We start from the raw sequence: 61,838 nt of genomic DNA, 5'->3' as shown, positions 1-61,838 counted from the left end.
AAAGATCTGTACTCTGAAAACTCTAGAACACTTATGAAAGAAATTGAGGAGGACACAAAGAAATGGAAAAACATTCCATGCTCATGGATTGGAAGAACAGATACTGTTAAAATGTCTATACTACCCAAAGTAATCTACACATTCAAAGCAATTCCTATGAAAATATCACCAGTAGTTTTCACAGGGCTAGAACAAACAATTCCAAAATTTGTATGGAAACAGAAAAGACCCCAAATAGCCAAAGTAATGTTGAAAAAGCAAAGCAAAGCTGGAGGCATCACAATTCTGGACTTCAAGCTATATTACAAAGCTGTAATCATCAAGACAGTATGGTACTGGTACCAAAACAGGCACATAGATCAATGGAACAGAATCCAGAATCCAGAAATAGACCCACAACTATATGGTCAACTAATCTTCAACATAGCAGAAAAGAATATTCGATGGAAAAATGACAATCTCTCCAACAAATGGAGCTGGGAAAATTGGACAGCTACATGCAGAAGAATAAAAGAGAACCACTTTCCTACACCATACACAAAAATAAACACAAAATGGTTGAATGACCTAAATGTGAGGCTCAAGACCATAAAAATCCTAGAGAAAAGCACAGGAAGCAACCTCTTTGACTTCAGGCAAAACAACTTCTTACTCGACACATCTCTGGAGGTAAGGGAAACAAAAGCAAAAATGTACTACTAGGACTTATCAAAATAAAAACTTCTGCACAGCAAAGGAAACAACAAAACTAAACGACAACCTATGGAATGGGAGAAGATATTTGCAAATGGCATATTAGATAAAGGGCTAGTATCCAAAATGTATAGAGTTTATCAAACTCAACACCCAACAAACCAAATAATCCAGTTAAGAAATGGACAGAAGATGTGCACAGACATTTTTCCAAAGAGAACATACAAATTGCTAACAGACACATGAAAACTTGCTCAACATCACTCGTCATCAGAAAAATACAAATCAAAACCATGATGAGATACCCCCTCACACCAGTCAGAATGGCTAAAATTAACAGCTCAGAAAACAAAAGACCTTGGCGAGGATGTGGAGAAAGGTACACCAATGGTAGGAATGGAAACTAGTGCAGCCACTCCAGAAAACAGTAAGTTCCTCAAGAAGTTAAAAATAGAATTACCCTATGACCCAGTAATTGCACTACTAGGTATTTATCCAAAGGACACAAAAATACTGACTTGAAGGGGCAGATGCACCCCAATGTTTACAGGAGCACTATCAATAATAGCCAAATTATGGAAAGAGGCCAGTGTCCATTGACTGATTAATGGATAAAGAAGTGGCATATATATGTACAATGGAATATTACTTAGCCAGAAAAAGAATGAAACCTTGCCATTTGCAGCAACATGGATGGAACTAGAGAGTATTATGTTAAGTGAAATAGAGAAAGAAAAAATACAACGGAATTTCACTTATGTGAAATTTAAGAAGGAAAATGATGAACATAGGGGAAAGGGAAGAAAAATAAAATAAGGTAAAAACAGAGAGGGAGACAACCCATATGAGACTTAATTACGAGAACAAACTGAGGGTTGCTGGAGAGAATGTCAGTGGGGGGATTGGCTAAATGGGTGATGGGCATTAAGAAGGACTCTTGTGATGAACACTGGGTGTTGTATGTAAGTGATGAATCACTCAATTCTACTTCCGAAACCAATACTACACTAAATTAACTAACTTGAGTTTAAATAAAAGCTTGGAAGAAAAAAAAAATAAAACTGCTACTTGGTATTCCAGAAAGAAAAAAAAAAGCCAAACTAAATGAACTGGCAAGCAGAATGGTGGCTACCAGGGGCTGTGGAATGGAGGAAATGGAGAGAAGTTGCTGAAAGGGTACAAACTTCCAGTTTTAAGAAATAAATTCTGGAGGCGTCCGGGTGGCTCAGCCGTTAAGCATCTGCCTTCGGCTCAGGTCATGATCCCAGCGTCCTGGGATTGAGCCCTGCATCAGGCTCCCTGCTTAGTGGGAAGCCTGTTTCTCCCTCTCCCACTCCCCTTGCTCGTGTTCCCTCTCTCGCTGTCTCTCTCTGCCAAATAAATAAATAAAATCTTAAAAAAAAAAAAAGAAATTCTGTAAATCCAATGTAACTGTATGGGGATGACAGGTAATGATACTGAAGTATAATACAGGTATTAAATACTTCAAAGTTGCTAAGGTAGTAGATCTTCAATGTTCTCACCAAACAGAAATGACAATTATGTGATGGAATGAGGTATTAACTAACTTCAAAGTGGGAATCATCTTGCAATATATAAATATATTAAATTAGCATGCTGTACACCTTAAATTTACACAATGTTATGAGTCAATTATATCTTCATAAAGCTGAAAAAAGCAACAAAAAATATATACTTGCATTCCCTTTCTATCCTTGTATCATTTTAAGTTTCACACCTTTTTTTTTTTTTTCAGCTTTATTGAAACATCATCTTTGGGGCGTGGAAACACTTAAGTTCAACTCTCTTAGCAAATTTCAATTATATAATACAGTGTTATATTAGTTCCTCAAACGTTATTCATCTTATAGCTGAAAGTTTGTATCCTTTTACCAACCTCTCCCTGTTTCCTCCAACCCCCAACCCTTGGCAACCAATCTTCTACCTTCTGTTTCCATGAGTTTGATTTTCTTTTTCAGATTCTACGTATTATTCTATGTGGATACCACGGAGTATTTGTCTTTCTCTGTCGGGCTTATTTCACTTCGCATAATGCTCTCAAGGTCCATGAGGTTGTGGCAAATGGCAGGATTTCTTTCTTTTTCACAGCTGAGTAATATTTCTGTGTGTATGTATGTGTATCAGATCTTCATCCATTCATTTGTTGGCAGACCCTTCGGTTGTTTCCATGTCCTGCCTATTGTTAATAATGCTGCATGAACATGGGAGTGCAGGTACCTCTCTGAGATCATGCTTTCATTTCCTCTGGATATATACCCAGAAGTGGGATTGCTAGACCACATGGTAGTTCTATTTCTAATTATTTTGAGGAGCTTCCATATTGTTCCTCAAACTGGGGTGAGGAATTACTATGGTTTTGATCTGCAAATGATTAGTGATGTTGAAAACCATTCCATGTACCTGTTGGCCATTTGTATATCTTCTTTGGGAAAATATCTATTTAGTTTCTCTGTCCATATTTTAGTTGTGTTAGTTACTTATTTATTTACTTACTTGTGTGTTTATTAAATTATTTAGTTATTTCGTTATTCAGTTGTATGAGTAGTTTATAAATTTTGGATATTAGCCCATTATCTGATCTATGATTTATAGCTATTTTCTCCCATTGCATGCTTTGTCTTTTCACTTTGTTGATATTTTGCCCTGTGATGGAGACACTTTTTAATTTGACTAAAAGTCTTTTTATCCAATCAATTTCTCTACATGAACATCTGTCTATGTCCTAAAGTAGATTTCAACATAATGATTATAGTGTGTGTATTGTATTTCATTATATTAGTAGGGAATTAACCAATTCCTCTTTTATGGACACATTTTTTTAATAATAATTTTTTATTACGTTATGTTAGTCACCATACAGTACATCCCTAGTTTTTGATGTAAAGTTCCATGATTCATTACTTGCTATAACACCCAGTGCACCATGCAATACGTGCCCTCCTTAATACCCATCACCAGCCTATCCCATTCCCCCACCCCCCTCCCCTCTGAAGCCCTCGGTTTGTTTCCCAGAGTCCATAGTCTGTCATGGTTCATTCCCCCTTCTGTTTACCCTCCATTCATTCTTCCATTCCTTCTCCTACCAATCTTCCTATTTCTTATGTTCCATAAATGAGTGAAACCATATGATAATTGTCTTTCTCTGCTTGACTTATTTTGCTTAGCATTATCTCCTCCAGTCCTGTCCATGTTGCTGCAAATGTTGTGAAATCATTCTTTTTGATAGCTGAGTAATATTCCATTGTATATACAGACTGCATCTTCTTAATCCAGTCTTTTTTCCTGATATTTCTGGTCCTTGGTTATAATACTGCTATGGGTATCCTCTAAGATAAAGTTTGTTTACAGCATGATTTTTTTCTCTATGCTGAATGACTCTTCTTTATTTCCCTATCTTAAACAGAACTTATTTAAAAACATGATAAATGTAACACATGTATATAATGTGAAGCTTAAAATGGAGCAAATATGAATAATTTTTTCCTCTCTCTTATAGTCTCACTTGCCTATGATCACCAGTGTAAATATTTTTTAATGTTCATATGAATTAAATAAACATATTTACACATTATTTCTTCTTGCTTCCCCCTTTCTCCTTCTATTTCTTTTATACTTCCTCATTTCCCTTCCACTTTTCCTTTTTTATGCTATACAAGTGCCCCCTACTCTGCAATTTGATTTTTGCTTCTAAACAACAAAATATGTAGAACCTTCCTTCTGGCTTATTCTTTAATGTGTGCTCTCTTTAAAATGCATGGATATATAACTACTCAAGTGGAGAGGTGATTAATCATATCAAAAGGCTACATTGTACAGTACAGTACAATGAAAAGTTTATTTCATTCTAATACAATGAAGGCCTCCATGAATGGAATATATGTCCGTATGATATTTTTTTTCATATTTGCTTGTTATAAGTGATATTAAAACATTAGAGGTCAATGATTTTTCCTTTCTCCCATTTATACTTATCTGAATCCTTAACCAATGCAATGCAGTCAGATTTTTAAGTTTAGAGTCAGAAAGTAAACAAAATAAAAATGAATTACAATATAGGCAAAAAGTCAATGTACAATATTATTTTATTAAGTCTCGGCTCTTTCCATCCCTAAATTTACTGAGATCTTTGAGTGAGCAGTAATGTTATAATATTCTCTTCAGCCTTGTATTCCGTATATTAAAAGATAAAGTGCAATATATTTTTAGGATTTACCTGTAAGACTAATCTGAACTGGACATAGAAGGGTGGAAAACATGACAACTGCCTATGTCTAAGGTATCTTGTGTGGTTTCAACCAGACTGACCTAAATACACATTCGTTTCTATGAGGTTATAACCCCAACGATGAGAAAGAATCTTATGTCTATTTTTGTTTAGGTACAACATCTATTTCTACTCACTACAAATATTGAGCCATGGGAGGCTAATAAATAGCATGCAGTAGATTGTTGGTGGCTACCCAATGTTTTTTCTTTAAGTAGAACTTGTTTTTACTTGAAAAAAAAAAGTTGGTGGAGGGAGGTGGTACCAAAAAACCTTAAGCCAAACTGTTAATATCTAGATCTATAGATTTTATTATGTGGTCTATATCTTCAATAGCCATTTATTATAGACTGTCATTTAAATCTACTTTTAACAGGTATCTGGTATTTCCAGTATTGTTCCTTTCCTTATTACTCTAGTTGTCTAGACTCTTAGTTCCACATACCTATGACTTCCTTCAATACATCCTCAATTCTCATGAAAATTTTCACTATGAATTATCAATTACAATTTTTTATGACAGTGGCTTTTCCAGATTATTACTTGCACAAGCCAGTTGCTATTAAAAAGTTTGTTTTACATAATTTAATTAAAAAGGAGCATTTTTTTAAAAAATTTTTTTGCAATACCGTTAGAAATATATCCAGTTATTTTCACATTTCCTTTGTGGTTTTTACCAAAGTAAGTTAGTCTCATACAACTGTAAGTAGCTGCCCCACTTAGACTAGGTCTAGACTTTCCATCAACTCTAGGAGGATAGTAGAGAACAAATCTCTTCATTCACCTACCAACATCTTTGTGGGCTCTTCTTCACTGCTGGGATAAGAAATCATCTAGAAGGCTTCATAATGTCCAATGCTACAGACTCTGAGCAGCCTCCAGGTATTCTTTTTAATTCAAAATCCTATACCATTTTAATGAAAATAACATTTTAATTATCTTTGTCTATCATCACTGGTGGTTATGACTATAACAGGGGCATAAGTTCTTATATTTTCTTCAGTATTTTTCAGATATACTGAAAGGATGCTTTTAAATAAAATTAACAGAAATAAGGATCTGTTTCCTGGCTCAACCTAAAGTGTAATCAATCATTTAAATAGTTTTAGCTGCGTGGGCTGTTGGATGGAAATGTGGTTTGAATGTCTACTACAATAATTGTTTAGCAAATTTTGAAATAATAATGAATCTCTTAAAATAAATTCTAATCTCATTTGCTTTACAAGATTATAAATTAATTAAGTATTTTTTATGCTAAAAGAAATCACAGAGGAGACAGAGACAATACCTATTGCAGACTTGGAACCATCTCCTGACCTTCCTCCTCCTCCTCCTTCTCTTCCTCCTCCTGCAGAGGATGAACAGAGCCCGATTTCTGAGCCCACCAAGATGAATGGTACCAGATTTTATGCATTTATGTTCTGTCTTTGTTATCTTAAGGTACTTCTTCACCTGATTTTACTTTTCTCTAACTGTTGCTATTTGGGAATTTTACAATTTAGAGAAAATATAGGGATTAAAAAGTTTTCAAAATGTATATGGAAGTAAAACAAAAGCATATTTTCTCACAAAGACATTTGAAAATTTCATACATTAAGGAAAATATTCAAAGATAAAAGAAGCCATTTGTCCAAATTTAGACATGTTTCCTGACATGAGACTGACAGACTTAAACATGATCAAAATTCAAAATTAAACATGATCATGATTTAAATTTCAGCAAATTTGTAAAAAGACAAGAAAGGCAGAACCCTACTATATGATTGCCTCATTTTGATCAAAACAAAATATTTAGTAGAGCAGGATTTTTCAACTTCAGCATCACCGACATTTTGGGCTAGATAACTGTTGTGGAGGATGGTCCCTATGATTGGAAGACGTTTAGCAGCATCTCTGGCTTCTACTTACTAGACACCAGTAGCACTTACGCTTCAGTTACGACACCAAGAATGTCTCCAGACATTTACAAATGTCCTTGGGGACAACATTGCCTCTGGTTGATAACCACCATTACATCATTCAGAAAGTTAAAGAAATGATTTGGACATTAGTTATTAATATAACCCTTCCCTTTGATGGCAGCATTTCACCTTATTTCAGAAGTGTAATTCTTCTGAAGTATAAATACTTTTATTTTTTACACTAGATTCTATATGTTTATTTCAGAAGGAAATAAATGTATCAAGAAAAGAGTATAAACAATGATGGCTGAAAGTTTGGTTTCTAGAATGCAGCAATGCAACACATTATTGTAGTGAAACTGAAGAAATTATAGGTGATGTTTGGCCTAAAACCAAATATCATCCAGTTAAAATATTCCATAAGATTTGAAGTAATTCTTTAGAAGCATATACCACCAGTCAGCAGTTCAAATAAAGAATTCTATCTTAATAATAACAGAGATTTAAAATAATTAAGTACTTCCCCATCTGGTTATATTAGTGAGGATAAGGTAATCTGAACTGAAATTTTATACCTGGTATTTAAGAATATTTAATACCTGTATGTAAAATTTTCATCTGTAGTGGAAGTCCCCAAGATCATGCTCAGGTTTGATGATTGACTGGGAGAACTCACATAGATACATGCACTTATAGCTAAGATTTATGACAATGGAAGGATACCAAGCACAGACAACAAAGGGAAAAGGTACTTGGAGTGAAGAATGGTGGAGACTAGGCTCAAGCTTCCAAGGGTCTTTTCCCTGTACAGTCGCATGGGTCACACGAATTCCTCCAGTAAGTTGTGACAATGTGTGTCAAATGTTGCCCTCCCAGGAAACACATTAGAGAATTGGTGTTGAAGATCTTTATTGGGACTGATTACATAGGCAACCTCTGGCTGACATGCAACAAAATTCCAGACTTCCAGAAGGAAAGTAGGTGTTCATCATAAACTACATAGTGTGCACAAACAGTTCAAGAATAGTGGACCGTTCTTATCAATAACTGTGGTGGAACCATCTTGAAATCTAGGTTTCCAGATGCCGAAGGCCAACCTTACAACCAGACCTTTCAAAGGATGGTAGTCAGGTTTGCTATGCTAACTCATTTCGACACACCCTTTTAAGTAAGATTTTTTTTTTCTTCACATTCAGCTTCAAAGTTTATAATTCACACATTGGATAATATTAGAAAGTTTGGGATATTTTAAGAGCAATAAGAAATAAAAAATAATGGCATTAATCTTTCAAACAACAGAGCTCCCAGTATCTCTGATCATCACTTACTCTCTTTCTTAGCTGCTTCTTTTTCCTTTTCTCTGTTAGGACTTGTTCCTGTGATCCTGGGACTCTTCAGCCTGCTGCTCTTGATGTTGTGTGGATTCTTTGGTTATCAGTGTAAGTCTGATTAATTAAGGGATGTTTTTGGCAAACATGTTGTTGCCATTGAAAAAAGAACAGGCAAAAAATGACATGAAATTATCGCAACTTTTTAGTATATGAATGAATTTAACCTTGTGAACTCTCAATAACTGCAATAGTTTTTCCAGGGAAGCAATATTATTGCAATTACTGTAGAGATCTTGATAATAACATTATTATGATTATTATTTGAAAATTACAACTTGCTAAGAAATAAGCTCAATAAACTTACAACTGTATTTATTTAGAAATCAGAAAGTAACTTCTTTTATAATTTGTTCCAATTGTCAATGTCGCCAACAGCCTAAATTCGATCAATAGAATGTTCTTATTACTACTAAAATTATTCCCAACTGGTAATTTAAAAGTAAATGTTCCTCTTTGATTGATAACACTAGTTTGATACTCAAAACTATAATTTTGATCAGGCAGTGAAATTCTACACATTAGATCAACCAGTCATGATGCCAAAAGATTTATTCAAGATGATGTTTGCCTTTTTTGTTGTCTGTTTTAATTGAGTTGGACCATTTTTCTATTAATAGAAACATGCATTCAAACTTACAAGGAAATTATGCTGATATTTTAGATTGAGGCATGGACTTTAGAAATAAGAGTGAATAAATGAAAGAGTATTTGGCCAAATAACTTTTTACAGCTTTTGAAAACATTTATGGAGAACTTTAGTAAGTAGAGAACTAAAAAAAAAAAAAAAATGATACTTTGTAATTGAATACACTGCTGCTTCATAATTAAGCATGTGGCTTATACGTATTGGGAATTCTTGTTTAGACTTTCAAACTGTCGAGACATCAGCAATTAGGATGAAGATCCTTCAAGAACAGATTGAGTCTTCCCGAAACGAAACTGAAATTAGGATCCAAAAAGTTCTTGACCAAAATAAAGGTAATGTGAGAGCTAGAACAAACTCTCTTTACAGAATGTTAGGTTGTTCCTATCGCAGCCCCACAACGGTTGGTTGCATAACGTAACAGGAGCTCTCTGACAACAAGAAACTGCAGTGTGGCAGTTTTGATGGATTCTTGTCTGTTTTTCCTGTCATCTTCTGAAACTAACACATTTATGAGACATAGCCTCCTATTTTAATTAGCTCATTCACATTTGTTCAATGCGCACTAAATGCCAGCCACCAGGCTGGTGATCAGTATGAACCCTGCCCTTAGGAGGCTCAGGAGAAAGCAGATAAACCAAAAATAAATCAAAGTGTCCAGGTGTGAAGTAGAGGTATGTGCAAGATATTCAGGGAGCCTGGGAATGGGAGAACTTAAATATCTGAAAAATCATAGTGTTTTTATAGTTTCTAAATGCCTCCTAAGGAGAAAAGTTTAAAATACTGGTCATCATAAAGCTTCTTTTATGTGAATTAATTATAATATAAAATAGTCTGTTTATGATAAAGAAATATTTTACCAAGGCCTTGCATTACAATGTGAGTTTGTTTCCTGTGAAGTATCAAATGTATATTGAATAATTGAATCAACCATTTGAGAGTCCTTTAGTGATAGGTTATGTTAAAAGTCAGGTTTCTTTCTTTCTTCTTTTTTTATTGAAGTGCGCTTAACGTATAACATTGTGTAAGTTTGAGGTGTATGACCTGTTGTTTTAATGCATTTACATATTGCAATATGATTACTACAGTACTGTATCATCATCGCATAATTATCATTTCAATTTTGTGTTGAGAACAATTAAGATCTAGTCTCTTAGCAACTTTGCATTTATAATACAGTATTGCTGACTATGACCACTATGTTGTGCATTTTAAAAGGCTGGTTTCTAAGCAATTGATTATTTCAGCTAGAGATGAAACTAATTCAGAAGAGAAGGGGACTGAACCAAAATTACTTGTATATTTGCCACTTGAGAATTTCATTATTATGACTCTTAAAATAGTTTAAAAAATTATCTGATGTAATGTTTTTCTCATCTATTGTCTTGTCCTATGCAGAAACCCTAGAGAGGCTCCAAAGCCAGAAGGATTCTCTCATTGAGGATTTACGAGAACTAAAGGAGAAACTAGGTAATTTGGAAGAAATTGAGAAAATTCTGAGTTGATAATAATTCTTTTTTTAAAATAATGATCCTTAAAAGGGACATGTATGAAGCAATAAGGCCTAGTTTGTGGGCTCCCAGGGTCTGTGGGCTCTGAGCTATAAACATCTTCTTTCGTAGGTGTCAAGCATGGACCTTCTCTGAATCACTGGGTTCGGTTCGAAGACCACTGCTACCATCAAACCATGGAAATGGTTCCTTGGTTAAGCTGTTCTGACCTTTGTGTCTCTTTGAACGCTACATTTTTAAAGACAGGAGGGAGTAGATTGAAGGTGAGATTATATTTTATTCTTTGCTTCTGGGATATGAATACGTAATGCATACCAGTCAAAGGAAGTGTTCACCTGCACCTTAAAAAGCAGAGAAAGGAATATTCTATTTCCCTGCAGAAATACTCTATTTCCCTGTAGAAATATTGCATTTGCTGTTTCCTCTGCATGCAATGTCCTCTCCTATAGCCATGACTAACTACTTCACTCCTTCAAGTATGTATTCATTCAGTTATCACCTTCTCAATGAGACCTGCCCTGAGAACCCCATTTAAAATTGCAACTTGTGCGTCAGTGCCCACATTCCACCCCCTGCAGATGCCCTCCTCTGTACTCCTAGTCCTTCTGACCCTGCTCCATTTTTTGTCTTTTCCTTTCCTTGCCTTGCCTTTTATTTCTTATATTATTTTAATCAGAGTATGGTTAACATACGGTGTTATAGTAGTTTCAGGTGTACAACATAGTGATTCAACAATTCTATATATGTGCTCATCATAAGTGCGCCCTTTTTTTTTCCAAATGAATTTATTCTACTTAATTCAGTGACCAAACTAATGAAATCATTATTTTTTGATAAACGTACTCTTTAATCCCTACCACCTAATTGACCCTTCCCTCCCCTCCTCTATGGTAACCAGCAGTTTGTTCTCCATAGTTAAGAGTAGGTTTTTGGTTTGTCTTTTTTTTTCTTCTTTGTTCTTTTGCTTTGTTTCTTAAATTCCACATGTGAGTGAAATCATATGGTATTTGTCTTTCTCTGACTGGCTTATTTTACTTAGCATTACACCCTGTAGATCCTTCATGTTGCAAATGACAAGATTTTATTCTTTTTTGGCTGAGTAACATTCCATTGGAGATATATATGTATGTATGTGTGTATATATATATATATATGTATATATATATATATATATATATATATATATGTATATATATATATATATATATATATATATATATATATATATACCCCGCATCTTTATCCATTTATCTATTGATGGATGTTTGGGCTGCTCCCATATCTTGGCTATTGTAAATAATGCTGCAATAAAAATAGGGATACATATATCTTTTCAAATTAGCATTTTAGTGTTTTTTGGGTAAATACCCAGTAGTGCAGTTACTGATCATAGTGTAGGTCTATTTTTAGCTTTTTGAGGAACCTCCATAGTGTTTTCCACAGGGACTGCACCAGTTGCATTCCCACCAACAGTTCAGGAGGGTTTGTTTCCTCCACATCCTCACCAACAAGTATTGTTTCTTGTGTGGTTGATTTTAGCCATTCTGACAGGTGTGAAGTGATATCTCATTGTGATTCCTTGCTCTAATTTCTTTTATAGAATTTGTCACTTTTTTTTTTTAAAGATTTTATTTATTTACTTGACAGAGAAAGAGACAGCCAGCGAGAGAGGGAACACAAGCAGGGGGAGTGGGAGGGGAAGAAGCAGGCTCCTAGCGGAGGAGCCTGATGTGGGGCTCGATCCCATAACGCCGGGATCACCCCCTGAGCCGTAGGCAGACGCTTAACGACTGAGCCACCCAAGCGCCCCAGAATTTGTCACTTTCTTACATATTATTTGCATATATGATGTTTACTTCTATCTCGACCCAATCCCCCCAAATTGGGAATTTTCTCATTTTTGTTCAATAATATATGTTAATCTAGAAGAATAGGCACAGAGTTGAATAAGTGATAAAATGAGTTAAGAAAAGTAATTCATTTTTAATGTGCAGTGTCCTCTTGATTATACAATTTTCTATTAGCTATCTTTTCTTTTTCTTCGTGTTTAATTCCTGGTTTGAGAAAAGCACAGACACTACAGAACTACATACATTTTTGATGTTTCCTTTATCAGTAGACATATATAGACTGCAGTATTTTTATTTTTATGATTCTTTACTTCTCACCTGACACAAATTCCATATTTTTCATCTTAAATGTGCTTTTAGTATTAATAGTTTTGTATGTGTTGGTTCCATGCAGAATATCATGGAATTAGTTACAGGAAATCATACTTGGCTTGGCCTGTCTTACAAGAAGGAGGACAATGAATGGAAGTGGGAGGATGGCTCCTCTCCTTCTTCTGAGCTGTAAGTTTCTAATATATAACCCAATTCTTAATTCCCTTCTCAATATCTTTTGCTTAAAGAGCTTGAGGAAATAGAGAAGATTACCAGGGACAGAATTCGGACATTTTTATTTCTTGCTTTTGTTACTTCATATTTTACTGTCAGCAATTTTATAAATCATAAAGCCATTTAGATATTTCATAATTGGTGTAAATATGCCTCTATTATTAGATGATGTGATTAATTATAATTTTAGATAAATGTAATGTGGAGAATATTATTATATATAAAATTTGGGACATCTCTGTTGTTCTTAGAAGAAGTACAAAATTGTCACTCTTTGGCCACAGAATTTGAGTCCTTTTTATGGTTTTAAGCACGTATTGGTCAATTGTGATCCAGAAACATTGCTTTAAACAACTACAGTAAATATATATATATATATATATATATGTTTCATCACTGTGTGGCAAACTTAGAATTTCAAAGTTTTGATAATTTTGATAGCTGATTATTTATATTTTGTTCTTTTAGACTATATTCTTCTAATGGTTAGTGAGACTATTTTTCCTATAACCTATAATAATACTTTCGACCATTTTATCCTATTTAGTTTTTTATTTTTTGCTATGGCTTCTTATATATTGTTTCTAACCTCTCTTTCAGACATTCTTACCAGTTTTTTCCTTTAGTGATTTGCCCTTAAGTTTATTTGCTTTTATTAAGTGAGCAAAGAGTTAACATTAAGGTATACTGAGATTGTCTTTATCCATTTGAAATTTGTTTTGACATACAATAGACAAAGTTGAAGCATGTATATGTGTGTTCACATGTAGTTATGATTATATCTGTCCCTAATATGTGTATTTCAATTAGGTAATCAATTGTTAGAGTACTGTTTAAATGATTGGTTATTTTCTCATCACTGAATTTAATGTCATATTTATCATATACCAAAATTTTAATATTTAAATAACTTAACTCATTTAATATGTCATTTAAATATTTCACAGTTTTTGTAAGTATTTCAAGGTGTAAACACCTTGAATATTTTTTTTAGCTGTGCCTATACCATTGTGTCAAATTATGAGTCTGCTTGTTTTCATGGTTGATAATTTTATTTATTACTTTTTCTGGTTTTAAAAATGAATTTAATTCTTCTTCCATTGCCAAATGAAATATCATATTGGCTTTGAAATCACATTTTTTCATTTTAAATTATTCAGAAAGGAAAGATGTATCTTTGGCTTATTTTCATTATAAGTGTCCAAATAAGTTTGTCTTATAAGAAATATCATTTTCAAATTAACAATTATAAAAGATAAAGGGATTTAATATTTCTATCTCAAAATTGGCTTAAATATGCAGGGTTTTGTATGAAGACTCTGATATTATTATATCAGGTTTCTTCTTTTTGAAGATTTTATCTATTTATTTTGAGCGAGAGACTGTGAGAGAACAAGAGAGACAGCATGAATGGGGGGAGCAGAGGGAGAGGGAGAAGCAGGAAGCCCGACATGGGGCTCGATCCTGGGACCCCGGGATCATGAACAAAGCCAAAGGCAGACACTCAACCAACTGAGCCACCCAGGTGCCCCTGTATCAGGTTTCTTATGTGATCATGATCTATCTCTTAATAGTTAATCACATTCCCACAATCACAGTAAATTTCATCAATCTTCTAGAAAAGGAGGAATGTCATAAACATTATGACAATAAGAACATTTCTTAATAATTTTAGTAATCAGACTCAGGATGACATTGGATGACATTGTTGATCATTTTATTTTTTGGAATTTTGTGACTTGAATGTTTTCCTCTACTTGAAACCTTGTACAATGTTTGGTACACAGAATACTCAATCGGTATGTTGAATTAATGAATGGAAGAATGTATAAGATATTTTGGCAATTTATTTTTCCTACACAGTTCAAGATTCCTTTTTTTTTCCTAATTTCTAAGGCATTTTGAAAACGAATGTATTATGAGTTTAATAATTGAGTAGATAAGCTTTACCTTTTTCCAGGCAATACTTGACAACTCTATGCTGTAGAGTTGATGAAAAGTGGTTTTACTGACAATGACCTAAAATGCTCTAGATCTTTAGTCAAGGACTAAATTCAACCAGAGTATTTGATAGCATCTGCTGTATGGCATTCATGTCAGTGGTGATTTTGTAAATTGAAGAACACATCAGAGCAGAGGGAAGGGTCCTGACATATTGCACACAGACACAGACACACACAGACACGGATGCACACACGTGTATGTACATATATGCATTCTAAATTTCATTAATGATATTGGGTATCTAACATAATGTTTTTATAAACAAAATATCCCTCCTTCAACTGCAGCTGTGCATGCATAGTTGAATGGTTTCTATTATGCCAATCTGTACTTAAACATGATTTTATATCCCAGGTCATTTGTCCTTTCATACTATTGCCATAATTTCCATCCAGATCATTCTCTTTCTCTCTATACTGGTGTATATTTTCCCACTTGTAAATAATTATCATACTTTGTGAAACTTAATTATTGTTTATAGATTCATCTCTTCTATAAATTCATGAGTTCTTTATTCACAAGAGGGAGGGTGTCTTTACTGCCTTGAGTTCTTGACAGCACTAGGCATAATGAATTTCACATAGTAGCTCTTAAGTAATACTATTTAGTTTGAACAGAGTGGGTATAGCCAATGACTTGTGTTTTCTAATTTTTCAGGGATTTGCCAAAGCCAAGTCTGGATTTCCAGGGGAAATGTGTGTATATGAATTCACACACTGTTGGTACTGATAACTGCACCAGGTCCTCTTCATGCTTGTGTGAGAAGACTATCCACTAAAAATCAGAAGAAGAAAGTTAAAAGAAAAGCTATGAAGCTCACATCTCAATAATATTCCAGATTCAAGATCTGCCTGTATTTATTCTATTGTTTTTTCGTGTTATTTGTAACTTTTTTTTTCATGGCAGAAAATCATAAATGACTTTATGATAGAAGAAGGCAAGGTCTAAAGTTGTAGCAGAAATATCAGAGTAACACAGAAAGGTTAGAAATTCAGAAATTGTTTGACTTTGTGAGAATTATATAAATGAACTAATAAACATATCATTTATTATGACTACTTAGTCTTTTTGCCCCTCTTTTATATTTTAAAGTCTATTTATTCATTTATAGTTATGACCCTATGGAAATAAACCTTTAGAACAAATACGGTGGGAAATAAAAGTAATAAATGATTTAACACATAACATACAAAGGATGTAAAAAATACAGAGGAGTATCAACAGTAACGAAATCATAAAATTAAAAAAAAAGTAAAACAGATTTCTGAAGTCATCTATTTCCAAAGTTGCTTGCAGAAGTCTTCCTAGCAGGGGGCGCCTGGGTGGTGCCGTCCTTAAGCGACTGCCTTCGGCTCAGGGCGTGATCCCGTCTTGGGATCGAGCCCCACATCAGGCAAAAAGAAGTCTTCCTAGCAGATTTTAAAGATATCAGTTTCACTTATATCTTCAATTCCTTGCCTCTCCTTTTACCAGAAAAGGCTACTTTTGAATAGACACTGGATCAACTCCCTCTACCTCTCCACACTGTTCCAAGGTTTACGCCATTAATCTTCCCAACACATACATGCAACCACTTCCATTTAAAGTGCATCACTTCCAAGACATAAACATACTCATGCATCTGTACCCATCTGGCTCTACTCATGTCCCCTTTCAATTTGCCCCTTACATAGGCTTCTTTTCAAAGTAAATGGACTTGGGGGAAGAAACTACACAAATAATGTCCTTTCTCACTTTCCGATAATTACTCAGAACACTGTTATTTGTATTTTCTTTTTCTCCTCTTTATTCAGACTGCTTTTGTTTAAAACACTAATGGTCTATTTGGTAGTCATTCATTTGTGCATTCGCTTTGAATTTTTTATGTCTATTTCTGTTTTAGGCAGTATGTTAAATTCATAAATCCAATTTAATTCAATGCTTATATTATTTGCTCTCTCTACAGAATTTTACTGGATTACTTATTTCATTCTCCTTGACACTTTGTCATCATCATCATCATCTTTCGATACAGTATTATTTTACTTTGAACAGTTCTGCTCCTTCTTGGTTTTCGTCTTTCCACCCTGGTCCTATAGTTTTAGTCTCCTTTATGGATCTTTTTTTATTTGCTCCCTAATGTTTTTCAGCTTGGAGTTTTCATTACGGAACATTCATTTCATATGGGATGATGTTCAATTTATTGACACGGGTGTGGTAAAGAACCTTTGCTGTAAGAAATTGCAGGCCTAGGCTCAAATATCTTCTATTACACTCCTTATCTATTAGCCATCTGACAAGTTATTCATCTATGAGTCTCAGTTTCCTAATTCATAAGATTGTGACGATAAAAGCTGTAGCTCCCAGCTGTTTGAGGATTAAATAACATCATATGCTTGAAGCATTTAGAAGAATGACTATATCAGAGCGAGTGTTCGACTGGGGTTAGCTATTGTTTTAAATGAGAAGAAAAATGTTACGCTCCTTGTAAACCGTGGAACATTATGTGACTTAAAAGTATTCTTATTAGAAATAATAATGATACAATGCAGAAATTTTGGTGATTGACATGCTCACTATTCATACATATAAGACTAACCTCTTTACCTCCTTAATCTACTTTCCTTTCTATGTCTTTCACTCCTTCCTATTCCCTTCCTTCTACATTTAATCATCTGCACAGTTTTTGTTACTACCTTCCTGTGCTTTTATTTGTTCTACAAGTCAGGTTCACTTTATTAATTACAAGTAACAGAAACAGGATTCAATCTAGCTTGGACAAAGTGGGAAACCTTTGGAAATGTACTTGGTTATTATGCCTGATTGAAAAGAAATTTGAATGAACAAACCATAGGAAAGGTAGCAATAGAGCTTAGCCACAGGGAAAACGAGCCAGGAACCTCAAGTCTACCAGGCACTTGTGCTGCCTTTCTGTGTCTTTCTCTTTCCATGTGGGTTTTATTTGTTTATTTATTTATTTATTTATTTACATGAAGATAGATTCCTCCCATGTAATTGGAAACATTGACAATAACTACTCTCAGGCATCCATCTTATAGCTTTTATTACCAGAGAGTTTCCTATTTAATTTTGCTAGAAAAAAATAAATAACGTCATGTTAAGGGAGGGCTAAGCCATCAAACTATGGTCACCTTAGCTATAGGCTTATGTATGGAAGAGGCGGGAAGTTCTCAGAAGAAAGGGTGTAGTCTGACTGACAATAGCATGGATGCCCGTACAACCATGCACTGATTTTTCCTGTGCAAATAAAAGGTGCCACGAACCAAATATATTCCTCAAGAAAGACTAGAGATTTTAAGAAAAATAAAATAATATCAAGCATACTTTTAGAATTTACTGTGTCAAGTGCTATTACAAGTGACTTATATGTATTCATCACATTTATTCTCAAATAAGATAGATTGCAATATTTTATAGAAGAAAGAAGTGGCTAACTTAAGCTTTCCAAGGTTATAGAAATTGTTAGTGGCAGAGCTGGAATTTGAACTCTGATATCTTAATGTCAAAGTCCATGCCCTGAAACACACTAACATATATGTCTTCTCATATACCTACTCAAAGAGGCATCTAACATAAACATAACATAACAGTTAATGGCAGGTAAGATTATACTAGAAGTCTCAGAAAATAGTGAATAAAAAGAAATTAATGACTCCACATTCAATACAAAATAGTGGGGAATTCAGAAGACTCTACAGGCTTTTGCAGTTTTGCAGTAGAATTTCAGTGACAGTTAAAGAACATATTCTTTGGGGAGTACGTGTAAGGGACACAACTCAGATTTAAGGGTGAATCGGGAAAGGAATCCTAGTGGATTTCTAGAACTATATCTTGATTTGTAGCAGAAGGCTCAAATTGCTTTTTGAATATGTTGCAAGTCAGTTACCAAGGGAAATAGTATGAGACAGAGGTTATTGTATCAAAAATGCTCTTGTGACCAGTACTTTATAGGAAAGAAGGACAGTATTAGACAGAATGAACTGCAATGAACTCACAACCGACACAGAGCTTCAGCCAACTTCATGGGAATCCCTGCAGCTGGCAAGGTCCATCAGAATAATCCCAAGTTGGAGTGAAGGCCAGGCCTTTATCTCTCTTGTATCACCCAGACGTGGGATGTAGGTGTCCGGTAGGACAGGTAGTGATCCTGAGTGAGTCAGACATCTTGAGCTGAGGGCAATGCCTCTGAGCTGAGATCTCAGAGCTATCATGCATCAGCATCCCCGGGTCTGTGGAAATTAGTACTGTAGTCCTGAAGGGCAAATCGGGACACAGCACAACATCCACGATGGAATAAAGAATTCAAATCTGAAGATTAAGTTAGAACATAATAAAAAAGTATTATTAAAAAAAGAGAATTGGTCAGAAGACAATGTTATGCATAAGACCTTTTCTATAAACTAGCACAGAGGTGGGTATACTCAGTGACCACTCAACCTCTGACAGAAAAGAGATGGAATAAACAGGGGTTGTTTTTTTACATTTGAATCAGGTATTTAGAATCATGAATTAAGTCCAGTGATATTACTGGACATCTGGTTGGCTGATGGCTCCACTCAGGTGGGAACACAGGAGAAACAAAAGGTTTCTGGAAATCCAGAATGGTAAGTTTTAGGTATAGTAAGTTTGGTATATCTGTGAAATATCCAGCTGATTACACACTCTAAAAAACAGAACCCAGTTGGTTTCATGAGAGTAGAATGCTCAGAACCTCCTAATTTATAGATTTCTCTTTTTAACTCCTATATATACAATTAAGAAAGAACATATGTAGCTAAAACACAAATTCTCATAAAATTAGTTCTGCACTTAAACTTTATTTTTTACCAGTGAAAATACCTTTTAAAAAATATTCCTTTGGGGCGCCTGGGTGGCGCAGTCGTTAAGCGTCTGCCCTTCAGCTCAGGGCGTGATCCCAGCGTTCTGGGATTGAGCCCCACATCAGGCTCCTTCGCTAGGAGCCTGCTTCTTCCTCTCCCACTCCCCCTGCTTGTGTTCCCTCTCTCGCTGGCTGTCTCTGTCAAATAAATAAATAAAATCTTAAAAAAAAATATTCCCAAAGTAAAGCACTTTTGAAAATCCTCTCCTGCAAATTCAGAATAACATAGTCCTTAATGACTCTCAGCTTGTGAATGGACCACAGAAAAAGTAAATAAACACACGCACAGCAAATCGTGGGGAAGTAAGAGAACACATGATGTGATGTACTATATGGCGACTAACATATCATTAAAAACAAAAAAACAAAAAAACAGAACACACAGTGGTGTAGTTCTCTCTGTGCCCTGCCAAGGGGTTTCATTGTTCCAGAAATGTCTGTGGAAAATGTAGAAAAAGAAAGTTGGGGAGTCAGTTACACCGACTCACACGCTGTTAGCAGTAAATCAAGACACTTTCTCTTTCACATTTCATTTCTCCAGTCACAGTCAGAGTTATATTAGACATTTTGGTAAAGAAAATTATAATCTAGGGGCACCTGGGTGGTGCAGTCAGTTGAGCATTTGACTCTTGATTTCAGCTCAGGTTATGATCTCAGGGTCATGAGATCAAGCCCTGTGTTGGGCTCCAAGCTCAGCATGGAGTCTGCTTGGGACTCTGTATCCCTCTCCGTCTGTCCCTCCCCCACCCCACATGTGCACTCTCTCTAAAATAAATAAATCTTTTTAAAAAGAGAAAATTATAATCTATTCCCTTTATCATAGTTAAGAAAAAAAAAACATTCAACAGCGGCTTACTGAAAACAGGAAACAGCAGCAAGTGGAAGAGAGCAGGCTTGAACATTTTGCGAGCATAGAAACATTATATTTACACAGTTTGCACATTTGGAAAGGAGGGAAAAGCAATCATATTTTAATCAGTTGGAGACCAAAATAAAAGCCACTGTAATTGCAACATATCCCTTTCATTTCTCTATGACAAGATGGCAAGTTCATACCTGGCTCTCTATGTTTGCAACTAACAGATAACTATTGTGCTGACATGGCGTGGAGATATAATACAATTTATATACAACACAAAAATACAAAGTCAGCAAAATATAGCTAACAGTCTTTTGCTAGTAACGGTTAGTAAAGTAGGACCATGCTGGAGAAGCAGATCCAGCACCATACCCGAGCAGCGGCGTATTGAAATGATGCCTATGGGTAAATGGAGCCACAGGAGAATGTATTATTCCACAGTCCTGTAAAAGAAAAGAATGTGGAAAATTAATATCTTAGGAACTTTTGGAATACAATATTTCAAGAATGATGGAGTCATAAATATATGAATACTAAAGAATATTCATTAGGTTTCACTACAGAGATGATGCCATTGGTGATCTTGGTTTTAGCAGCTTTAATAGGATAGCAGAAGAACAAAAGTTAGGTCCATCCATGTTGTTGTAAATGGCACGATCTCCTTTTTTTAATGCTTTCTAAAGGATGTAAATCAGACTGAGGAAGACAAGTACCATATGATTTCATTCATAGGTGGAATCTAAAAAACAAGAAAAACAAAACAAAACAAAAAGCAAATGAATAAACAAAAAGCCAGAAACTGACCTGTAAATACAGAGAATAAACCAATGGTTGACAGAGGGGAGGAAGATGGAGGAATGAGCAAAATCGTGAAGGGGAGTGGGAGATGCAGGCCTCCAGTTATGGAATGAATAAGTCACAGGGGTAAAAGGCATAGCACAGGGAATATGGTCAGTGGTGTTGTAATAGTATCATACGGTGACAGATGGTGCCTATACTTGTGGTGAGCATAGCATACTGTATAGACTTGTGGAATCACTCTCTTGTACACCTGGAATGAAAGCAGCATTGTGTGTCAACTATACTCATTTTTTTCCTAAACATATTTTTATATAATAAAAATATGATGAATAATACTCTTAGGAAAAGTTAAATAAATACACAGTGATGTGCTGTAAGAAATTATTCCACAGTGCCAATAATTGCATGCTTTTAGTTAGGATTTGCAACATCAACCAGGCTTCCAATTCTTCAATGACTTAAATAATGTAAAAAACAAAAAAAAAAAAATGGAGTCTGATCATTTAGGTCAAAGAATTAATCAGTGACAGACCATAAAATTACTACATGTGTTGAATTTTTGTCCCAGTACCAACTTTGAAATTGTATTCCCTCCCCTCAATCCTTAATTTGCAGGCATCTACAAACTCTTGTCAAATGATCTGGGTTCTAGCCCATTTACAGTAAATTATTGCCTAGAAAATACTGCTATTTTTTTTTTTTTCAAGAACAAAACTTAGGTTGCAGTGGTTTATGAGATGGAGAAAGGAAGTTTAGTTTTTTTCTTTTCAAGATGTTTAACTGTAAGGAGAGATTGGGCAATAACTGGAGAAGGTGATGAGTTAGGGAAGGTTGACTTATTGGTTACCCAATATCCTCTCTAGTCGGCAGAACTTCTAACCCAGTATGGTCACGGTGGTGTCTTTATTTTTCTCTTGTGAGGTAGTTAAGGATTTAAATAGTTTTAATGCTTTAGCAAAGAGATAATATCATTGATGTGGTAAAGTATGTGAATAGAAGTGGCTATTTTAAGTGGAATAAGTTTGCATGCCAATATGGCTGAGTAAATATTTTAACTGAAAAACATTTGCAACATTTCGTAGTTTGTTTCCCCTTGGAAATTTAGAGAAAGAAATAGTTGTAACAGAATAGTCACATTAGTCAAAAATTCTGGACTTGGGCTTGCTTTTGTTTAATTGAGGAAATATTAAATGAATGTGTCTTAGACTTTGTTTTAACTTAGTGCCTGTAATGACCTAGTAGATGACTCAGACCATCTTATTTACTCCCATGTTATGAAGCCAAGTATACAGCTTCCATTTCTCCTTCTCATTGTTCCCTTACAGCAAAGGTCATAGCTGCAATACACACAGTAAAATTATTTCTCTATTGTACATGAAAGGGGGAAAGCAAAAAAAAAAAATGCATTATGTGCCATGAAATTAAGACATAGTCAGGGGCGCCTGGGTGGCACAGCGGTTGGGCGTCTGCCTTCGGCTCAGGGCGTGATCCCGGCGTTATGGGATCGAGCCCCACATCGGGCTCCTCCGCTATGAGCCTGCTTCTTCCTCTCCCACTCCCCCTGCTTGTGTTCCCTCTCTCGCTGGCTGTCTCCATCTCTGTCAAATAAATAAATAAAATCTTAAAAAAAAAAAATTAAGACATAGTCAAATTGCCCAAGGATTTTTTATATTGACCCAGTTATATGCAGATAAACTATCGGAAGAATTTTATAACCCATGTTATATATTTGGCTTCTGCTTTTAACATCTATGAATATATATAAGTGAACAAAAAGTTTCCTCTTCTCTGTGTATTTTGATTGTGTAGAAGGTAAACTCATGGAAACTAGAAAATTTTAATTTCAAAATGAAGAACCAAATCAGTGAGTGGATCCTCTCAGCCTCCATTTTGCTTACCCTTGTTTTATAAGGAAATATGGAGGATGTGTCCAAAAACTGAGGGTATCGGACTGAACTAGCTGATCGTCACTCAAGTAAGCAAACTTCAGTTACTTCTACTTCCTCAAATATATGGGTGGAGGACTCTCAGTCAGGAAGAAAGGAGTGGAAAAAAAGCCTGGTGCTGTGAGGAGTAGAAACACACTTGAAACAAAAACAAAAACAACACCCAACTTTTATGGACATATAAGATTCTTCAAAAATGGCCAATCTCAGTGTGAAATTGAAGTTAAAATGGTAACAGTGGGCTCTGTGGAACAGTAAAAGTCTCAGTATTTCAGCATACCATTTGCCAAGGAAAACTCATACCATTCAATCTATCATCTATCTATCTATCTATCTATCTATCTATCTATCTATCTATCTATCATCATCTATCATCTGTCTATCAATCATCTATCTATCCATCTGTCTATCTATTATCTATCTATCTATCCATCTATCATCTATCTATCATCATCTTTGTATCTACTTATCTATCATGTATCCTATATTCAGCACTATCATCATCTAAGGACTGGGAACATGTCTGGTTTAAATGATCAGTAAATCGTGGCTAAAATTAAATTTATTATCTCCTACATTATTATGCTTTACTTACTATATTCCTTATATTTAACACTTATTGTAAGGTAAGCATAACAACTATACTTAATAATTTAACCCCATATAGAGACAAAAGAAAGTATATGACCCTAGATGATTTCCTCTTTGTTTTGAACAAATTGAAAACGTCTCAATGATGTTAAACTCTTTACATTTCTTTTTATTATTTTTATTTCATTTTTCTAAACCCTAAGACATTTACACATGTTCTGTGATAACGGATAAAAAATGCTAAAATTTATCATTCTGGTGATAGAACAGATTGAATAACTAAAATCATCCCACTACAAATGAATGTTTAATATGGAAAAAAACCACATTTTAAAAAATTTCTATTTGAGCTTTCAATTAAGAAAAGAAAATGAGTAAGAACAAATATTCGAAGCTAGGGAGCAAATGTTGTAGGTAATTATTGGTGGATGAAGACTCATGTGGGGGCTATGGAGTACTTTCAATAAGCTTTAGTTTCATGAGGGCTGGGAATATTTACTTTACTCTTAACTATTAATGCACTGGATCAAAGCGATTGAAATAGTTCTTACCACTCCCTAAGTCTTCTGATTATTGCTTATACATAGCCACAGCAGAATGTGAGGCATCATGAAAACATGCATTGGAAAGCACTATTTTACATCCTCATGTAGCCTCTTGCTGATTTAGCGAACCCATCTTAACTATGTTAGAGAACTCTCACTGGACTTCTTTTATCATGTTACCTGAGAGTTAAGGAAATGATAAGTGTTTTATGTAGACAAATCCACACACTTGGCTTTCATGACTTAAATATCAATTTAATATAAACTAGTTAGGAGTTTGGTTTAGAGTCCATCTGGATGAAAGTGAAATAAGTAAAAATAATAATAATAATAATAATAATAATAAGTGAAAATTTGATGGAGTTAAGACCTTTTACTGTCATATTTTAAAATGAAACATAGATTTGTAAAAATATGAGTAGTATTATTCTTATTCAAGTGGCATTTCAAATAGTTTAAGAAAGGACAGTTTGTTTCATAACAATTGTATAATTTGGAAAATTATAGATTTACATATTCCCTACATACTATATACCGAAATATACTCAAAAGATGAAAGTAGAATGAGAAATATAAACTGAAAAATATAGTGTAGTAACTGAATCAGAATGTGAAGGATTTTTTAAAGCAAAAATTACAGAAAAATTTTCAGGAAATTTGTGATGGCTTATACTTAAACTGGCAAAAATTAATCTTTAAAAAAAGTAAGACAAGAATAAACGGAAAAATATATTTAAAGGGGCATCATAGACATGAGTTAATATTCTTAATATCTAAATATGTCTTGTATATCTGTAAAAAAATAATGAAGATCTCAGTCATGTACAGTTCCCCCTTATCTGCGGGGGGATAAGTACCAAATCTTATATATACTGTTTTTCTTATATATGATACCTATAATTAAGTTCAAGTTATAAATTAGGTGCAGTAAGAGATTAATAATAATAACTAATAATAAAATAGATTATAATAATATATAATAATAAAAGCTATGCGTATGTGTCTCAGAATATCCTGTTGTATTGTACTCATCCTTCTTCTCGTGTTGATTTGAGATGGGAAAATGCCTGCATGATGAGATGAAGTGAGGTGATTGATGTAGGCGTTGTGACTTAGTGTTAATTTACTATTGACCTTCTGACAATGTCAGAGGGAGGACCATCAGCTTCTAGACTGCAGTTGACCATGGGTAACTGAAACCACAGAAAGCAAAACCATGGAAGGGGGGGGCGTACTGTATACACTTTCTGAGGCACTGGGGAAATATTGTGAAGTAACAGACAATGGCATAGGATGATAAGAATCTTGATAAGAATCTCACAATAGTGTAGTTTTTAATCTTTCTTTAAACATTTAAAAGACTATATAACAATAGATATAGAGAAATAATGGAGGACTAAATATTGGATAGGATACCTATTGCTAGAATGACACTATCTGGTCAAGACTGAAGAAATGAAAAAAAGAGAAGGAGATTAATGTGTAAATTTAACTAAAACTCTCTGCTTGGTAATATTGAAGGTGTTTTTGCTATTCTGTAACTAACATAAATGCTGGACAGGGACCAAATTTTTAGATTTGTTTTTCTTCCACTTGGCAATAGTGGAGGAATAATACCTATTTTAATCAGGGTATTTGAATTCAGATAAGATGTGATTCTATCAAATGAATAAGTAAAAGGGATTCTTTACTACCTCCTAGAATCTATGCCCACTGTAGTGACCTAGAAAATTAACTGAAGTTGTACGTGAAAGCATTGAATTTGCATGCTTGTTTGGGTAAGGAGAAATCATCAACTATTGATCTTGAAAATGCATTTTATAATCTGAGTTAGCTTAGTTAAAATAGAAGCATGTATATGCATGTCAAGTGGGGAGAGTGTTAGGATATGTTGGACAAAATGACATTAAAAAACAAACAAAAAAACAAATACCTTTTTTCCTCTCCAAAATCTTATTGAAAGTGCTGCATTGCATTCTCTTGACAGAAGAGGCCACTCTTGACCTAGGAATCCAACAAAGCATCCACCCTACCACTTCACTCCATAAAAAGTATGTTTCACATATTTTAAGATATTACACGAAGAACGTAGGCAATGAGAATCAAACATTTCAGCTGATGAAAATTCTCCCATAAAAACCATACATGAAATGTAAGAAAGCTGTAAAACAACACTCTAGACTGATTTAAATATCCAAAAACAAAAATTGGACACCTGAACCCAAAACTCACAAGTTAAGGAGCAAATTAAAGTAGAAAAAAGTACAATTCTTCCTTCTTTCCATTTTTACTCACCTATTATTATAGGAAATTCTATCACTTGAATTATTAGGTTTCATATTAGTTAACTAAGCTTCCAAGAAGTAAATACAATAAAGACTAAAAATTAAACACAGAACAACGTATAATGAAAATAAGATGAAAGCAAGTAGAAAATAAATCAGAAACATAGTAAACCGAAAGCAAGTTTTTTAAAAAGACTAATAACATTGATAAATCTCTAGGTAGATTGACCAAGGTTGGGGGGAAAAAGAAAATCAGAAATGAAAGAGAAAACATGGGTACAGACACTACAGAGATTAAAAGGAAATAACATCTGTCAAAAGATAATCCACTATGAGTCTAGTGTCTTATTTTCCTGCACTCTACCCTGTTTCATTATTCTCTTATGGCTACCCTTTATGGTAATACCACATTGTTTTAATGTCATCTGTGATGACATCTCTTCTTTCATTTTTTATGTTAGCAATTTGTGTCTCCTCTGGTTTTTTGTTTGTTCGCTTGCTTGTTTGTTTGTTTTGGTCAGCCTGACTTAAATTTTATCAGTTTTATCGATATTTTTAAAGAATCAGCTTTCGGTTTCATTGATTTTTCCCTGTTGCTTTCTGTTTTCAATTTCATCGATTTCTGCTCTAAGTTTTATTATTTTCTTTCTTCTATTTGCTTTCAGCTTAAATTGCTCTTCTTTCTTCAGTTTCATTAGATACAAGCATGGTTTTGTGATGTTTTTATGTCTCTATTATATTCATTTAATGCTAGACGTTTTCCCTGAGAGCATTGCTTTTGCTATATCTCACAAATTTTGAGAAGTTGTATTTTCGTTTAATTGAAAGTATATTTTAATTTCTCTTCAGACTTCTTCTTTGATGCATTTGTTTTTATAGGGGTGCTGTTTAAGCTCCAATTCTTTGAACATTTCCCAGCTATCTTTTGTTGTTAATTTCTATATTAATGCAATTGTGGTCTATGAAGATACCTTGTATAATTTCTATTCTTTTAAACTTGTTATGTTTTATAGAGTTGATCTTGGTGAATGTTCCATGAAGTTTGAGAAGAATGAATATTCTACTGTTGCATAAGTCACCCTGTAAATGTCAACCACACCAAGCTAATTGATAGTGTTGTCAGGTCAATTATATCTTTACTGATATTCTGCTTGCTGGATCTGTCAGTTACTGATAGAGATGAGTTGAAGTCTCCACCTGTTATTAACTTGCTTATTTCTGCCTATAGTTCTATCAGTTTTGCCTCGTATATAGTTTTATACTATATAATTAGGTACATTTACACTAAGGATTTTTATGTCTTCTATGAATGCTTGATGCCTTTATCATTTTAGATTGTTCTTCTTTATCTGTGATAATGTTCCTTGTTCTGATAGTATATATAATTGTAGGGCTATGTCTATATAGTGAAAGCAAATTTGGTAATTGTAAAATGCATTAATAATATGCCAGAAATTTTATCAAAAGTTTGCTAATTAAAAACAGAAACAAAGGAACAAAAAATTTAAAACAATAACAACAACAAATGGATCATTTTTGCAGACTCTTTACTTTTAAGTCACACTTGCCATTTTAGTACTTCTTAACTGAATTCACTAATTTGACTGTAATTTAAAATAAGCAGTTTTTAGTTTGAATTGCAGATAGTGTCTAGTGTTGAGGGGAGTTGCCTATAAGAACAGAAAAGGTGGAAATTCAACCACTAAAATTTTTCTAATAGGTTTATTTTTAAAAATATTGGATTCTAATTGCTTATATTTTATAGCTTTCACAAATATTTCTTTTTTAAGTTTTTATTTAAATTCCAGTTAGTTAACATACAATGTAATAGTAGTTTCAGGCATACAATATAGTGATTCAACACTTCCGTACATTATCTGGTGCTATTTTTCCTCATTCACTTTAAAAATTATGACTGTCAGAAAAGTTTAAAAAAAAGGGAAAATATAAGAAAAAACAGACAGATACTTACTTGAGTTATATCCTAAACATAATTTTGGGCTTTTCTACCTGTGATACAGAATGCACAGAAGTTCTAGGAAACAGCATACATTCCACCCCGCTTATTTATTCACTGAACTCAACATTTACTGAGTTAACATATGCGACTTGTTACTGTGTTAGTCCTACATTGCCGAGGTCGGTAAGCACAGTATATCAAGACACTTGTGCTCTGTGGGAGAATAAGACACAAACGTCATGGTGTAGCGCAATGAGACAGCGGTTAAGGTGATCCTACGTTGTTAGCGGTTTATAAAATGGGCCTCGCACAAATGTAGGTTGTGGAAAATATTCTGATGCTAATTTTCTGTGACACTTAAGATTTAACCAAATGCAAGGGAGTAAAGAGTATTTCAGGCAACACACAGCATGCTCAAAGGTAACACTGTTTTCTGTCTCAATGTTTTTCATATGCTCTACCAAGTAAAAACAACAAAAAAGATAAAATATGTGTTGACTCTCAGGTGATATGAGGAGTTGAAAAGAGGTGGTGGAGCTCCTCCACTCAGGAAGCACTTACAGTGTAATATAACCAATACAGTTGAATGTGTACAAAAACCGAATATATGGCTGACAGAAGAGTAGAACAATCACTATGAGCGTGAGTTGGTGTGTGCCGTGGCATCTCTGCTCCCACCTGTAGTACAGAGCAAGCACTAACACTGCCAAAGCTGTGGTGGGACCTCTGGGGCTTTCCGGGGATGCGTAGCTCAGCCTATGAGGTCGCCATTGTCGGAAGTACTGTTTACTGACTATGTGGATGAAATAATGACCAAAATTGTGTGTGAATTGCTTAATGGAAAGGTTTCAAATGACGCTATTTCTGTAAATATATTTCTTGACAACACAAATACTACAAAGAATAAAATGAGGAACTTTTCAGGGCAATAAAGTTAATAAAACACAAGCAAAGAAAATGAGATTGATCTAAAGATATTCACAAATATATTAGAAAGAGGAAGACTAATCCTCCATACTTAGGAGCATACAAAATTTGACCACACATACATATGTGGAGGGGATCTAGAAGTTTAGGATTGTGCTGCTATGGCTTGTGTCAAAATTCAATCACCTCTTAATAGAAATAATATTAACATCCATGAATTAATGAATCATCATTGATTGCATTTACAAGGACAATAAAACAAATATGAAATTGGAGTTATAAAATGGATTTGCCACAAGGAAATTTAAATATACTATGTCAGTCAGTGACTAAAAGTGACTTTACAAATCTATTGAAAACATTGTATATTTTATTCCTCCGAGGAATGGTGTTTTTTTTTAATATACCTAAGACATTAAATTTTTAAATTGCTTTAAAAAAACATTTAATTATACATATGAGGTCTATGTGTACATACCTTGTGGATTTTCCTGTATGTATAAAATTTTATGTTTTCATACTGGTTTTGGAAATATTAAAATATAAAAATAATATTAAAAAGACTGATATGCTTTTCCTTTTTTTTTTTTTTTTCTGGTTGAAATGAATGTGTTCTAAAAGCAATTTGTATTGCTAATTAGCTTTTGAATGGCAGAACCAGAGAAATATGCCTTAAAACTTGAAACTTTCTACATAAAGATAAGATTCATGGGGGATTAATATATAAAAGTGCTATTTACTACATTTTTGTATTTAATACCATATTTAATGTTGAGTTCTTTGTTTTTTACTTTTCATTTTTGGAAAATAGGTTTGTCAAAATCCTTTAGCCTAACAGAAGTTCAAGTTTGGCTTACCAGATACAAGATCAACTACAGATTCACCAAGAAAGGAAGGGGGAAACTTGTAAGACTATGATCTGAAAAGCTCTCACTGACAAGGTTTCTTGAATATGGAGTTTAAAATCTAGCTAAAGTTCATATTCCATACAATGGAATATTACTCATCCATCAGAAATGATGATTACCCAACACTTGCATCAACATGGATGGAACTGAAGATTATGCTAAGTGAAATAAGACAAACAGAGAAAGACAATTATCATATGGTTTCACTTATTGGTGGAACATAAGGAATAGCATGGAGGACATTAGGAGAAGGAAGGGAAAAATAAAGGGGGGGAAGGGGGAGACAAACAACAAGAGACTATTAATTCTGGGAAACAAACTGAGGGTTTTAGAGGGGAAGGGTGTGGGGGGGATGGGCTAGCCCAGCAATGGGTATAAAGGAGAACATGTATTGCATGGAACACTGGGTGTTATAGGCAAACAATGAATCTTGGAACACTACATCAAAAACTAATGATGTACTGTACGGTGACTAACATAACATAAAAATTTAGAAAATCAGAAAAAATAAAATCTAGCTAAGTTCTAGAAAATCCTGACTTGTGATTATAAAAATGGACATTTCAATTCTAAGGCGTGTGCAAACTTGGGAAGTTTGGGGAAAGTCTTTGCTATTTTAAAGGACTAATAAAAGATGAGACACATAAAGGAGTGGTATGTGCCATTATAAACTCAGGAAAAAAAAATGGCAAGGCACCCTATTCTCTTATAAAAAGGGTGAATTTTTGCTTATCTTTGAATGATTGTGTTAAGACCAGAAAAGGGGGAAATTTAATTAACAAAATACAATTCAATTTAAACTCTACTGATATTTCAATTGAATATAGTCTTATTATTGGGAAATTTATTTACTTGCTGATGCTTAATTGAAAAAGAAAATTGTAATTATTGAAATATATTTTCTTAGAGGACATAGAATTTGTAGACCTAAATGCATATTAATCTGAATGTTCAGATTTCAAAAAGCTTTTGTACAATTTTGTGTTGGCCATTTTCCTCATAAAATACTTCAGATCTTAGCAGGGTTTAAAATGGGATTTTGGGGGGAGGAGAAAAGATGGCACAGGAGTAGGGGACCCCTGTTTCAGCTGGTCCCCTGAGTCGAGCTGGATATCTACCAGACCATCCTGAACACCCACAAAATCAGCCTGAGACACAGGAAGATACATCTGGATCTCTACAAACGAACATCTCCAGCGCTGAGTATTGAGGTACGAAGCAGGGAGCCGTGAATCCGTACACAGATATTGGAAGATAAACGGAAGGGGGAGTGAGCCACCGTGCTTGGGCACCAGGAAGCAGTAGCCACCTGCATGGGGGAGTGGGCAGACTTGCGGACTGGCACCCGTGAGAAAGCAGACTGAGACCGTGAGCCTGGGAACGTGTGCGACCAGACTGAAAAACGGAGCTCCAGAGTGCTCAATGGAACCGGACTAAAACTGGGAGCTCGGGAGTGTGCACAGGAATCAAGGGTGGCTGATGGTGTTAGAAGCACAAATGACAGAGAAATGCCAGCCCTGGAAGCGAGGGCTGGGAAAGTGGCTGTGGGATACACAACCCAGGACACTACAGGGTTATTAGCAGTACTGACAGAAACAGAGTTAAAGTGGCCAGGAGAGCTCAGTGGAGAGCGGACTGTGATCTCTCTGTTCTGAGACAGAGGCTAGGATTCGGCCACTGCTGCTCTGACTCTCAGAAGAGGCACAGAAAACTGCCAGGGAAAGCCACCAGAACAAAAGCCCGGAAATACTACCTCACATTGTGTCCATCCCCATCCCCATCCCCCCTCACAGGGGACACAGAGACTCTACCCAAACAGGGTTGCCTGAATATCAGTGAGGCAGGCCTCTCCCCCAGAAGGCAGGCTGAAAAATCAGGAAGCCCACATCCCTAAGGTCCCTATAAAATAAGTGCACACTGCCTGGGTCCTGGTGAATAATTTGGGCTCTGGGCAACCCTGCAATCTCTCCTCATCAGAATGACGAGAAGGAGAAATCCCCTCCCTGCAAAGAAAAGATACTGAGTCTGTGGCCTCTGCCACAGAACTGATGGATATGGATATAACCAAATTGTCAGAAATGGAGTTCAGAGTAACAATGGTCAAGATGATGTGTAGACTTGAAAAAAATATTAACGAGAATATAGAATCTCTAAGGGTGGAAATGAGAGCGAATGTGGCAGAAATTAAAAATGCTATGAATCAACTGCAGTCTAAACTAGATGCTCTGATGGCCAGGGTAAATGAGGCAGAAGAACAAATTAGTGAATTGGAGGATGGGATGGTAGAAGAGAAAGCTAAAACAGAAACTTGCCTCAAAAAAATCCAATTTCAAGAATGTAGATTACGGGAGATTACTGACTCATTGAAATGTTCCAATGTCAGAATCATCAGCATCCAAGAGGGGGTGGAGAAAGACAGAGGTCTAGAAGAGATATTTGAACAAATTGTAGCTGAAAACATCCCTAATCTGGCAAAGGAAACAAGCATTCCTGTCCAAAAGGCAGAGAGGACCCTTCCCAAGGTCAATCACAACAGACCTACACCACGTCACATCTTAGTGCAATTTGCAAATATTAGATCCAAGGATACAGTATTGAAAGCAGCCAGGGTGAAGAAAACCCTTACATACAGAGGTAAAAATATCAGAATAACGTCAGACCTGTCTACAGAGACCTGGCAGGCTAGGAAGGGTTGGCAGCATATTTTCAAAGCTCTATCCGAGAAGAACATGCAGCCAAGGATCCTTTACCCAGCAAAGCTGTCATTCAGAATGGATGGAGAGATAAGGACTTTCCAGGATCGGCAGAAACTGACCAAAATAGTAACCACCAAACCAGCCCTACAGGAGATATTAAGGGCGGGTTCTACAAAAGTAAAAAGTCCCCAAGAGTGATCCAGAACAGAAATCTACAATCTATAGAAAAAAGACTTCACAGGCAACATGACATCATTAAAATCATATTTCTCAATAATCATTCTCAATGTGAATGGCCTAAATGCTCCCATAAAATGCCACAGGGTTGCAGATTGGATAAAAAGACATGACCCATTCATATGCTGTCTACAAGAGACTCATCTTGAACCTAAAGATACATCCAGACTGAAAGTGAAGGGATGGAAAACCATTTTTCATGCCAATGGACCTCAAAAGAAAGTGGGGTAGGAATTCTCATATCAGGCACATTTTTTTAAACTAAAGACTGTAGTTAGAGATACAGGACACTATATTATTCGTAAAGGATGTATCCAACAAGTGGATATGATAATTATAAATATCTATGCCCCCAACAGGGGAGCAGCTAGATACACAAGCCAACTCTTAACCAGAATAAAGAGACATATAGATAATAATCCATTAATAGTAGGGGACCTCAACACTCCACTCTCAGCAACAGACAGATCACCTAAGCAGAAAATCAACAAAGAAACAAGAGTTTTGAATGGCATACTGGACCAGATGGACCTCATAGATATATACAGAACACTATACCCCAGAACAACAAAATACTTTCTTTTCAAATGGACATGGAACTTTCTCCAGAATAGACCATATCTGGGTCGCAAAACTATATCAAAAGACTGAGATTATTCCCTGCATATTCTCAGACCACAATGCTTTGAAAATGGAGCTCAATCACAAGGAAAAATCCAGAAGAAACTCAAACACTTGGAAGTAAGAACCATCCTGCTCAAGAATGATTGGGTAAACCAGGTAATTAAGAAGGAGATTAAACAGTTTTTGGAGACCAACAAAAATGAAAACACATTGGTCCAAAACCTATGGGACACTGCAAAGGTAGCCCTAAGGGGAAAATAGATAGTGATCCAAGCCTCACTCAAAAGAATAGAAAAATCTAAAATGCAGTTTTTATATTCTCACCTCAAGGAGCGGGAGCTGGAACAGAAGAACAGGCCTAATCCATGCATGAGAAGGCAGGTGATCAAGATTAGAGCAGAGATCAATGAATTAGAAACCAGGAGCACAGTAGAGCAGATCAACAGAACTAGAAGCTGGTTCTTTGAAAGAATAAATAAGATCAATAAGCCACTGTCCAATCTTATTCAAAAGAATAGAGAAAGGACCTAAATTAATAAAATTATGAATGAAAGGGAGAGTTCACAACCAACACCAATGAAATAGGAAGGATCATTAGAAACTTTTATCAACAGCTTTATGCCAATAAATTAAACAACCTGGAAGAAATGGATGCCTTCCTGGAAACCTATAAACTACCCAGACTGAAACAGGAAGAAATTGATTATTTGAACAGACTGATTAATTATGAAGAGATTGAAGCAGTGATCAAAAACCTCCCCAAAAACAAGAGTCCAGGGCCTGACGGATTCCCTGGGGAATTCTACCAAACACTTAAAGAAGAAATAATACCTATTCTCCTGAAGCTGTTTCAAAAAATAGAAACAGAAGGAAAACTACCAAACTCGTTCTATGAGGCCAGTATTACCTTGATCCTCAAACCAGGCAAAGACCCCATCAAAAAGGAGAATTAAGACCAATATCCCTGATGTTATGGATGCCAAAATTCTCAACAAGACCATAGCTAATAGGACCCAACAGTACATTAAAAGGATTATCCATCAAGACCAAGTGGGATTCATCCCTGGGGTGCAAGGGTGTTTCAGCATTTGCAAATCAATCAGTGTGATAGATCATATCAACAAGAAAAGAGTCAAGAACCATATGATCCTCTCAATTAATGCAGAAAAAGCATTTGACAAAATACAGCATCCTTTCCTGATTAAAACCCTTCAGAGTGTAGGGATGGAGAGTACATTCCTCAATTTCATAAAAACCATCTATGAAAAGCCTACAGCGAATATCATTCTCAATGGGGAAAAGCTGAAAGCCTTTCCCTTAAGATCAGGGACACGACAAGGATGCCCACTCTCGCTATTATTATTCAACATAGTACTAGAAGTCCTTGCAACAGCAATCAGACAACAAAAAAGGATAAAAGGTAATCAAATTGGCAAAGAAGAAGTCAAACTGTCTCTCTTCACAGATGACATGATACTCTAAATAGAAAACCCAAAAGACTCCACCCCCAAACTACTAGAAGTTATAGAGCAATTCAGTAATGTGGCAGGATACAAAATCAATGCTCAGAAATCAGTTGCATTTCTATACACGAATAACGAGACTGAAGAAAGAGAAATTAGGGAATCCATTCCATTACAATAGCACCAAAAATCATACGTTATCTCGGAATTAACTTAACCAGAGCATTAAGGATCTATATTCTAGAAAGTTCAAATCACTCGTGAAAGACATTGACGAAGACACAAAAAGATGGAAAAATATTCCATGCTCATGGATCGGAAGAATAAACATAGTTAAAATGTCTATGCTACCCAGAGCAATCTACACTTTCAATGCCATCCCAATCAAAATACCAATGACGTTTTTCAAAGAACTGGAACAAACAGCCCTTAAATTTGTGTGGAACCAGAAAAGGCCCTGAATCGCCAAAGAATTGTTGAAAAGGAAAAACAAAGCTAGGGGCATCACGTTGCTGGATTTCAAGCTATACTACAAAGCTGTGATCACCAAGACAGCATGGTACTGGCACAAAAACAGACACATAGACCAATGGAACAGAATAGAGACTCCAGAAAAAGACCCTCGGCTTTTTGGGCAACGAATCTTTGACAAAGCAGGAAAAAACATCCAGTGGAAAAAAGACAGTCTCTTCAATAAATGGTGCTGGGAAAATTGGACAGCTACATGAAAAGAATTGACCACTCTCTCACACCATACACAAAGATAAACTCCAAATGGTTGAAAGACCTGGATGTGAGACAGGAATCCATCAAAATCCTAGAGGAGAACATAAGCAGCAACCTCTTTTACATCAGCCACAGCAACTTTTTTCATGACACATCTCCAAAGGCAGGAGAAACAGAAGAAAAAATGAACTTGTGGGACTTCATCAAGATAAAGTTTCTGCACAGTCAAGGAAACAGTCATCAAAACAAAGAGGCAGCCCACAGAATGGGAGAAGATATTTGCAAATGACACTACAGATAAAAGCCTGATATCCAAGATCTATAAAGAACTTTTCAAACTCAATACATGAGAAACAAATAATCAAATCCAAAATGGGCAGAAGATATGAACAGACACTTTTCCAATGAAGACATACAAATGGCTAACAGACACATGAAAAAATGTTCAAAATCATTAGCCATCAGGGAAATTCAAATCAAAACCACATTGAGATACCACCTTACGCCAGTTAGAATGGCAAAAATGGACAAGGCAGGAAACAACAAATACTGGAGAGGATGTGGAGAAAGGGGATCCCTCTTACATTGTTGGTGGGAATGGAAGTTGGTAGCCACTTTGGAAAACAGTGTGGAGGTCCCTTAAAAAGTTAAAAATTGAACTACCCTATGACCCAGCCATTGCACTCCTGGGTATTTACCCCAAAGATACAGACGTAGTGAAGAGAAGGGCCGTATGCACCCCAATGTTCATAGCAGCATTGTCCACAATACCTGAATCGTGGAAGGAGCCGAGATGCCCTTCAACAGATGACTGGATTAAGAAGATGTGGTCCATATATACAATGGAATATTACTCAGCCATCAGAAAGAACAGTTTCACAACATTTGCAGCATGGACGGGACTGGAGGAGATTATGCTAAGCAAAATAAGTCAAGCAGAGAAAGACAATTATCATATGGTTTCACTCATTTATGGGACATAAGAAATAGGAAGATTGGTAGAAGAAGGAAGGGAAGAATGAAGGGGGGTTGTAAACAGAAGGGGGAATGAACCATGAAAGACTATGGACTCTGGGAAACAAACTGAGGGTTTCAGAGGGGAGGGGGGTGGGGGATTGGGATAGGCCCGTGATGGATATTAAGGAGGGCACGTATTTCATGGTGCACTGGGTGTTATACACAAGTAATGATTCAGGGAACATTACATCAAAAACTAGTGATGTACTGTATGGTGACTAACATAATATAATAAAAATTAGTATTAAAAAAATAAACATGGTTCCTTGAAAAAAAATAAAGTGGGATTTTTATGAAAATCATGTGAAAATTGATGTATTTAATTAATTTAACTTATACTGATGTATTTAAGAGAGATTGCTAACTTAGAACCTTTATTTCTGTTTTAAGACTTAGGAAGAAGCGATACAGGTGTGTCTTTGTTTGTTTGTTTGTTTTTTAAGCAGACCTGAACAGATAGATTCCATCTGGAGTCAAGGTTTTGAAATCTTTATCTACAGATTTCAAGAAGGTTTAATTCAACATCGTTGTCAGAGGCTCAGACAACTTGTTTTCTATACAACAGAATGGGTCCACTCTATTCATTTGAAAGCTGTCTTTTAATGTGTAACCTGTTAACTTCAGGTTTGTGTAGGATGAATTCCCAAACTCTGAGGATGGGCACCTCATGTTAAACATATGCAAATGTTAAGTAATCTCTACCTCCAGTACCAATCAGCTCCCAAGAAATGTCTTTTTTTTTTTTTTTTAAGATTTTACTTCTTTGACACAGAGAGAGAGAGAGAGCACAAGCAGGGAGAGCAGCAGGCAGATGGAGAAGCAGGCTCCCCACTGAGCAAGCAGCCCGATGTGGGGCTCGATCCCAGGACCCCGGGATCATGACCTGAGCCAAAGTCAGTGACTTAACCAACAGTGCCATCCAGGCACTCTGCCAATATTTTTCTTGATTTTTTTGTGTCCTTTTCACCTCCTAAAGTTCAGTCACTTATTAAGCCTTGGTAGCATCACTCCTAAATCTATTGTTTATTATTATTAATTATAATTATTGAATATGTTTATATTTCCACATGATATCCCTCATTAACACTCTTATCATACATCTCTTGAATTTCCTCTGGTGCCTTGTAACTCATACCTTCCTAGCTTTTCTTAGAGGTCAATTTCATTTCTCTACAACAACCAGTGGTATATTTAAAACTCAAATCAGTCAATATCAGATGATTTATGCAAACATTGCATAACCATTGCCTATGGATAATAATAAAGCTGCTTAAAGAGATACAGGATTGGGGGTGCGTGCCTAGGTGGCTTAGTCAGTTGAGTATCTGACTTGATTTCAGCTTAGGTCATGTCTCAGGGTCTTGAGTTCAAGCCCTGCATCCAGGGGCTCTGCACTCAGCAGGGAGTCTACTTGAGGATTCTTTCTCCCTTTCCATCTCCCCCTCCCCCTGCTTACATGTTCTCTCTCTAAAATAAAGAATTAGGGGCGCCTGAGTGGCTCCATCGTTAAGCGTCTGCCTTTGGCTCAGGGCATGATCCTGGCATTCTGAGATCAAGCCCTGCATCAGGCTCCTCCACTGGGAGCCTGCTTCTTCTCCCACTCCCCCTGCTTGTGTTCCCTCTCTCACTGCCTGTCTCTCACTCTGTCAAATAAATAAATAAAACCTTTAAACAAAAATTAAAAAAAAAGAATTTAATCTTAAAAAAAAAAAGATCCAGGATTGTTCTTTACCCCCTCCATGTTTCTGTCTTCATTTCCTCTCACTGCTCTCCTAATGGTGAATGCTTCCATGAGGACCACTTGTTTTGTCCATGATTTCATGTGGTTTTCTTTGTTTTGTTTGCTCTTCCCCTAAATTATGCCATTAATGCTTAATAATTTTTTAGGACTCAAATCAGATACTATCTCTTAAAACAAAACTGTTCTTAACCTCTACCCTAAGCCAACCCATGCCAGAATTTGATTTTGTGGCTCTCTTTCAAGGTGCACATCCCTATCTCTGCCCTTACACAATTACTTGTAATTATTTCTATATTTTCCTCAAGTAGACTAAACCACCGTATTCCAGTGACTGTCTCTCTTCAGTGAATAACAGAGACCTGGCTACCTTATAAAATCTTAATAATTATTAGGAATTAATTAATGTATATCAAACATACATTTAATTAAGTCTGAGTATTTTTACCTCTCATACCTCTCATAGGTCTGGAGAAAAAGTTTGGTATAAATTGTAAGTTGTTAATCATAATTGGGAGATGAATTAATGAATGATATAATGAGCAGTTATTAAATATTTCAACCTCTGATTGATATAGTTCAATATCATTTATATTATATCCTTCTATGGGACATTTATTTTTATCAGAGGAAATCTGTAGATTAAATTATAAATTAATATTTATATATATAAATATAAATTATATTATATAGTTATATTATATATTATATTATATAGTTTTATATATATATAAATATAAATTATATTATATAGTTCAATATTATTTATATTATATCCTTCTATGGGACATTTATTTTTGTCAGAGGAAATCTGTAGAGTAAATTATATTTAAAAAAATAAAATTGAATGTAAGAACCGGGGCAGAAGAATAGAGATGTTATTTTGGAAATGCTAGATTTTGTGCCAAGTGTACTATGGATGAGAATGTAGTAATTCCACAGAATAATTAGTAGCAAATATCATTAAATACCTGTTGATAACGGGATTATGATTTTTAGAACTTTTCCCGTGATGGTAGAAACGCAACGATGAGGCAATGAGGAAAAGATATGTAATGTCAAGATTCAGCAATAGTTTTAAAAGCAAAACTTAAGATGCTCTAAGTTTGCAGTGTTTGTGATTGAGACAGAAACAGGTTAACCACATGGGTGATCAAGCCTCCATCCCCCCAAATCTTGTACAATATGAAAAGAGTTTTTCAGAGGCATTTGAAATGGAGAATCTGAACGACATACTTAAAGGTCCATTTGCCCTTTCAATAGAGCCCAAAGCGTCCTACGTCCTGAAAGTGTGTGATAAAATAACTGACTTCAAATAGACAGGTGTGAGAATTTCCTGCTCAAACCTCAATGGATCCACTGATGCTACTTTTTCCATGCTTGCTTCACTCTGGGCTTTCATATGGCAATCTGTGAAGGTCACAGGTAATGTGTATTCTTGTCCTGGATTTATGTTGTCAAGTTTTTCCTTTCATACCCCAGCTGTAGCAGACCTGTGTGAGAGTAACCTGGCCTCCCTCAAAAAACATGACTTTCCGGCTGACGAAAGGTAGGTGTCACTACTCTCCTTTCTTTCTACTAGGCACCCTATTTAGTGGGAGTTTCAAATGCTGGATGGGATACACCCGAGGTACAACTATATGTAATCAAATCACAGAGCACATTGGTGTTTTTATTTGAATAATTCAGGATAAAGTATATCCATAAAATATAAAATACGTTGGAAGATTTCAGGGCAAAATATATCCATAAAATATAAAATACAGTGGAAGATTTCTTAAAGTATTCAAATTATTGTCTGTCAGAAATTAGTCCAGTGCATACACACATTAGTAATTGGGTTTGTAAATCAAAATAATTTAAAGTGAAACCCACAAAACATCATGGCAAGGAATATTTAACTTTGGATTTTATAATCAGTACAAGGAGGTATATATATATATATAAATACTAATATGTTGTTATATTTTGCTCAACCTTTATAAATTCTTTAAAAGAAATTTATTGCATGATAAAGGCCAAACATAATTCCTTATATATTTACCTGGATTGAATAAAAGCAGCTTGATTTTCAATAAAAGGATGTAGTAGTTTTTGTAAAATGCTCATTTAAACTTAATTATAGACGAAGGACTTTTATTTTTTTAAAAATTTATTTGAGAGACAGAGAGAGAAACCCAGGGAGGGTCAGAGGGAAAGGGTGAGAGAGAATCTCAAGCAGACCCCACACTTAGCACAGAGCCTGATGTAGGGGCTCTGTCCCAGGACCCAGAGATCATGAACTAAGTCAAAGGCAGACGCTTAACTGACTGAGCCACCCAGGTGCCCCCTTATGATTTTCTTAATAATAGTTTTTTCTCTAGTTACTTAATTGTAAGAATATTAATATATAATACGTATAACATACACAATATGTGTTAATCAACTCTTCATGTTATCAATAAGGCTTTTGGTCAACAGTGGGCTATTAGCATTTGGTAACCCCTTTAATAAATAAATGTAAGCCACTAAATAAATGTAATTTAGTTAGTCACTCCTGAGGACTAACTTTGTTCAGGCATTGCTGTCATTTGTAGTCTTTGACCAACCACTCCTGAAGCATTATGCAATAGCATATTTTGAGAGAAGATTACAATGGTAGATATGGGTTTTGGGTCCAAGTTTATGTATCTGATCCCCTATGCATTTGGGTTCTCTTGTATGTAAGCTTTATAAATAATTGTCTCCATCCATTCTTTCTCAGTGTTTCATTTTTCTTCCTGCAGATTTACCATCATCTCTAGAAAAACTCGTTGATGACTTCCTAGCAATAATCTGCCTTATCTTGATGTCCACTGTGGTAACAATGATAGCTATTATTCCCTGTAAGTAAATTTTTGAAAGATTATATGGGAACTTTTCATTTTAATGATTGTCAGTGCCTCTAAATATTTCATAATATTACAGAATAGAACTTTCATTTTAATATATCCTTTTAGACTAAATGTGGAATGGTTATTCTGAATTTTATTCTGAATAACAGAATGACTATAGAGAAAATCATGTATATGAGAATATCATACATATATATTCAGATTTTATAACTCAAAGACATGCCTTAAGATACCGAAAGACCTTTTTGAGAAATACAAATTAATTCTTGAAATTAGCTAAAAATGATATTGTAAGAGATGGTGAAGTTTGGTCTTTTGGGCTTTTGAAATACTTTTCCCCCAAATCTTCATTACTTTATTAATTTTTTTCTTGGTAAAATCAATTTTATTCCAGATTATTCCAATCCAAAGCAATACACCAAATTTCAAACTAAGAAACCAAAATTACTAAGATTTATTGAGGTCAGTATTAATTTATATAGAAATTAATTTTTTTAGCTACTGTAATAAATACTGGAGCAGAATAATTTCTCCCTGGTAACAAGGATCCATAAAGGTATATAATGATTTTCAAAGTTCTGATATTTGTAGTACAGTTTCTATTTTGTATCCATCTTAGGCTAGGCGAAAATGATAAATTTTTTTTGAGGAAACATAAATTATAAAATTAGGCAATGAATGCTCATAAACAATGATTACAGAAGACAATTCCCTCTTAGGTAACAATATGAGGAAATACCCATTTAAAAGTATTATATCCATTGTTGCCAATTGCCTCAAATTTCCACCTTCTGTAATATAAGTGATAAAGACCCTTACTATTCTAAAAAATGTGGTTTTCATCAATGACTTTCAGGACACGAAAAGATGGGTATTTTTGTTTGTGAAACAACAAGACTGACCCTTCTCGGTGACTGTGTGTGTGTGCTGCTGTTTATGCACTAGCCTGTGAGGGTGCATAGCCATGCTATGTACAGGTAATGGTTATAACTGTTGCAAATAGGTAAATTAATTTTCATTTTTTAAAATTCAAATTGTTTTTGGATAATATTTCATAATCTTTCTTCAGTGTATCATTGCAGTCATTGTCCAAAGGAGTGGTTAACATATTCAATTGTTATTACTTTAATTTTGAAAAACAAACAAACAAACAAACATAGAATGAGAGTTTGGGTGGCCTGTACTTCTAAGAACTCTACTGTGGTCTACATCGATGATAAAGAGGAAATGCTGAGATTTTAAATGTTTCCAGCATTTTATTAAAAGCTTATTTTAGTCAATATTATATTTTTGCACATATTTGTAGTTTATTTATTTAAAAATCAATTAATATTCCATTATTTGACTTTATGATATTTTATTTATATTTTATGCTGTTGACGCACATTTGATGATTTCCAGTTCTTCCTTTTCATAGACAACCAAGTTTCTGTAAATTTTTTTTTGTCTAAAATAAACTTCACTGTTTAATTTGCCATACATCGAGAAAACTAAGCATCAGGATTATACAGATGGATGAAAAGTAAACAGAAGCATGTAATTACAAATTAGATCATGAACAGGACTTTCCCACCTCCAGCAGCCCCACTCCTGCTCCTATGTGTTCTCCTGTCATTTCTGCTCCCTCCTTTTTAACCACTGTCCTGACTTTTAATATTAAAGAGTCTCTTGGTTTGTTTTCGAGCACCATATCCATGGAATCATGCAGCATGCATTTTCACTCCCACATGCTGCTTTCATTCCACATGCTATTTCTTGCAATTCATTGATATTACGCATTTATCTGTAGTTTTTAAACTTTTACTACTAAATTATGTGAATATAACATTCTAAAATCTATTCTATCAATGTCTCTTGGGGTTGGGGATGTGAGTTTCTTTTCTTTTTTTTTTTTTTTAAAGATTTTATTTATTCATTTGACAGAGATAGAGACAGCCAGCGAGAGAGGGAACACAAGCAGGGGGAGTGGGAGAGGAAGCAGCAGGCTCATAGCGGAGGAGCCTGATGTGGGGCTCGATCCCATAACGCCGGGATCATGCCCTGAGCCGAAGGCAGACGCTTAACCGCTGTGCCACCCAGGCGCCCCTGGGATGTGAGTTTCATGCCCTCAAGGAAACAAGAGTTTTCCTGGGTCCAGTGCTCTTATCATGTGATGCCCTTCACTGGTCCCACCTTCCTCTGGTGTGTCCTGGTTGGAGCAGCAGCATTTCCTCTGGCTGCTTATTTTAGCCAGTCTCCTGATGGGTCACCACGTAAGGTTTGTCTGGTGTTGCTGAACAGGATTCTCTTCAACAGGGAGGAAGAGTGAGTGACTTACCTGAGCCACCTCCTATTGCCAGGTTGAGTGTTAGGAAGCAGCAGATCTAGGTCACTTTCTTCTGCAGGGCTGGGGATATAAGATGCACTGTCATTCTTTGTTCTCAATTCCAGGATCCAAAACATTTTGTCTATTTCTTTCCACCTTCTAGCGTTCTCCTTTCCTTGTGTCTCCCATTAATTCCAGTTTTATAGTTGTATTTAGCAGGGGGTGGCAGAGAGAAAGGAGTCTATGACACCTTGTCTAAACCATTGAAATCCACTAATACAGAAATGCACTGAAGTGGGGTTTATTCAGTTAAACAATGGTGTGGGGACTAGAAACCCAAATTTGGAGTTTCTGTTATTTATTTCCTTCATGTCAATCACTTAATTTCTTTCTAAAACCCCAATTCTTAGAAACATAGTAGAAAAATATATTGATTTAGTCACAGTGTCTGGAGAAATGAATGTCACAGTTACTGGATACTTCTTTAAAGCCTTGTTATGTTACTATTGTCAATAGTAATATGTCCTTATTAACATAAGAAAAGTTTCAAATGTTAGTTTTAAGTCAGAATTACAGACACTGGTGAAATTTTTGACCTGTAAAAGTGGTTTTCTTTTTTTTTTTTTTTTTAAGATTTTATTTATTTATTTGACAGAGAGAGACAGCCAGCGAGAGAGGGAACATAAGCAGGGGGACTAGGAGAGGAAGAAGCAGGCTCATAGCAGAGGAGCCTGATGTGGGGCTTGATCCCACAACGCCGGGATCACACCCTGAACCGAAGGCAGACGCTTAACCACTGTGCCACCCAGGCACCCCTGTAAAAGTGGTTTTCAACTTGACTCTAAATTTGGTGTTAGATTAAGATCTAACTCTCTCATTTCATTTTGAAAATTAAGGATTGTGTGAAAGAATGTACAACTTGGGGCGCCTGGGAAGCGTAGTCGTTAAGCGTCTGCCTTCGGCTCAGGGCGTGATCCCGGCGTTCCGGGATGGAGTCCCACATTGGGCTCCTCCGCTGGGAGCCTGCTTCTTCCTCTCCCACTCCCCTGCTGTGCTCCCTCTCTCGTTGGCTGTCTCTCTGTCACATAAATAAATAAAATCTTAAAAAAAAAAAAAGAATGTACAACTTGCATTTTAAAAAAAATAATAAAAGCTTTTATTATGATTAAGTAAAAATTCTTTATTTTGGATAGACATTTCTGAGTTTCTTATCACTTCTATCATGGATTGGTCTTTCAAAACAGTAATGATCATCCATGGGTGATGGATGGCCCAACTTCCAAACTAAAGTAATTTTTTAAAATATTGCTATAGAGAAGAAAAAAATATGAAAACAAGAAAATTTTGGAAGAATAATATTAATGCATTCATTTTACTTGGACTGTAGACATGAAGAAAAATGTAGAAAATTAATGAAATATTAATATGTTCTAGAATATGCAATTTTCATAATAACCAACTCAAACTAATATATAAAAATGTCATTACCCATTTTCAAAATATTTTCTTATTATAGTTACATGGAAAGTGCTACTGTTTTGCAGATAGCCTCCATACAATATAACAGAATTATGCATTTTTCTTCATTATAGGATAACAAAATCATCATCTGGTAAACATAACTCTATTGTGCTATATACACACAGGACTTTTAATCAGAGAGATGTGGATCTCCAAATACATATGTTTGCAAACATAAGCTTTAGAATTAAAACACCTGGGTTTGGATTCTGCTGGATAACTTCGTATTTCACAGAATGGAAATAATACTATACTTGCAAAATTTTAAAAGGAATTATATAATTTGTTCTAATAATGAATTTTTTTCAAAAACAATTATTGAAATTTAATATAAACACCAGAAGATACAGATAGCAGTCCTTTCCAGTCTGGATTTTTTTTTTGTTCAACACTTACCACACCATCTTTATCCATTCATCTGTTGATGGACATCTGGGTTCTTTCCATAGTTTGGCTATTGTGGACATTGCTGCTATAAACATCGGGGTGCAGGTGTCCCTACATTTGTATCTTTGGGGTAAATACCTAGTAGTGCAATTGCTGGGTCATCAGGTAACTCTATTTTTAACTTTTTGAGGGATTTCCATACTGTTTTCCAGAGTGGCTGCACCAGCTTGCATTCCCATTAGCAATGTAAGAAGATTCCCCTTTCTCTGCATCCTTGCCAACATTGGTTGTTTCCTGACTGATTAATTTTAGCCATTCTGACTGGTGTGAAGTGGTATCTCATGTGGTTTTGATTTGTATATTCCTGATATTGAGTGATGCTGAGCATTTTTTGCATGTGTCTGTTGGCTGTTTGTATGTCTTCTTTAGAGAAATGCCTGCTCATGACTTCTGCTCATTTCTTGATTGGATGATGTGTTCTTTAGGTGTTGAGTTTGGTAAGTTCTTTATAATTTTGGGTACCAGCCCTTTACCTGATAAGGCATTTGCAAATATCTTCCCCCATTCTGTAGGTTGTCTTTTGATTTTTCTCGACTGTTTCCTTTGCTGTGCAAAAGCTTCTTCTCTTGATGAAGTCCCAATAGGTCATTTTTGCTTTTGCTTCCCTTGCCTCTGGAGATGAGTCTAGCAAGAATTTGCTGCAGCTGAGGTTGAAGAGATTGCTGCCTGCATTCTCCTCTGGGCTTTTGATAGATTCCTGTCTCACATTTAGGTCTTTAATCCATTTTTAAATTTATTTTTGTGTATGGTGTAAGAAAATGGTCCAGTTTTTTCTTCTGCATGTGGCTTTCAATTTTCCCAACACCATTTGTTGATGAGACTGTCTTTTTTCCATTGAATATTCTTCCCCACTTTGTCGAAGATTCCATAGAGCTGAGCGTCCATTTCTGGGTTCTCTTTTCTGTTCCATTGATCTATGTGTCTGTTTTTGTGCCAGTACCATACTGTCTTAATGATTACAGCTTAATGAGTACAGCTTTACTACTTGAGTATTATAGCTTGAAGTCCAGAATTGTGATGCCTCCACCTCTGTTTTTCTTTTTCAACATTCCTTTGGCTATTCGGGGTCTTTTCTGGTTCCACACAAATTTTAGGATTTTTGTTCAAGCTCTGTGGAAAATGTTGATGGTATTTTGATTGGGATTTCATTAAAGGTGTAGATGGCTCTGGGTAGCATGACATTTTAACAATATTTGTTCTTCCAATCCATGAGCATGGAACGTTTTTCCATTTCTTTGTGTCTTCCTTAATTTCTTTCATAAGTGTTCCATAGTTTTCAGAGTACAGAACGTTTACCTCTTCGGTTAGGCTTATTCCTAGCTATCTTATGGCTTTTGGTGCAATTGTAAATGGGATTGATTCCTTAATTTCTTTCTTCAGTTTCATTGTTGTATAGAAACGCAACTGATTTCTGTGCATTGATTTTCTATCCAGCCCCTTTGCTGAATTCCTGTATGAGTTCTAGCACTTTTAGGGTGGAGTCTTATGGGTTTTCCACATAAAGCTTCATGTCATCTGCGAAGAGAGAGAGTTTGACTTTTTCTTTCCCAATTTGAATACCTTTTATTTCTTTTTGTTGTCTGATTGCTGAGACTAGGACTTCTAATACTATGCTGAAGAGTGGTGAGAGTGGGTGTGCCTGTCGTGTTCCTGACCTTAGAGGAAAAGCTCTCATTTTTTCCCTTTTGAGAATGATGTTTGCTGTGGGATTTTCATATATGGCTTTTATGATATTGAGGTATGTTCCCTCTATCTCTACACTGTGAAGCGTTTTAATCAAGAAAGGATGCTGTACTTTGTCAGATGCTTTTTCTGCAACTATTGGGAGGATCATATGGTTCTTGTCCTCTCTTTCATATATGTGATGTATCACATTGATTGATTTGTGGTTGTTGAACCACCCTTGCAGCCCAGGAGTAAATCCCACTTGATCATGGTGAAGGATAATTTTAATGTACTTTTGGATCCTATTAGCTAGTATCGAGGTTAGACTTTTGGCATCCATGTTGGTCAGGGATATTGGTCTGTAATTCTCCTTTTTGGTGGAGTCTTTGTCTGGTTTGGGGATCAAGGTAAAGATGGGCTCATATAAAAAGTTTAGAAGTTTTCCTCCCATTTCTAGTTTTTGAAACAGCTTCAGAAAAATAGGTATGAATTCTTCTTTAAAGGTTTAGTAGATTTCCTTTGGGGGCTGTCTGATCCTGGACTCTAGTTTTTTGGGAGATTTTTGATTATTGCTTTAATTTCTTTTCTGGTTATGGGTCTGTTTATGTTTTCTATTTCTTCCTGTTTCAGTTTTCGTAGTTTATATGTTTCTAGGAATGCATTCATTTCTTCCAGATTGCCTAATTTGTTGGCATATAGTTGCTCATAATATGTTCTTATGATTGTATTTCTTCACTGTTGGTTGTGATCTCTCCTCTTTCATTTATGATTTTATTTATTTGGGTCTTTTCACTTTTCTTTTTGATATGTCTGGCTAGAGGTTTATCAATCTTGTTAATACTTTCAAGCAATAAGCTCCTAGTTTCATTTATCTGTTCTACTGTTCCTTTGGTTTCTATTACATTGATTTCCACTCTAATCTTTATTCTCTTCTCCTGCTGGATTTAGGCTTTATTTGCTGTTCTTTCTCCAGATTCTTTACATGTAAGATTAGATTGTGTATTTGACGCTTTTTGGTTTTGTTTTGTTTTTTTGAGAAAGGCTTATGTTGCTATACGCTTCTGTCCTAGGACCTCCTTTGCTGCATCCCAGAGGTTTTGAAGAGTTGTCTTTTCATTTTCATTTGTTTCCATGAATTGTTTAAATTCTTTAATTTCCTGGTTGATCTATTCATTCTTTAGTAGGGTGTTCTTTAACCTCCAAGTATTTGTGTTCCTTCCAAATTTTCTCTTGTGATTGAGTTCAAGTTCCAAAGCATTGTGGTCTGAAAAGATGCAGGGAATAATCCTAATTTTTGGTACTGGTTGAGACTTGATTTGTGACCCAGTATGTGACCTAGTCTGGAGAAGGTTCCATATGCACTCAAGAAGAATACGTATTCTGCTGCTTTAGAATGAAATGCTCTGCATATATCTGTGAAATCCATCTGGTCCAACGTGTCATTCCAAGCCCTGGCTTCCTTGTTGATCTTCTGCTTAGATGATATATCCATCGATGAGCAAACAGGCTTTTAAATACAGAGAACAAACGTGGTGGTGTCAGAGAGGAGGTCATGAGGGAATGAGGAAATAGGGGATGGGGATTAGGAGATACAAACTTCCAGTTATAAAGTAAGGAAGTCATGGGGATGAAAAGTACAGCAAGGGAATACAGTCAGTGATACCGTTAAGAACCTCGTACGGGTAACATATGGCAACACTTCTTGTGGGGAGCACTGAATAATGTACAGAATTCTGGAATCACATTGTTGTGCTACTGAAACTAAATAAGAGAGAGGTAGACAGACAAAAAAGAATCCACTTCATTGGAAAGCTTCTCACTCTCCAGAAGAAGGAAATGAGAGCCCTTGGAGGGAAGCAGGGACATTTTAGGCAGCAGGCAGCAAATTATTTATCAATAGATTATTTTCTGATTGTAAAAAACAAGACTACTTAAAAAGAAACCAGACAACTCACATACGGGCTTGAGTGCAGACAGGTGTCGAAGGTCAGCCCTGTGATGTCCATAGTGTGTTCAACCGTGGCACAGGAGACTGGTGTTTGATAAGCTGAACATGAATGAAGGTGGGCACTGTAAGCCTATCGAAGGAGTCAGAGATTTCAGGGAAGGACATGAATCAATAAAATGAAAGAGGCTCAGTGAAATGAGTTTCACCATGACGGGAGAAAAACATCAGACAATAGGAAAGGCAATCCCCCAGCAGCGATGACCAGGCTGGTCTGAGGCACAGGCTCTCCACTCGTGACAGTCACACCTTGTACTGGAGATGCAGCAGGTGTTCTGCGGCCCCTCAGGAGTTCTCTACAGACACCCGGACTTTGGAGGGAGCGGTCAGTAAACACGAACACTGACGTGTATAAACACACCTCCTCTGGATTTCACTTAATATTTCCTGGAGTTTTTCCATATCAGGATGTGTTAGGCTGCTTCATTCTTTTTAACAGATGCACAGAATCCTGCTGTTTACATGTATAGTAATGTGAATGAATTTTTGAGCACATGGCTACTGATCTGCCCCATGGTTCTCTAATTCTACCTTTTCCTTCCACTGTGAAGAAGAAAAGGGATGGCAGATAAGGTATGATAGGAGATATTAACCCCAAACAGCCTCAATCTTAGTCGACACTGAGGTGAGACACCTGAAAAAGTGTGTGAGTCCATGGCGGGCTTTTTACCACCTTCAGCCTGTTTCGAAAAAAGCCGCGGGCCCAAAATAGAATCACTTATGCTAGGTCATGTCACCAAGCTGGGGCTCAATACCTCATTTAACTCGTTCCAAGCTCCCCCGGAAATGTAGTCTCCACTGGTCAGCACCAGGGAGGCCATCTGTCACACAAGGTCTCCCCATCCCCAGAGGAAGATGAGGTGGTCCACTCAATAAGACCCTTTTGTCCCCAAAGGAAGGTGACTGCACCCAAAATAATCTCTTTTTCTGTTTATGACTTCCTTGTCCTGCCTTTAAACACCTTCCCCTTCCCGTAGCCCTTTGGAATGACCCTCCACCTGCTAGATGGGACACAGCCCAATTCAGTAACCACTTCATAAAGCCTAGTAGGTCTTCAAATTGACTCCATTGTTGTTTGTTAAAACAACCTCAAACTAAACGTTCCTGATTTCAAACAATGTCCTGCCCATGTTAACCCATACAGATTCACTGGGTACTTAGTATCTTTCATGTCTTTTTAAAAAATGTTTTAGTGTTTCATTTTTGTATTTTTTAAAAATTGGAACGAATAATAAAGTGTTAAATAGTCACACAACTCGAGTACAACAAAGCCACCCACAGAGATTGCCTCCAAGCCTCCATCCCTTCTTTCCCCTGGCCAATACAGCTGGTCCTCGAAGCAGGCCTCTGGGAATCAGAGGGGGAGCCTAAGAGAGGAGATGCTAGAGTGGAAAGACACTCGTTCAGTTAAAATGCTTTCATTTGACAAATTTAACAACCTGTGACAATGGAACCTGAAGCTAGTGTCTATCCTGGTACCCTGGAGGGGCCTGAGCAGGGGAAGGGTATTGAGCCCCACTGGCTTCATGCCTAGTCCAACACTCCACCGGCCACCCTGGGCCCCCAGACACTAGCCCTGGCTCCACAATGAGTCTCCCTTCCCTGGTACACAGTGGATGCCAGTTGTGTCTGGGGGTGGCTCTGTGTCCACTCCCCACAGTGGTAACTAAATAGGCACCAGTTTGTGATACGTTTCCAATCAGCCAGTAGCTAAATCCTTGGTTGTCTCATGTGCATCCCCAGATTTTCTAAAGTAAGTCTAGCCCACTTCAAGGTGGTTTTGCTCGGTCCTGCCATTTGGTAAATAGCCCAACAATGTCCTCGGCTACTATAGCTGACACACTGGAGTGTCCCTTCCTTTCACTCTAAGAGCCAACCCATCACCACCATCACTCACCTGTGCCTCCAAAATACCTCTGGACATCCTGGGCCAAACCGCCATGACTTTTGCTTTGGAGGGATCCCCCTGCTCTCAGAGAGAACCCAAGCTGTATATCAGGGGCTAACAGCTGGTCTGCACAACTTTGCAAGCCTGACTGCTTCACTTCTACTCTTGCTGGACCCCAGGGACTCCAAAGGGACAGGAGATTTTGGGGAAGACCGAAGAGGAGGGCCTCCCAGGGGATGGAGGGGCTCCAGGGGGACACGTGGTTCCTAGGGGGATGTGAAGGCTGTTGGGTGATGAGATGGGGGTCCAGAAAGACAGGGGTCTCCCAGAGGGATGATGAAGGTTTGGGGGGTAGCTCCCAGGAAATTTCAGGGCACTTCTAGAGGGAAGAGTGGCTCCTGGAGCAAAAAACAGGGCTCTGGGTGTGTAAGATGGCTCCCAGGAGGATGAGGGGGATGAGGGGTCAGGGAAAAGGGGAATTTGTAGGGATGGTGAGGGGGTCCAAGAGGATGGGGCTGTGCCTCAGAAAGCTATGAGTGTACCAAGGAGAAGCCTGTGGAGGGTGCCACAGGATCCAACCCAACCAGGGCCCCAACCAGGGTACCCTATTTGGCTCTGCCTCCATCCCCTCTTCCTTTTCTTCCTAAGTGAGGGGCTGCCACAATCTCCTGCATGACTTCCTGAGGTGCCCTCACTGACCTGCATCACGGTGATGCTGCCCCTGCAATTGGAATGGTCTGCTTGTGTACTGAACATCCAGGTACGGGGCAGCTGAGAGCAGATTTGAGTTTGGTTGGAACCGTAAATCAGTGTAATGTCATGAAGGCCTCCAGTAAATCTTTGTGTCCTGAACAGAAAATGCATTCCCCTTTCTGGTCTTCTTTCCAGGAGGGCAGGGTAGGGGCCTGCTTCAGCTCGGGTACCTGGTGGCTACTCTGAGTTGCTAACCCTCAATCAATAACTCCCAAAGGCACAGATAATGTGATTCATGTCGATTTCTCAGAAATGCCTATTTCTGGGCCTCCCAAAGGGTTGGAGTATAATCCCAAGTACAGGTTGCATTTTGTAACCTTGAAAAGAGGAAGGTGGTTCCATATCCTGAAATGGTGAACAGAGGCTGCTGATTCAGAGGACAATAGCCAGGAGGCTGACCAGAACTTTCTCCAGAGTCCCAGGGATGTGAGGCAAGAATGGCCTTCAGGATCTGTGTTGAGGAAGGTGGGCTCTGGAAGTGCGGGGAAGAGTGCCCTGACCATCCAGCTCATCCAGAACCACTTCGTGGATGAATATGACCACACCGTCTAGATGAGCTCCTTTCCCCAGCCCTGAATTCTGATGTGGGCTTGTCTTTTGTGTGCTCCATAGGAGCGCGTCCCCTCCTTATGGGACCTGGGAGTGGGGTAGGATAGGTGCCTGGGATGGGCTGGTGGCTTGATCACTTCATCCTAGGAGAGACGGGTGGGGTGGTCCTTAAGCACTGTCTTCCTGCAGGAAGCAAGTGGTTATCAATGGTGAGACGTGCCTGCTAGACATTTTGGACACGGAGGGCCAGGAGGAGTATAGTTCCGTATGGTATCAGTACATGCACACCGGAGAGGGTTTCCAGTGTTTGTTTACCATTGAAACCACCAAGTCCTTCAGGGACATCCACCAGTACAGGTGAGCTGCTTGTCGGCCCTCGGAGGTCCCCCGTCCCTCTGTTTATCCTATGTCTGCCTGTCAGGGTCCTGGATGCATCCGTGCTTGCAGCCCACTGACTGACTCCCACCTCCTTCCTAGCAGGGAGCAAATCAAGTGCGTAAAGGACTCCTGTGATGTGCCCATGGTGCTGGTAGGGAACAAATGCGACCTGGCTGCGCACACCGTAGAGTCCTGGCAGGCACATGACCTTGCCCGTACCTATGGCATCCCCTACATGGAGACCTCAACCAGACGCACCAGGTGAGTGGGCTCCCCACCCCACAACTAGCTAGGGATTTGGCCCACCCCACCCTTGCCAGGTAACAGTGCTTATTGCCCTCTCCCCCACCCCCAAACACAGGACAGCCACTCTGGCTCTGGTTCTAGTTCCGGGACCCTCTGGGACCCTCCGGGACCCCCCGGGACTCAGCGACACCTAGAACTCTAAGTGTCCACAGAAGGCAGGGCACCAAGGGAGATCTGGACCCAGAGTCTGGGCTGACACAGCTCTAGTGAGAGGCAGAGGTCCCTGGAGAGAGTTGCCTTCAGCCAGGCTGGAGCAACGACCTTAGGGCCGTGACCTCTCTGCCCCCAGAGAGCCCCATGGGTTCTTTTTGGCCCTGCACCCTTAGTGGGCTTGGGGGCAAGGGCAGTAGGTCAGACAGGAGTGGGACACAGGGTGTTCAGGCTGGAGCCGGACCTAGGGACTGCTGTATTGGGGAGCTCCTGAGGAGCAAGCTGCCTGATGGGGGTAGCTCTGGAGTGCAGGATGAGCAGAGCCCAGCTGCCTGTGTGTGGGAGTTAGGGTAGTGAGGGGTGGGGAAGGGGCTCAGATTCTGCATGAGCTTGAGGCAGGGTTCCCTGTGGACACAGAGGCCAGAGAGTCGTAGCCATGTGCTGGGCACTGGGGCAGCTGGCTGAGTGCTGCCCTGGCTCTGTCTTGGCTGTGCCAGTCACTACCTTGAGAGTCACACCTATGAGCTGCAGTGGCCACAGAGCAGGAGGGGTGTCCTGGGCTCTACAGCTTCATCTTTAGTGGGCTGGGTGGAGCCCCTCACAGGAGTCCAGGGGGGTTCCAGGGCCAGGTCTGTTGTGTGGTCCCTGAGGTGGCCCAGGCAGGTGATGAAGGGAAAGGGACCAAGTGTTCTGGCTTCAAGCCCATGTCCAGGGGCCACCTACCTGCACCCTTCTAGTTCACTGGCAGGTTAGAGAGGGAATTCCATCACTGTGGGGGCAGCCAGGCCAGCGAGGGGTCCTGGGCTGGTGGCAGACAGGCCAGAACCTGGGCCCCTGTGGCTCCTGGACACAGGTGTGCAGCCATGGGCTCTGTGGAGGTTCCCTCCTGCAGCTGTTCCTTGGCCTTGAGGATGGCCTGGCCAGAAGGGGATCCAGGCTGCTCATGTTGGGTGGCTGGGCCTGGGGAGGCCAGCCTGTCCACTCTGGGGGGTGTCTCAATGCTAGGAGATGGGAGGAGAGGCCTGGGAGCTCGGGACACTTGCTGGAGGCCCAGGGGCATCGTGGGGGAACTCTTCAGGTTCCACAGGAAAGAGGCAGACTGGGTTAGCATCTCCAGCAGGCTGTTTATCCCCAGATGGCTGGGGCACCAGGGAATCCTCATCGCTCCCCACATGGCCACACTGGCCTGACACTGACAGCAACTCCCCAGGCCCAGCACAGTGAGTACCCAGTGCCCGGCCCTGGCCTGGTTTTCCCAAGGCTGAAGCAGAAGAGATGGACAGAGACGAGGAGGAAGGCCCTGGGGGCTCTGTCCACTGTCTGCTGCCCCAGGAGGGTGAATTGGGAGGGGACTGGGTCTTGAGCCCACCTGACAGGTCACACTTCATCCTTCATAGCTGGGCCATGGAGGCCCGAAGGTGTCTGAGCTCCACCTCATCCTCCAGGACCCAGGTCTGGGACAGTGTGTCCTGCAGAAACTCCCAAAGACCTTTCAGGGACAGAGCTTAGCCACCCAGGGTTGGGCCTGGCTCCTCTGGAGGGCAGGACTGAGGTTGGTCAATGAAACACTGAAGGAACCACTTGGCGATGTAAATGCCAGTGCACATCTCTTCCTCATCCTGAGGGAAGGGCAGAAAGCGTTGAGGACCCACCCAGTGGCCAGAAACCTCCTTGTGCCAGGGCCCCATGGATCCAAGAGGACACACTTCCCATAGCTCTGCTCCACCCCGAGGGTGCCCCTGGGCCCAGCAGGAGAAGGAACAAGACACCAGACTCTTGCCAGATACGGAAGGGCTCTGCATGCCCCCCACCCCTGCCCAGGCTATGGGGACAGTGCCTCTGGGGTGCTTCTACTCACCGCGTGCTTCTTCAGCTTTGAGAGCGCTTTGCCTAGAATGTGCTCATGGTGGCCCTGGAATCTCAGCAGTTTGGGGCACCCTGGAATGAAGAAGCCTGAGGAGGTCCCAAGCCCCCTAGCAATCAGGGCCTTCTCCCCCACCAGGTGGGGGGTGAGTCCTGGCATGTACCTCTTCTCCCATGCCCTGACTCCAGTGTGTGCCCACAGCCCTCCTGAGCCCTGGCTGGATACGCTCTTCCTAGAGAGCAGGACTATCTTCCAAGCTTGGGGTGGCAGGGCAGAGGACCCTCCTCTTCACAGAGACCCAGCTGGGTTGGTGTCCTGTGCTAAGGACCAGGCCCGTCTGACCCAGCACCCTCTTTTCTGCAGTGGCCACAGCAGGGGACAGGGGGTCCCCAGCACCGAGGGGCAGAGAGTGTCCCCCATGGGGAGGGTGATGGGGAGTCAGGCTGGGGGTGCACAGGAGTAGGACATGCTGCCACCCGGGCTCTGTCTGGGTGTGGGCTAGCGGGGTGCTGGGGCAGTCGAACAGGCAGCCAGACAGAAGGCTGAAGGACCAGCAGAGATGCAAGAATGGTCAGCAGATGGTGGGGCTGGTGGCCATGGCTACAGGACCCTGAAGGCAACCTGGGGAGGCAGTGCCCTTTGCCAGGGGGGAGGCAGGCAGAGTGCAGTCCCTGCTGGAGCAGCCCTTCAGGGTGGCTCTCCTGAGCTCCAAGTCCCATCCAGCAGCCCAGCCGGCCCCCTACCTTCCATGGCATGCCTTTCTTTGGTCATCAGCTGAGCCAGCACCCAGAAGGCATCCTCCTCACTCAAGAACACTAGCAGGATGGCCGAGATCTGGTTCATGCCCTGGCAGTAGCCCACCTCCTGCAAGAGCCAGGCCACATGGAAGGTGACTACACCGAGGACACCTCTGTGCCCTCCCCTGGCACTGGCATCAGGCTCCCAGAGCTTCCTTATAGCCCAGTCTCACAGAGGGCACCCCCAGAAGGCGAGGAGAGCAAGGTGCAGGGCCGCCCGGACAGCTCAGGTGCTGGCACCACACAGCCCCTCTCCTGAGCCCTTTGGATGCCGTCCCAGGGTCCCCTCAGAGAAGCAGGAAGTACCTAAGTGAGGTGTACCAGGGTGAAGGGGACCAGCGAGGTCTGGAGACCCCCACCAGGAGTGCAGGTGGGGGACTGACTGTGGCATATGGGAGGGTCCACAGGGACAGCGGGGCCAAGACACCGCCATGGACCCCGTGGAGTGTCTGGACCCTTCCGGAATGCGTGGCAAAGTGGGAGCAGCCTCCTTGGGAGCCGTGTCCTGGTGTGTCACATTATTAAGCAGTTCAGGGTAATGGCAACCTTCCTCCTCGCCCAGTTTCTGATTAGTGCTAAGGTATTTCAGGATCCAAACCCAGGTTTTACAACAACAGCAATGTATGCTAGAACACCTGGCAGCCCCAGGACCCAAGGACTCAGCTGCCATCCCTCCCCAGTAGTGAGGTCTGCACCCAGCCCCTTGCCTTGGTCCTAGATTAGAGAGCCCCTCTCTTGTCTCTCTGTGACAGTGGGAGCTGGGGTCCGAACTAGTAGGTCATGTTTGGTCACAAATACTGAAGACAAAGGACACCCATGAGGCAGCACACCTCGCTGCGGGGATACTCCCAGTGTTGTACACGGGATAGGCGAAGAGCACGTGGAACAGGGCTTGCTGCCTAGGAAAGGGGACAGCAGGGTGCGTTGGTTTGCTCTTGTCTGGTCAACCATACATTAAGTCTGGTGAGGCTCAGCAACCAGCCACTCAGGCCCTGCAGTATTCAGGGCACCTTGCGGTGTGACGTTTCTTTGGGGTCAGCCCCCCACTCCAGCCCTGAGCACCTGCTCCACCCTGAATGTCCCCTTTGGAGCCAGGCACTCTTAGTGCACCTGCTTTCGGCAGCTCCTGCTGCCTCTCCTCCCCATGGTCTGGCTTGTTCCAGATGTCCTGCGAATGCAACCATGCCCGAGTCTGGCTTCCTTCCCTGAGCCAAACGCAGCGCAGGTGCATCCATGGCATTCAAGCATCGATAGCTCGTTCCTTTGCGTCACTGAATTGTATTCTGTTCTACAGGTTACAAGTGTTTGTTCATCCAAGAGTATCTTTGTTGCTTCCAGGTTTGAGCCGTCGTGAAGGAAGCAGGGAACGTTCATGCAGGGTTTACGAAGATAAAGGTTTTCACATCAGTTGGGTCAGTATCTATGAGCACTTCGGGGTGTATGGTGAGGCTCAGTTCAGCTTTGTTAGAAGCTGCCAGAATGCCTTCCAGCATTGCTGCATGACTCTGCACCCCAGCTCCTGCTGCTGCATGAGCCCGCCAGCCCTGGGGGCCGTCAGCCTCTCTGATAGGCGTGTGCTGGTGTGTGCTAGTGTGTGCTGGTGGGGATGGGAAGGTTCGGGGTGTTGTCACCTGGTGCTCTGTCATAGCATACACACACTGTATGAATGCACATCCGTGTGTGTGTGTGCACCTTCTTTGCTCAAACATCTGTTTAGATCTTGTGCCCATTTTGTGCCTCATCCCGTGTTAGATAACCAAAGTTCTTGTCCTCAGTCTGCCAGGGCCCCGCATTAGATGAGCAATCTGAAATCTCTCTCCTGCTTTGTACATTTCCTTCTTATTTTGTTTCCAGGTGTGCTGCGTGGGCAGGGCCTACTCCTCATGTCGGGGCCGGTCTCTGAGAGGTGCGTGGCAAGGTGCCCATAGGATGATGGATGTTTGGGGTGGTGACTGGGGCTTCAGGGTTGCTGGAGGCTGGCCAACCCTGGACCAGGTGTCACAGGTCAGCAATGACCCAGCTGCACTCTGAGGGCCAAGGCTGTCATAGGGGCCACCCAGGATCAGGGGGTACAAGGCACTTCCCTCAGTGAAGGAGCATTGATGTTTCATCCTGAGACAGGTGTAGGACAGCCCCATAGGGAGCCCCAGTCCAGGCGGCTCCTCAGCGCCAAACTTGGCAGCCCTCAAGGTCGGCCTCTCTGGAGCCCTGGGGTTTGAAACACATCCCTGGCCACCGCCCTCTCCATGCAGAGAGAGCTCCATCTCCTGCACCCCAACCTGTCTGGGCGCATGAGGTATTCCCATCCCTCCAGCTCAGTCCCCCGCATCATCAGGTTCTCTGCCGGCATTCAGGGACTCAACCGGAAACCTGGGTTTCTGATGAGAACAGACTTTCCAGAGAACACCAAGGTGGCCAAGAAGGTGCGAACACAGGCTGCACACTAAGGATGTGCACTAAACCCTTGCAGGGTGCTGATGTGTGTTGTGGGCGTGCATACAAAGGGATCCCTGTTTTTTACGACGCATATGGAAACATCTCCAGATAAAGTAGACCCAAGGTCTCAGGTTTGCTGTGACACTCTTGCTGCTGGGGAAGAGTGTGATGAGCACAGAACCCTGGGCTGGACCGGATGACAGCATCAGGGGGTTCATCATAGTATTTATCTTTACAAATGATGGAAATTTTCTGAAATAAAATGCAAAAAAAATCAGAAATAAATAAAAACACCAACAGTGGGTATCATTTTGACCTGTTAGACTGGCATTTGGTCTATGTGCGTCCTTGTCCAGCCTTGTCTGTGCTGCCTGGCCCCCAGCTCTCCTTAGTGCCTCCCCACACCCCACAGCCCCTGCTGTACACGTGGCCAGCTCCACATGACACTTTGGGCCTCAGCTCACAGAGCGATACCAGGAGCCTCTTGTCCTGTCACCCCATCTCCGCAGAGCCTAGCATGGGGCACATGGGTCATCCAGAGTACGTTTACCATGCGGTAGTATTTCGTGTGCTGCTGTCAATCTCTCCTCTCCTTAGACACTCTGCATTCCCCATCCAGAGGACCCCTGTGCCTCTCCTGCCCCTGGGCCCCCCAGGAACCCTGCTTGCTCAGCAGCCTCACCTGACACCATAGCAGTTCTAGAGCATGATGTGTTTGCAGGAGGTCTGGTTTGGTCCAGGTTGATCTGCATTACGTCCTGGGAGAAGAGCTTGGCTTGCTCCTTCATTTTCTGTGGGAGGAACTGGGGAGGATGAGCCCGTGCCAGAGACACAGAATCCTAACTGCCACCAGCTGCCATCCTCAGCAGGGAGCTCTGGTAGCCGCCACATGAGTGTGTCCTTCAGAAACCTCCTTCCTTCCCTTGTCTCTGAAGCCAGGGACGCTCACAGGTGCCCACCATGCCGGTGATGCCCTAGTCAGGGCTCCTGCTCAGCACCCCTGGGCAGGGAGGGGACTCCCAAGAGTCAGCCCGAAGCTTCTCCCCTCCCCAACACAGGAGTCTGTCCAGGACTGAGCCCAAGCCTGGACCTTGAGCCTGCCCCCTGGGAAGCTGCTCCCAGAGTGCAGGCCCATCTCAGGGCACTTGGGGAGGCCTCTGCTCCTGATGCCCACCTGAATCCTACAGCCAGAGAGGCGAGGTGAGGCAGGGACCAGCCATTCTCCCCTTCCCATCCCCACCAATGAGCTCATTCTGTTTTGCCGAGCAGGAATCTGGCACCAGCCCACCTGCTAGGTCCCCACTCTGGGCTCTGGGAACGGAAGGGCTGCTGGGGGCTCCAAACCTCCAGCTCCAGGGTGCTGGCTCCCATCACGCTGATGCTAAGCCCGCCCTGGAGGAGTGCAGAGCCCCACAGCCCAGACACCCCCACTGTCAAACCCTTATTCCTGAAGGAAAAAGTATCCTCGGGGCTCTGCATAGAGCTGATAATGTGTGTTTCCCAGTTTTAAGTTTTGTTTGCTTCTATTGAGAAAACCCTCAACCTCTGCATGGTGTCCCACACCCTGCCAATTTCCTGGGGTCCCGTCCTGATTCTGATTCACAGGGCTTCGCATGATGTCCTGAGATTTCCAAGTCCGAGATCATATCACCTGTGGGGGAAGCTCATTTCTTGTTTCTTTTTTCCTGTGTAATACTTTTATTTTCTCATCTGATTTTATTGGCTAATAGTACTGAAACCATTCTGAGTACCAGGGATGATAGTAAACATCTCTGTTTCTGACTTACCTATTTTAAGGGAAATGGCTTCAGCATTTCATGGTTCCTCATGATATTTGCTGCTTTTCTTACAAAGTTTTTTAAACATTTGGTTTCTTTCCACTCTTACATTACTTATGATTTTGTTCACAATTTAGATAAGACTGTCGGATTTTATTCTTTGGCTTTCTGGAATCTGCTTATGTCCTCAAGTGGTTCTTCCTTGTGAAAGGGTGATGAGGTATTTCGGACCCACAGGCTGGTTCTGGAGTGTGCACCATCCAGTCACCATGGGTCACCTGTTCTAAATGCAGAGCTGTGCGCCTGTGGTTAGTGTGAAGTGGGTAGTGGCTTTCCTCTCTGGTACTCTCAGCTGGGTTTTGAGGGGCCCAAGGGGTCTCCCTTGGGTAGAGACAGAGGGCTGAGGGGCAGCAGCATAGCCAAGGGCAGGGTCCTCTCTGGAGGTGGGCAAAGACCCCTGTCTTGTCCCAGTTGAGTCTTTTTCTTTCCTTTTTTTCTCTTTTTTTAAAATTTAAATTCAATTAATTAACATATAGGGTATTATTAGATTCAGAGGTAGAGTTCAGTGATTCATCAGTTGTATATAACACCCTGTGCTCATTACATCATATCCCCTCCTTAATGTCCATCACCCAGTTACCCCATCCTCCCATCCCCTCCCCTCCAGCAACCCTCAGTTTGTTTCCTATGATTCAGAGTCTCTTATGGTTTAACTCCCTCTCTGACTCTGTCTTGTTTTATTTTTCCCTCCCTTCTCCTATGCTCTTCTGTTTTGTTTCTTAAATTCCACATATGAGTGAAATCATATAATTGTCCTTCTCTGATTGACTGATTTCACTTAGCATAATACACTCTAGTTCTATCCACGTCGTTGCATCTTTATCCATTCATCTGTTGATGGACATCTGGGCTCTTTCTACAGTTTGGCTATTGTGGACATTGCTGCTATAAACATCGGGGTGCACGTTCCCCTTTGAATCACTACATTTGTATCTTTGGGGTAAATACCTAGCAGTGCAATTGCTGGGTCATTGGATAGCTCTATTTTTAACTTTTTGAGGAATCTCCATACTGTTTTCCAGAGTGGCTGCACCAGC

At 39.1% G+C, this 61,838-nt stretch overlaps 1 protein-coding gene and 1 pseudogene across 1 annotated transcript; both read left to right on the top strand.

Moving 5' to 3' along the window:
* The first annotated feature begins 5,826 nt into the window (after positions 1-5,826).
* Positions 5,827-15,623, top strand: LOC113257417 (natural killer cells antigen CD94-like). Its single transcript, XM_044385405.2, has 8 exons — positions 5,827-5,860; positions 6,240-6,374; positions 8,220-8,318; positions 9,135-9,248; positions 10,312-10,383; positions 10,536-10,687; positions 12,669-12,775; positions 15,482-15,623. Exons 1-8 carry the CDS (start codon positions 5,827-5,829, stop codon positions 15,600-15,602), a joined length of 834 nt encoding a protein of 277 aa, XP_044241340.1. The 3' UTR covers positions 15,603-15,623.
* Positions 15,624-50,103: 34,480 nt separating this feature from the next.
* LOC113257418 (GTPase HRas-like) lies at positions 50,104-53,858 on the top strand (annotated as a pseudogene).
* The last annotated feature ends 7,980 nt before the right edge of the window (positions 53,859-61,838 follow it).

Source organism: Ursus arctos, unplaced genomic scaffold (genome assembly GCF_023065955.2).
Source record: "Ursus arctos isolate Adak ecotype North America unplaced genomic scaffold, UrsArc2.0 scaffold_26, whole genome shotgun sequence".
Taxonomy (NCBI): Eukaryota; Metazoa; Chordata; class Mammalia; order Carnivora; family Ursidae; genus Ursus; species Ursus arctos.
The sequence above is the reverse complement of the archived record's forward strand: the minus strand, read 5'-3'. Positions and strand labels throughout refer to the sequence as shown.

What these genes read in the sequence shown, in the direction of transcription:
- LOC113257417 (XM_044385405.2), top strand. Translation starts at nt 5,827, where the DNA reads ATGTCCAATGCTACAGACTCTGAGCAGCCTCCAG. An exon ending in TGAGCCCACCAAGATGAATG is followed by an intron (nt 6,375 to 8,219) that starts GTACCAGATTTT and finishes TCTCTTTCTTAG; the next exon opens with CTGCTTCTTTTTCCTTTTCT. An exon ending in CAGGAGGGAGTAGATTGAAG is followed by an intron (nt 10,688 to 12,668) that starts GTGAGATTATAT and finishes GGTTCCATGCAG; the next exon opens with AATATCATGGAATTAGTTAC.